This window comes from Epinephelus fuscoguttatus, linkage group LG5, assembly GCF_011397635.1.
Source record: "Epinephelus fuscoguttatus linkage group LG5, E.fuscoguttatus.final_Chr_v1".
NCBI lineage: Eukaryota > Metazoa > Chordata > Actinopteri > Perciformes > Serranidae > Epinephelus > Epinephelus fuscoguttatus.
The window spans coordinates 20,916,116-20,988,204 of NC_064756.1; the positions used below are offsets into that span (position 1 = coordinate 20,916,116).

Here is a 72,089-nt window from a genome sequence, read left to right on the forward strand (position 1 = left end):
GGAAAAGATCATGGTGCGGGTTAAAATGAAAAAGAAAGTGACAAACACATAAGCCGTGAGCCTGCTCCGCCTCAAGCCTTTCCCAGCTGACCCAGAGCTGGTCGCGGCGCACCATCAAGGTAGAAATATGCCTGCCGGGAGCCGTTCAGCACCGCGGACCGTCTGACTAATGGGATGTCGGACCAATGGGCTGTCGGACCAATGACATGGACTCTGACTGTTCAGGTAAAAACACAACATGTCAAGTAAACAATATCTTTCCTCATATAACCCAACCTTCAGTATGTATAGTGATATCCAGAAAAAAGGTTTGCTGGGATTACACTTTTTTATCATTGCCTCTCTGTTTTGACGACAGCAGCAAGTGGCAGCAAGTGTGCACCTTGCCCGTCCGCTCACGGTGCATCCAGGACAACTTGGAAGAACGAGCTCTGACTTGTTAAAATGGCTGTCAAACTTGATTTACAGTATGAAAAAGTGTTGGGGACATAGGGGACAGATACAGCAGCTGCAGAGAACATGTACCCCATGTACCCTGCATTCACTATGCCCCTGCTTCAAGGCCTCTGCAGGCTACAGATCAGATCACAATTCGTAATTGTTTTACAAAGGAGCTGTCAGAGTTTTTTTCTATTGCCTTGACTAAAATCTTGCCTGATACACCCCAGACTTCTCCACCTCACACAGAGGGCTTTCACATTCACAACGCACAAGCTTGGCAGAGACATACACAGAAAAAAGTTCCCTGAAGCTCTCTCACGGCCTCTTTATTTGGTTGACACAAAATATAAATAAATAAAAAAGCATATCTAAAATAACATAGCTTAAAATAGAGCAGTGAAATGGCTGAGAACAGAGCAATTCTAATTTATGATAAACCAAAAAATAATATTCCTGAAACATAATAGCATTGACCGACTGTCCTGATCCAACCAGATTAAATAAAGCCATTTAAAAAAAAAATCATGTAGAAAAGGCCCAAGCAACTGCTCCATCCTTCTGGAAAACTGTCTCCTCCTCTGAGGACATTAACCGTCCAGCTGCTTGTCCACTACTGTCAGAGACACACCTCATCTCCACTCAGTAGTGCGCTTGGTATCACGGCCTGCTCCTTCCTACGTGGCTCAAGAGGCGATCCACTTGGCAGGCACAGATGGCAGAGACGCTGGTGTTTTCCAGCAGGGAAGGTCACAGAGATCAGCGTACACGACACGTCCCACCATTCTTTGATCCGTTTCCAGCTGCTCAGGCGGTGATAGTTCACACGGGATCAAATAATACTGAGATTAAACGATTGTTGTAACTGCAACCGACAGTTTGAGGTTTTATCACCGTCTGTGCAAAGTTTGGGGAAGTGTTGTATTGTATGGAACGCACACATTGGTCCCTCAGGTCTCCTGGTCAGGCAGTCACGGCTGTGCCAAACACAAGCGTTAAGACGACGAGTATTCTTTACTACTAACAACCCTCAAAAATATACATGTTTGATGAGCACACTTTATTGACAAACAAAATCTTCAAAGACTACTACTGGAATACTTCACCCTCGAAATGACTGTGAGTATATTCATTAGTCATGTTGCCTTGAATTCATGAAGAAAACTTGGTGGTTAACTGATTGACTGGGGACCACGTTTAACAAAAGCAGTATAATCCAAGTCTAATTTTTCCAGTTGTATGTTTAGTACTTCTTATCAGTGGTCTCTTCCACAATCTGTTCATTGAAATTTTCCAAATAGAGAAGAGAAAACACACGCTAATATTCGGTTAATGCAGTGACACACCTAAAAAGTAAGTAGTAAGTAAAATAAGAACATGGCTGGTAAGGTAACAAAGGCTGTAAAAGCCTCATGAGAAGAGAGAGTGGTACTGTGGGTGGAGTTACACCAAACAATGCAATCATAGCAGTAGGTTCAACAGATTTTCCAGTAACCCTTGATCCCAGTGATCTAAAGATTTCCCCCCAGTATGTCTGTAATGCAGGACAAGACCGGAACATGTGTACATGACTTGCCACTTGCCAATGCTTGACCACACCTGTCACATGTCAGGTTTATATCTTTATAGATCTTAGAGAGCCTAACCTTTGGGAAATGAGTGCGATGTACTATTTTGTTTGGAAAGTACTGAGCAGACAACGGGATAAATGAGACTTGGGTTATACTGCACAAGTTCTGTGAGAGTTTGTATATAGATGTTTGGATATAATTTTGCTTTTGTTAAATGTGGACCCCAATCAATCAGTAAATCAATATGTTTGCTGTTTTCCTCGGAGGCATGAGAGCAAAACAATGTTTTTCTTCACAAATTCAGTGTAACCTGGCATGATGAACTGATATCCAAATGGTCATCTTGTGGGTGTAAGTTTTGCTTTAAGGACACTTTTTTTGTTTGCAGTGTCTTTGGTTTTTGTGTCAGTTTAAATTGTCTCTACTTCTGTTTGTGTCCATTGTCTGATCATTTTAAAATGTTGTGTAAAATCTCAGCACGGTGGTGCAGTGGTTAGCATTGTCACCTCAAAGCAAGAGGATTCCCAGTTGGAATCCAGGGTGAGGGAGCCCTTTGCATGTCCTCCCCATGTCAGCGTGGGTTTTCTCTGGGTACTCCGACTTCCTCCCACAGTCCAAAAACCTGCAGGTTAACTGGTGACTCTAAATTGTCCATAGGTGTGAATGTGAGTGTGAATGGTTGTCTTTCTCAACGAATCAGCCCTGTGATAGTCTGGTGACCTGTCCAGGGTGTACCCTGCCTCTGGCCCAATGTCAGCTGGGATACGCTCCAGCCCCCCCATGAACCCTAACAGGATAAGCAGTCACAGAAAATGAATTGATGTACACAGTCAAAGTGAATTTTGATTTTTCAGACAAACTGAGCTCGTTACAGATATGTCTCTATATGTCTGTTGATAAATGACAAGAAATTGCAGCACAGAGATGTCAAAAATAATTTAGAAACAAAATCATGACATATTTTTATCGCAATTCTTAAATAATCAAATTTATGGGATCATAATTAAACTTTTTTGAGCTATATGTTCACATTAATGGACAAATTTTAGTGAACAGATTGTCATGAGAGTTTGTTACTCTCAAATATTGATCTTGTTTCAACAAGTCTCAACATTTTTTAAATTGGGCTTTAGCTGTCATTAACTCATTTGGAGTGAAATGAAAAAGTTTTATGCATCTAAAATCTGCTTTAATTTATTTAGTCAGAAGCTCCTGTGAGGTCTACATGTGTTGTATTTCTCTCCAGTCTGTGGCAGTCTGGGGCAGCAGACTAAATTTGAAAATTACACTGACTTGGATCAAGCAAGCAAAAATGACCTGGTATCTGACCAGAGTCAACAGGACAGTATTTTGTGTCATTTTCCTGCAGCTCTCTCGTGCTTAGAACAATTTGTTTTCATTGCTGTGTTACAGTTTGGCAAACACTGCTGTGACGCAAACCCAGACAGTGAAAACCGTCTTTACAGTTAAACTGTTTTACTTATCAGAGGCTGACCTCCTGCAGCCAAAGTGCAGGAGGTCAGCATCATGTAAATGATATGTCCTCTGGCAAGCATGGTGTTTTTACATGGTTTGTTTAGGGAGTCCATCTGATTCAACTCTTGTATTATGTCCATATTAAGCTTGGCATCCAGCACAAAGAGGGAGTCATATTCACGGGTTTTATGAAGGGCTGGATGTAGATAAAGATTATCTTTCTAACAGTTTTTGCTGGAGAACAAAATTCAGCTGAGTAGTGTGTACTGATGTGTTGCAAGTGTTGAAATGCGAGTGAGCTGTATCGTAAGTACTGTAAGTATTTCTGTTTAACATCCATCCATGACTAAATAATTAATGATTACGGTTAAAAAACTGAACATCCTAAGGTATTATTGATTACAAATTCAGAAACAATAACAATACCAGTACAGATAACATTTCTAGTTAGTGTCCGTCAGTGTGTAGCAGTGCCCCATAGTGTCTGGAGGAAACTTGGCCGGACAACAACGTAAGTTCAGGAGGCAAAAAGTCCAAGTAGGGTGAGTAAAGGGGTGGTGGATGGGTCCATCAATCACCACCTTTCACCTGGGAGGCTTGTGTTTGCATCCCATATGAATGTAAAGCCATTATTGTTTTTTAAACCTAACCACGTGCATTTGTTGTTGCAGGAAAAAAAATTTGCGGTGTTGTAGAGACGTAGTACATTTATTTTGAAAGACACTATGCAAACTGTACATTTCCTGTGAAAATGGAGGTGTATTGAAACTGAAGCTGACATGGCACCCCAGAATGTCAACAACAGATGCACCCAAGCTACCTTGCATGTCATATGTCCACGTGGAAAGTCCACGTTCAAGTGACAATATGTGACAAGGCTGGAGTGAGAATGTGTTGAAAAGAGGAACAGCTTTAATTTGAAGGAGTCCATTGATTTTAAGGCAACAAAACATTTAATGGGCACAAGCCTCCTCAAGTTCAGGGGTGACTCGTGTGTACTCACTGAACCCATTTTCAGTCAGATATCTTGAGGTGAGAGGTCAAGGGACCCCTTTGAAAATGGCCAGGCCAGTTGTTCTCTCGCTAAATTTAGCCCAAGTTTGGGGCGTTATTTTGCCCCCTTTCGAACAAGCTGTGCCAAAATGGCTGTTATCAATCGATGCCTCATGTTGTCTGGTTTCACACTTAGCTTGATAAATGAGTGCGCAACAGCCTCTTAATTCGTTTCCACCAACACTTTCGGTATGAAACCTTTGGAACCTAAAGTAACCCTTCAGACATGGTACCTAGACCCTAGGTCTGTTTAGCGTTTCCACCACAAACAGTCCTCTTTCATGTGTTCCATAGCTCACAGGACTGATGCTCTGCAATGCTTTATTTTTTCTCAGAGTGAGTATCAGAATATGCCGCTCACATAACCCTGTTGAAATTCATTTATATAAATGCTTGAAGATCCAGTCATTACAAAAAGTGCATGTCATATAAAAACTAAAGTGAAATTTAAGGTGTGTTGACTGATTCGCGTCTTCACCTCATGCATTGAGTAACATTACAAGTTGACATTCCACCTTAAAAGTTAGCAAGCTAGATGCTGGAGCACCTTTATGCAGAAGTTAAGATACCAGGGATATAGCCACACCTTTTCACACCACATATTCACACCCATGCACAAAGTCATGCTAAACTAGTTTTCACCACCAATGGTTTTCTGTTGACAGAACATGACTTATATACTCATGGCGAGGAAATGTATCATGAAGTCTTGGAAACAACAGAAAGCTATAAATTACAACATCATACTGTATTTAGCTCCAGACCTCCGCCCTCCCGCTGCTCTCACTCCTTGTTCCTTTTTTTTGCACACTGCAAAAAATATCCACCTCAATAATTAATTTGAACTCCGGTTTGAACTCCGGTTAGTCGATTCATCTAAATAAATAAGTCGCAACAGACCTGAAACCGAGTTTATTAAAACAAATAATGTGTCAAGAGAAAATTACGCATTTCAGAGCGACTGTGCGCCTCAGTGAGTCGTAGGGACGGACATTTTTTACAGTGCAGGACCGCCTGTCTCTGCCCCTCCTGCATCATCTGCCTCCCCGCGCTGCTCCGCCGCCGAGCTTCTCTCTTCTGTGTCTCACACAGTTTTCCAGGAGGACCAGTCCCTGTCAGACTCCCTACACACACACCCCAGCACGGACAGCTGCAGCGCCGACCAACAACCATGGCTTCACGGGACACTACCTCTCTGCTCGTCGGACTTCTGGTCCTGTTTTACACCTGGGGAGGTGAGTGACCGAGAAATGTTTGATACCCGACCCGCGCGACACGAGGGGTTTGGACTGTTGGAGATGGGACATGAGATGGAAAGCACAGATAGACGCGTGTAAAACATCACGAGACAGAAAAAACTTAGTCATGAAAGTAGCAGTAAGTGTAATGTTCAGTTTACAGTTGTTTTATCTTGCACGGACATTGCCTGCTGAGGTGTTGGGACTGAGCCAAACAAGTGGAAATTCAACTTCTCATCATTTAAGGAACCTTTCAAGGGAGCTTAAAAAGGTCTCAGGTCATCTCCCTGCAGCCCTGTCAGGTCCCATAGGTGCAGCTCCTGTGTACACTGCATAGCTGTGATACTGCACAGTCCCCTCTTGCTTACATTACTTTAAGAAAAATATCTTCACACACCCATGGGAAAACCTTTCACACACTGCGCCCTGTGTTGTGACCTGTATGTGCTGACATGTTTTTTTCAGGTCCTCACACGAAGCACATTTTAGAGGTGAATGACTTTAATTAACCTAATCAAAAAATTAAAGCAGGGGCATGGGATTCTGTTCAACATTGGAGGTGGGTGGGGGGGCCACATGAGAAATGGAGTTTGGGGGTCCTCCTCCAGAAAATTTCAAACATCAGACACTTGGATTTGTTGCATTCTGGTTAAGTTTTTGCTCCAATTTGTGACTTTTTTCTCAAAATTTAACATTTAATTTCACAATTCTCAAATTTGTGTTACGTCCTACAGCTTCCTCTGTTTCACATAAATACAAAAATACAAATCTGCATCTGTTAGGGATGGGAACCACCAGAGGATCCGTATAAGATATTATCACGACACTTTGGTCACTTTAGTCATTATTGTGGTTTTAAATATGTTGCGATATGCTGAGTATTGCAATTAAATTGCAATTTATTACCTTTTTTCAGCTGTAAGTTATGTCCCCAAAGGAAAACTTTGTCAGCATTTGTTTTATCTAATAAGATAGTTTTCAGTGTGTTCATCTCACTTCAAAAGCAACTGATAATATTATTCTAGTAGGCTACCTAAAGTTTAATTTGCATTTGCACATATTAATAATTTAAATAATTAAAAAAAAAAGATACTTGGCACTTTATGATGATACGATATTGTCACGATACTTTAGTCACGATATTATCGTGATTTTAAATATGTTGCGATATGCTGAGTATTGCGATAAAATATATCATGATATATTGCGATTTATTACCTTTTTTTTCAACTGTAAATTATGTGCCTAAAGGAAAACTTTGTAAACATCGTTTTTATCCAATAAGATAAATTCCTCAGTCTGTTCATCGCACTTCAGCCATTTTTTTGCTTGCTACTGTGTGACGATATATTGCCACACAGAAATATCGCAATACTATGCTGTATCGATCCCCCCCCCCACACCCACCCACCCAGGGTATCTATGTATGGTATGAATGTCTTTTAATATTACAAAGATAAAAGTCCACTTTCGTGGCCCCTGCATCTGCAAGGAATCTACACCTATACATGACAGTACTGCACACCAACTTGAAGGCTGTAGCTTAGCGACACCAATTCAAAATGTGTTGTATATTATATAATATATAGGTCATGTTGAAATGGATGTGCCACTTTTACGCCTTCTTTCTCGGTCTGAATGCATTTCCTTTGCAGGTTGTGTGATGCGTGAAAAATGGAGGAATGTGAACTCTTTTAAGTGCAAAATTTTGAAATATTCGTGCTGCTATTTCCAGTCCATGCTGTGAATAAACAAATCAGGCTTGCTGGACATGTCTACTGTAAAATGCTCTAAATTAAATTATCATAATAAGACATCATACTTTGCTGATTTCCATGGTAGCTTGTTAGGGTTGGTTCGAATAGTTTTCCGCATGTATTTTTAGCCGCCGACATCCACAGAAGTCCGGTTGTAGTCACGGAGCTCTCCGTCTGCTTTCTGTCAGCTCTTGTCTGTGATCGAGTGGCTCAGTGCTGCCCGGGCAGCAAACTATGTTCCTGTCACACACAGAAACATTCAGTCAAACACATTCCTGGTCAGATCCAGCTCTCTCTGCTCAGGTTTAGAGTGTGTAGCAAAAGGAAATTAAAAGTTTCGCTTGAGCAGTGTATCACCTTGTTTATGGTTAATCAGACTACTTTAAATCAGCTGCTTGAGACTATAATAAAAGAAAGTTGGATGGCAGCCTGTTGGATGCATGATGAGATGCAGATGAATGTTTATTTTTAGAGGAGAGCGTGTGAGTGTAGATTTATACGTGGAGGTATGTGGGTGAGAAGGGCACGGCACCCTCTGCTATCCACATTACAGTTTCCTTTTAAAGAGCATTTAATTTTGTGTCGGTGTGCCTTTACTTGTTTGTTTAAACAAGACAGTTCAGTGTGCGCTCCCCCTCTCCGTCCTCAACCTTCAACCCTTCCTCTCTGTGAGCCGGGCTTCCCTCCTCTCCCGCCCTCCCTCTCTCCTTACGTCTTTACCTTTCCTTATCCCTGATTGTGCTCCACCACGTGAACCTTTCCCCGCTCGTCCCTGTATTGTGCTGATCTCCTGTTTAAGTTCAGCCTGACCATTGTGTGTGATCACCTCCAACTCTCTCTGCTCTTATCAAGCGCGCTCCCTGACCTCTCCTTCTCTGGTTATCTTCAGGCCTTGTGCCGGTGTCCTTCGCCTCTAATCCATATCTACCCTGGCATTCATTAAATTATATTTTTTACCACTTGAAGAAGTACACAAGGACACAAAGCTTTTCAAATTGGTACCACATGACCAGAGAAAGCAGGGAAAAGGGCTGTGGCTTTTGCTTTTGCACAAGAGGTGGAAAATCTACAAATACCAGAATGTACTGCGCCACAAGGATTCACTACATGCTTCCGCTGGTGTATGATGATATAATGGGAGCTTGGCTGTTTTGACACAGGAAACAGTATGGCAGACGGCAGGTAACCAACGATCCAGAGTTACAGTTAAACAGTGAGCTAAAAAAGTTCCTGAAGACATCTGAGGAGAGAAATAGGCAATACAGTACTGTTTAGTTTTACAATTAGGTCTGAGTTTGAGAGAGAAAGGGGGACTTTCACTCTCTTGATCTGCTTCCATACTCTCTGTGCCCGTGGTGGCGGGCACACAAAATGCGGAAGTACAATCTGTAGTTCGTGCAACAGCCCTAGAGTCAGCGGATTTGTGCCGAGAGATAAGCAGGGAGATCTGGGTGCTGGTGAGATGGAGGGGAGTTTACCAGAGTTCATTTACACACACCACCCACACTGTAATGATACAGAGCTGGTTGAAGATCGGTAAAGTATCCCTTTAGGCATGAATGTATGACATTTCACTCTGAAATCAGTCAGTAGACCTTCTCTGCAAAGCTGTTTCCAGATAGTTAGAAGTCTGCCAAAGATGTGAATCTCTCAGCTGTCAACAATACAGAGAGTGCAACAGCCAATCAATTTTAGGCTGCAGAAAACTCTTGATTACTCTTGATTAATTGATGAGTAGTTTAGTCTTAAACATTGTCAAGAAATTGTGAAAAAAATACACATCACAACTTCCCAGAGACAGATATGCAATTGTTTTTCTTTATGGCTGAACAGTCCATAAAACAAAGGTTGTATTACTCTCATATAAGTCAAATAAAGGCAGAATATGTTCACATTTGAGAAGCTGAAACCAGCAGATCTTTGGCAGTTTTGCTTGAGAAATGACATCAGATAAACCTCTTGTTAACTGACTAGTCCAACAGTCTAGCTCCAGAGTCTCTTTCCAGATTTATTCAAAGACAAGACAGTAATAGAGTAACAAGAAGCAGCGTGAATGGCAATTGGAAAATATCAAATCTAAATTTGGACAATCAGCTATTTCCACAAAGGGCTGTCGACTCTGGGACACATTACTGACTGAAATCAAACTGATTACAAATTTAAAACTTTACACAACAAAGGTCAAGGGCTGGCTAAAAGCAAACCAGAGCTGTAAGGGGTATTAGTGTAAGTGTATTGGTGTGTTGTGGTATGTGTCCTTAAGTATATGTATTGTGGTATGTGTGTAGTGGTATGTCTGTTGTAGTAAATGTATTGTGGGATGTGTTGTGATGTATGTATTGTGGTATATGTCCTGTGGTGTGTGGATTGTGGTTGACTTCAAGCTATGTCATTTGCAAACAAACTGCTGCAATGACTCTGTGATCAGCCCCCCCCCCACCGTCTTTAGTGGTTCTCATCTCCAGCATTGGTTTGTTGACATCCACACAGACCTGCTGCATCTGCGAAGACGCTCTGTTTGAATACACGCACATGTATGTGCACACGCAGTACGACTGAGTGCGATTGTGTCCTTGCCAGATCTCCATCACCAGCCCCCAATGACATCAGGGGAAAGACGGACATGCTGTTGCACTGTGGCGGTGACCCTCGATAAGGATACTATTCACTTCCTGTGACATCAGCCAATCAAGCCGGGCCAAAGAGCAGCCACATTAGACCTCGCTCATTTAAAGGTCATCGGTTTCTGCTGCGGCTGAGGCGCCGTGCTTCGGTTTCATGTGCTCGAAACAACTGCAGCTCTTCAGAAGAAGCGAGCTGGTCATGGACAATAAATGGCGTTGTTGTCTTTCAACCGCAGCATACAAAATTGAGGCCCAGTAATCTGGCAGATGATCAGCAGAGCAGAGCGGGTTTGAAATGGGAGTCGCTAAATTCAGATCTCTCTTCCGGCACTTATCCACAGCAAGGACATTTCATTTCCATGCATTTGTGCAGAAAATGGAGTTTTAATGTTTTGGATCTTCCTCTGTACCTAAATTTCTTCAATCATGGAAAGTAATTTAAAAATAAAAAACTCTTATTCATTGCAAACAGACTACAGCAGGATACATTCATGAATTTCTGACAAATATATTACATTTATTCCTTAATACATCTTCATAACCCACTGATGGAAATAATCACTGTGCCCCTAAACCAGGTCCTTGTGCGGAGAAAGTTCGTCACAGGCATGTGGTGTCTTATCTTTGTCCTGAAATGAAGCCTTGAGCTGTTCGAGCGCTCTGTTTATGTGTTCCCATGCAACACACTCCTCAGGACACGGCACAGAAAAGGAGCAGTCCGCCACTGTTTTTGATCTCGTGCTGTGACGGTGCAACATCAATCTGACGATGTCTAAAATTGTTTTGGTGAATTTACGGTTGTTAGGATTAGTGAAACATAATCCAGATCCCCAGTGAAACCTGGAAAGGAAACAGCACTAAGGTCCAGAGAATATCAGTCTTGTGGCTTAGAAAAGTGCAGTTAATTTAATAGTGACGACAAATGAACTGAAAACAACAGGAAATCCTACACATATATCTTTACAGTTGTTGGCACAGAGGTTTTGAGATCGCCTCGTACTTTTAAAGGATCCCAACTGCTGGATGTAAAAATTACAATGAATAGACCTACCTCCAAAATAAACCAAAGCATTGATGCTATTGGTGTGAACTGGTCAACATTAGTGGTGTGACCTGTCTCTGCTGTAGCATTGAAAAGGTTACAGTTAAGGTCCTGAACAGTATGATATGTAAAAGGAGAACTTGCAGTGTTTGAATCAAGGATGTCTTCAAATGACTGTTATTCAGTTAACCACTGACAGTACTTTTGACCAGTTATGCATGTTAGTCTATAGGTTAATTTTGCTACTCTTCAGGTTAGTAGTAGTACTAGCACTATCTTCTACCACAACAAAGCTAATAAGGCTGCTAACACTGTTCGGACCCATGGTAGTGGGACACGGTTTGCAGTGAAACATTTTGTCGATCAGTGGGCACCCTATTTCAGCATGTTAATGTAGCCAGGCGCCTGCCTGTCAGCAAAGCCAACAGAAAATAAAATGGATCTGGAGGGAGCTCGGAGTAGAGCCGCTGCTCCTTCGTGTTGAAAGGGGTCAGTTGAGGTGGTTTGGGCATTTGATCAGGATGCCTCCTGGGTGCCTCCCGTTGGAGGTGTTTCAGGCATGCCGCACTGGTAGGAGGCTCCAGGGCAGACCCAGAACACGCTGGAGGGATTACATATCTCATCTGGCTTGGGAAGCGTTGTTGGGGAGAAGGATATCTGGGGTGCTTTGCTTGGCCTGCTGCCTTGAATAAGTGGGTGAAAATGATTGGATGGATAAAATTGATAAAAGATGTAATGCAAAACATTAAAATTTCACCCCCTCTAAATTAATAGTGCTTCAAAATGTTACCGCGAGCCTTGCCTGAACCGAGAGTTGAGCCTGATAGGAGGGGCCAAATTTGAATGTGTGTTTACAAACAGCAACTGGAAAATCCTCCAGACCCTACCTTTAAAGGAAAGGCCTCTTGTATTACATGTCATTCCGTGTTTTTTCTCTGGTAATAACTGGTAAATTAACCATTTACTTACTGTAACAAGTGTCAGGCTATCAAAAGCAAAATCAACCAAAATTGGCATCCCTAGCTTGAATGAAGAAAAAGTAGATCTCTCTTCGTCAACAGAAAAAAGGAATTTCTGAAAATTCCTATTTTGTCAGCTACAGTCAGATGTTTATAGACATCACAGTCTGACATTGCCGTGTCAGTTTCAAGACTTCTGCTTGTGCTACTGTTAAACTATGTTATAACATGTCACATAAACATTTCACTGGTTTTATAGCCCACCTCACGGGACTGGACTTTGTTGTTCCCTCCCTGCTTATGATCTGGTTTGACCTGCTCTGTCAGTTTGGCCAATGATGACATCAAGTGAAATTTAGTGTCCCATTACCCTGTAATCCATACAGTAATCATCGCTTGTGGTCACAGCTGTTGCTGTGCAGCGAAACGTACACAGGCTGGCTTTAAAAGATCACAGTAAGATTTTTACTGTGGTAATGCTGTAACCTTATAATAGATATTGGCGACAATGTCGAGCCCATGGTATTAGAATCAGAGTCAGGATTTGTCTTTAAGATTTACCGCTGAATATCACAGACAAAAGACGTAATTATACCAAACCTTTTAGACAAAAGTTCAGTATAAAGCTTTAGAGTAGACAGAGGTCTTGTGTGATAACCTATTTTCCTGCCACTAGTAGTTTGTTAATTAAGAGTCAAACCAGATTCTGTTCATTTCATGGGTTTGTGTGTCAGAGTGTCATGGAGAAGGTATTTCCTGTCTGATTTGTTGATGAGGGTCCACCATTACACATGTCCGTAATGGATTTGTTAGTGTTTCTAGTGTGTCCCCAAACAACCTTCTTATCTGTTTGAGGTAGACTGTCAGACTGAGGACAGCGTTACGCTCTCACATGCAGATTCACAGTCACTGTCAAACAAGAGTTTTAGTGCTTGAATAAATCTTTAATACCTCTTCACTGTTGTTGGCACTGTAGGGTTTCAAGTGTAACGTGAGGAAATTGAAATATTGTTAATTTGTCGGTGGATTTTTGATTGTTGGACCATGAAAGCAGAAGAAAAGCTGTGTTTTTTTTTTATGGAAACAGTGTTTTCCTCCAGTGTCTCCCTGCTGAGCCATATAATGGGTTTAGGTGTTGCACTTGGGAGCACAAATTGTAGAAGCAAAGGGTTTCCTTTTACTGTTTGATCTTCCTATTGATGCAAATAACATCCATTATCACCATTACCTGGGTCAATATCGCAAACCAGTGATGGAGAGGGTGTGTGTGTGTGTGTGTGTATGTGTGTGTGTGTGTGTTGGGGGGGGGGGGGGGGGGGATTTTACTGGTGGAGAAAGCTCCCAGGGCTTTGTGCTGTTGTCATCGGGGCCATTTTGTGTGCGTCCGCTGAGTAGCAGCTAATGATTGTTTGTATAATGTAGCTCGGGCAAAGAAACATTCTGCAGCCGAGCCGTGTTGAATGATATCTTAATATCAACACTTTTTGTTGCCAAAGCTAGTGGTCTAACACTTGTTTACTGTGTAAAAGGAAGGAAGGAAGTTAGTTTTCGGCCTTGTTCAGTGTTGTATTATCAGAACAAAGAAAAATGTCCCAATGAAAAATATTTTTTTGTTGGATACATGTTGGCTTGAAATGGGCAAACATCTGCAATGAAAGTGGTTTTGCAATCGCCACTTTAGTTGCTTTCAGAAAATACAGATTGTCCTGATATGTTCAGTTTCAATGTTTTTCTCAAGACAGTTTGGTTTCATAAGAAACACAGCACCAGTGATGCCCAACAGAAAGCCCTAACACAATATCAGCCTTGTCTGCAGATGTGCAATGAGGCATTTCATCTGTAAGTCATACTGCGGGGCCTCAGCACACATCGGACAGCTTCACTGTACTCTGATGTATTGCTCTGTATTTGACTGCAGGGTAAATCCATTCATATCAGGCAGTTTAGAGATCACCTTTAGCCAGCACAGCATCAGAAGAGCCAGCCCTCCTCTGACTGTTACCACTTACTGCTCCTCTAACAGCCTTTGAAGTTCCTTGATCAGACGGACAGCTGCGTACACCTGGTGCTCTCGCAGGCCTGACAACACACACATACACACACAACACGTGTCCACTAAGGTCAGCTCACTGCTGCTGCTTAATGATCTGTTGTCATCATGTGTTATTTTTGTTAAAGCAGGGTTACTGTTTCACTGCTGGTGACAAACTGTGGAACATGGCTGTCTAGATTATCTCCAACCAACATGTTACATCTGTATAGTTGAAAAGAATTTAATTATTGGGGTTGTAAACATCACACCATCCCAGCTGCAGAGCTCAGATTCACTGGCTGTGAATGAGCTGAGAGAAAAGCATGGAAAAAGTTCTTCAAGGTTTGGGATGGTCCCTCTACCGACCTTAGATAAGTTTGAATTATAGGTATTGTAAGACATATTTAACCCTAAGGCTAAAAGACAACATCCCTTACAGTCAAATCCTTGCCAAATGACTCACACAATGCTGATTAAATCCGCATTTCGTCTCACCTTTTCCTTTTCCTTGTCAGACAGCTGAATTAACTTCCTGAAAAAGGGGGGTCAATCGTCGAGGACACTGGCCTCATTTGTATCTGACATTTACTACCACCTTAAATTTTCTCCACCATCTTCCTGGTGAAATAAAAAGAAACATTTGAATACTGAGTTGGACATTTATTACCATAGCAACGATTTAAGCCTCAAAGCATTCAGGTCAGCCCTGTTTTGCAGTTTGGTGAGGTTGAGGTAACCAAACTTCTTGCTTAGATTTAGGAAAAGATCATGGTTTGAGTTAAAATAGACTCTTTCACAGTGTTAACCACGTGCTGTTAGAAAGGCAGAAAGTCCCGAAGGCTTTATTCTCCAATAAACTCTTCTCTGTTTGGCACTGCTTTTCATTTTGTTTTCTCAGTGCATCATCTGTTGGTGCATCATTCTGGTGTTTTCTTCTCATATTCTATATGATGACAGTGTGAAATATTGAAGACAAGGGTCGAGGCCATATTGATGGTGCAACAGCTTTGAATGTGGCGGGAGGTATAATGTAAATCAGGATGCTCCAGATAAAAAAGAAACTCAGAGGAAGGATTGAAATCAAAAAACGGATTTGGGAGAGTGCTCCAGGGGGTTGGGAGATGTAGCGAGCTCAACTGCAAGAATACTTTGAAAGAATGCGTTGATGCTTATTTAATGCTTATCCTGTTCGGGGGTTGTGGGGGGGCTATTCCAGCTGACACTAGGCGAGAGGCGGGGTACATCCTGGACAGGTCGCTAGACTATCACAGGGCTGACATGTATTGACAGTGTTTGCGTAATTACTCTCACTGCCAGAGGTGGGGGACAAAAGTTTTGCACTCTAGCTTTAAGTAATGCCGACCGTATTAATTGAGTATACCACATGTGCAATGTACTTAATACATTTTGGCAGAAAGTCTTAAAATGATACCAATTAAAATCATCATACCAGAATCACAAAATCTGGCAAACTGTCTTTCAAACCAACCACACAAAGCTTCTATTGAGTTCGCATGAATAATGAGGTTTTGTAATGTGCATCTTGGACCATCAGACCAAGATGCACCCAAACTGCTGTTCATATTTTGGAATATCACACACTTGAAATGTTAACTTTGATATTTGGCAACCTAAGAGAACACATGCAAAGTCAGAGACACCCTTGACTGTTGAAAGGAGAAGTTTTGAGAGATAATTTGGATCAGTGATGAGGCTGCTGCAGCACGCTATCTTTAATGCACAGCCTCTGCCCATTTAGACACAAGTATTCTCTGTGGCAGTGCTGTAAGTATTTATAGAGCCACTCATTTAATTAATGATGATAAATTAGACTTTATTGAATGTGTTGTTCTGTCTACGTCCTGTTTACACATGGCCTTAGACACGGTCACGCCTGATTTACATGCATATTTCTGAATTTATTTATTTATTTTTTTTTGCGAGTCCCTGTGAAAACACTTTTAAAAAAATATTAACACAAGGCAAATGAGCACGAAGTATAAAAGCCTCAGCACTGGGAAAGTATGTGGCTTTAACAGGAGCTGCTACCTGATCCCTCAAACAACCAGAAATTGAGCCAAAAGAGGAAAAGGTCACTACTAAACCCCATGCAAACTGGGACATAAATCACATTAAAAGCCTGTCTTGTTTGGACGACACTAGCAAAGCAGGAAAATTGTAAAATTTCCCGTAATGACCTGTTGCAGCGAGAAGGGTTAAGAGGTCAGTCTGGTGCTTTCAAAGCCACTTGAGTCAAAATGAATGAAAATACAAACAGGATGAAGGGTTTTGTTGCATGTACTGATGCTTGGTTGAGTGTTTTGAAGGTTTGAACCTTGTACGCTGTGTAGGAAAGCAGGATGTAGGCCTGTTCTGTCCCTAACGTATTATCTTTAGAACACAATTCACAAGACAAGTATTTCAGAACTGTTTATGTGATCCATTTGGAAGTCATTTAGAAGTCATGGAGAGCTGCTTTTATTAAACTGGCAAGTGGAAGAAAGCTGATATGCAGTCCCTATCAAACTGTCAGGTCCTGTTTGGGTGAGGCACCAAGCCCCTAGTGGTTCAACCCTGTGTGGTGCTACACATGAATATAAAATAGAGAGCAGATATGGATGGAGACAGCATGAATGTATCACTTTAACATAATGTCTTCTTTTGTTGTAAATGTAATATGTATAGTTGCTCTTTATTCATCCAGATTATCTGTTAGACTTCTGCAGACTTGAGAGCAGCGAGGTTACTGTAATGATAATAACTCAGTGGGATGGCTTGCTAAATTAAACTTGGGTCACGGTTGAAACAACAAACCAAGCCAAACTGTCCAATGTTGTATCAGCCCTGAAATAAACTCCAGACCTCCAGCGGGTTCTTTTTCTTCAGACAAAATTGAGAAAACTCTCATCAGCCAAAAACATCAACATTACTCAGGCGGTCAGTGAGGAGAGTCCTGTGATTATGTAAGATGTGCTGGAGAGGTGCAGAGTGTGTGCCAGTAGGTCAAGGGCTGAATGAATGATTAAAAAATTAGGTGGGTTTATGCCTTTTGAAATTTCTTATTAAGATTGTCTCTTACAGCAGGGCAAACTCTAAATAGATATGTTTGCAACTTTATATTTCTCTTTCCCACAAGTGTGTGGTTTGGAGTTTTGGTATGTTTGTCTGGCTCACTTTGATATACAGAAGTAAGAACTGTGGTTTGGCTTTTTATAGCGTCTGAAAGTGGACAGATCAGCTGTTTGTTTAAGAATAGATGTGAAGAAGAGTAGGTTGTAATTTTTAACACAGAGGAACAGCTTTGAATGATTTCTATCAGTCATTAAGCCTATAGAGGAGTAAGCTTTGCATTTTGGTGTTTTTGTGGTGACCAAGCCGGCTGAAGGGGATAGTTTTCCATTTTCAGTCTTGGCCAATCGATGAGCAGGGTTTTCTTCTCATGCTTTTTTCTTCCCGGTCAGTGGTCGTTTCGGGCAATACCGCCCCCAAACGAGCAGCTGTTTTAACTGTGTGATGTTCTCCAGGCGGTTTGGTCTGCTTTAAAAAGTGCAGTGTGAAAGTGAACCGAACCAGATGTAGGTGTGAAATATTTTGGCATTCCCCGCCCAATCGAACTGAGTCCCCCGGGCTATCCTGGTGTGAATGCGCCCTCACAGTAGCCCAAATGAACCATACTAACCAGGCAAAGGGACCTGGATTTGTTTTAACCAAACCAAACAGGTTAGGTGTGAAAGCACCCTCAGGATCCAGACAGCTGCCCTTTACTGGTGTTAATGCGGCAGCCCGCAGGAGGGAAGCAGCTTTACGAACACTTATGAGCAGCTTTTTGATATAAAGAAACGGCTTGGAGTCCGTTTGTGGTACAAAAATGTATTCAGAAGATTTAACACAGAGTTACGTTGTAATTCAATCCTAAGCAGTAACTTTTCAGGTTACCTGAATGGTCATTCAGCGTCTCCTTAAGTTTGAACAAGACTTGTCAATATTGGATGATTCTGCAAAACCCCAGATTAGCTTTAAGAACATTTTTTACACCCAGTGACTAATTTATGTGAAAATTCTGGCTTTATGCTTTATCTGCACAAGGCAGCTATGGCAGGGTCAATCTTAGTGAGTGATTGTGGTTATGACGAATAAACAATGTATTGTTAGGGTTAGGAAAGTAAAGCCGTGGTTACGGATTGTGGAAACATTTTGGTCACACTTACAGTCCCCTGCATGAAAGTCAGACTTGTTGCACACCTATCCCAACTCTTACTTATTGCCTTGTTACATTAGGAACACACTACTTTCTGCATCAGGGCTGACCCTTGGCAATAGACATAACTCGTTGGGTGCAGAATTATCCAGTTTGGTTGAAAGTAATTCCTCGAGATACTGAGGTTTACCTACAAGAGAGATGCACAATAAAACAAGCAGGCTAAAACCAACCTGACGGCCTAAAGATGTGGGTTTCAGTGGCTGCTAAAAGCTGCAGTTATTGGACATTATGCTGACTGTCTGTTTACCACAGCAACCATATAAATAGCATTTTATCTGTATGCATATCAAATCACAATGTCACAAGTGGATACAGTGCATTGATCTATGTACAGTTACTGTTCATGCTTTCAATAAGATTTCTTCAGTAAATGCTTTGATTGTATGAGCAGCTCTATAGGAAGCAATGAAAGCATTTGCCAGTTTCAGTCTATAGGGGACAAACGTTTGAGATCTGGCATTTTTGTCTTGGAAATGGCTTTTTTTTTCTTCCTCTCTTTCAAAGCCTGTTTAGTGGCCCCCAGACGAGCCAGCTGTTGCTTTTTGTCAGTCACACTGACTCCGATGTCAAAACGCTGGTTTCTACATGGTGGTTTGGCTTAAAGAAATAGTGATCATTCTTAGGAATTGCGGGGGGGTTTACCAAAATGTTGAAATCGACACCAGTCACACTGTCAGATGGGATAAGGGATGTGTGATATATGGGCCGTGTATGTGTCATAAAATACATCTGGGTAAAAATTCATTAACTTCACTGACATTGCACAACTCATAAAAAATCAACGAGTAATTTATGTCCACTGAAACCACAGAACTATCACATGGCAGTTGCCACTCTGTTGTTGTTGGTTGTCTGAAGTGTACACTGTCTGCACTGTTTGATAAGATACAGTTATTGTAATGAGCTTTTTTGTTAGTGAAACAGCATTTCCATTTTCATTGAGTTTCTGACTCAAATTTCTGTCTCAGCTTGATAGTCTACTGTGAATCACCCTGACACCTGAGAAGATTAAAGCTGTGCATGCATCATCCTGCAACCAGCTGCTTTAACTCCTTAAAAACAAAAATCTTGGTCGTTCATACAGCGTCTCCACCCTCCTCTCCCGATCTGTTGTTTTTAATGAGGATGATGAGAGCTGACGATGTTTGCTCCAGACTATTTAGGGATAAAATATGGTGAGATTATATGACCCAAATTAAATTTGGATGTGATAATACAGCGCTGCTTTCCACAGGGTCCATACAGACTGCACAAACAAATACCTCCACATGACATAGGGAGACTCTTAAAGAACATGAACTCTAGTTGCTCTTATATCACATGTTGAATGATGGTCTGTCACTTAAAGGCATATTGTGCAGGTTACTGTTTGCAAGCACGCTCGCCACTAAAGGTTAAAAACACCCCGGAGGAACTCTCGTTTGGTGTTTCGTTTAGCTATAATTGTGTTTTATCAGTGCTGTGTGCACGATTATGGTAGCTTCCTCTTGGATGTGTGCTCATGCTTACGGTATGGTCCCTGGTCGTCACCTTTTCAAAAAGACCTGACATCACCTGCACGCTCTCGGGGAACTAGGGCTGTGCGATATGGCCTGTAAATAATATTGTAATATATTTGACGGCAGGTGCTGTGGTTAGTGTTGTTGCCTCACAGCAAGGTTCGTGGTTCAAACCTCGGGTGCTGAAGCCCTTCTGTGCGGAGTTTGCAAATCTCCCCGTGTGGGTTTTCTCTGGGTAGTCCGGCTTCCTCTCACAGTCCAGTAAAGAATTGTTACAGTAAAGTTAATCAAAGCAGTACCTCTAGTCCTTTTATTCTGAAGCAGCCGGCTCGTCTCGGGCTGGAAGTGTTGATGCATTTGGTGTGAACCTGAAGCTTGTGATATAATCGTTTTAAACATTCTAAGTGGAACAAGCTGCGATACATCTAGAATAATCAATATGTCACCCGTCTCTTAGGGGAACACACCTAGAATCATCCTGAATGCAGCAAAATAAGAAAAAAATAAGTCTGTATCTGATGGAAATGGTATAAAGTTAGGTAGAGCAAAGGAGACATGAAAGATTGAGGCTGAGGGAGTTTATGTGACAAGGTCTCGGGCCACTAAGATGTTTTAAAGAAACTTAGAAGTCTCTCTTTATCTGATCAAATTTGCTCAAAGGAGAGAGGCTTTTAAACATGAGCATCCGCAGAGCTGCAGGACATCCAGCCTGCAAATCTGTGATCCTGGAAAGCATCAATAAGACGTTAATGCAGCAGAATACGTAATAAGATAAACAAAGCCAGTACCTGAGGAACTGGTATCTGATACTGATAAGATGGTGACAAGATGAGGCTCCGAGGATGGGATTGAATTTTCATAGATGTGGGAGATGTGGTTTCCAGACTTTGGCATGCTAAGCACATGGAGTAAACTAGTGTAAGGATTGCTGTGTGATTGATTTTATCCCGCATGATATACGGTCAAGTGTGTTCATGAGAACAGTTTATAGCATTGAGGAGTAAAACCAGGCATGTGCTCTAGATCTGTGATGTGAAACTGAGCGCTGATTTGAAAGCAGAGCAGAGAGGGAGACTTCAAACTCTCTCAGTGCTAAGGGATGTTTTTGTTTCTTTTACTTTGGTGGCCAGAACACCACAAAGACATTCGAACTGATGTTAACATTGTCAGAATTATTATCTAATGTGTTAGTCTTATAAAATGTTAATTTGTTGGTGTGAATAAAGATCATTGATTAGCAGCAGTTGCAGCAGAGGAATGCAGAATCCATGGACATGTACTCCATCACTGGCTGCTGCACTTTGATTTCTCGTCTCTTTTCATTCTGACACGGTGATTTATGTGCTTCTTCTCTTTTCCTTTCAGCTCCGAGGTCAAACACACACAGAGCCCTCTCTGTCCCTCTGCTAAGTATTGCCAATGTGAGAAAAACACTCACTGCCCGGCCGAGGGGCCTCTCCCTTTGCCCTCTGGTCTCTTTTGCTTTTTAGTGTGATGGAGATGAGACCCCAGCGCTGCTCATTTACCAGAAACCGTTACTGCAAAGGGCTTGCTGCTGGGCTAGTGACGAGTGACACTTATATTACTAATAAACCCATCATCTCTCCTCCATCTGTGGCTAGAGGTCCAGTCAAAGTGGGATTTATGCCTCTATGTCAAATTGATGCGTGCCCTACTCTGTAGCCTGACGTGCACTTTCACAGAAATGTAACTTCACATCGTGGTGATGCAGACCTCCTATCTATTTTTGTAAGCTGAAACCAATTCCCTCAGTGGATACAAAGCTTTTAATTACTTTAATTTCACAATAAAGCCTCCACAAGATAGCATTTTAAGTCTTGTGTGTGATTTATTCTGGCTTCATATCGGTAGAGGAAATCCCTTTTTGTCGCTAGGCTAATTTATACAGGGCTGCCAAGTTTCAGAAAATGACAAGAGTGAGACTTTAGTGTCATGACGTGTTCGAAAAAAATTTGGCCTTTTTTAACATCAATTTGGCCTGTTTTAACGTCGATTTATACCTTAAGACTGATGTCCTCACCTCCATGCCAGCGGCTCTCCCTGCACTGTGGCCTCCTAATGCTAGTTTTACAGTGGTTCTCAAAGTGGATTCCAGGGACTCTGTGGGTTCCTTTAGGGGGGTCTAAATTGACCCTTACAAGGTCTGTAACTCTGACACACACACACACACACTGAGACTAACGAGTCTCTTTTTCAACTGTGAACTGGCCAAAAGAAGAGGCAAATAAATGTTACAAAGCTCTGCAACAAATACAGGACAATGATAGACTTATAGCAGCCTTAAAACAGTAAATATTAACTAGGAAACTCAAGGAGAAACAGCGAATCAACAGTGAACAAAATTGGGTAGTTACCTACCGTCCGTCTTCTAGCAAGCAGGAGAACGTCGAGTGGGTTTTAAATGTCAGCGCTGTTGTGTGTGAAAGAAAGTTAGAGTTGCCAAGACCCGCCTTACGTTGCTTCTGATTGGTTTATATTGCGTGGTGCCTTCCTTGGTTGGTTAGATTTAGGCACAGAGGACTGATGGATTGGTCTGGGATTGATTATCTCGGTCAGTCAATCAGAGTTACTCGAACTACGGCAAGCCACGAGGACCAAAGTTTATTATCATTAAAAAAATAAATATAGAGTATTGAATGGGGAAATATAAGCGTGAGAAATGTCAAGTGTGGCGTGTGGTGTAAGAATGGGTCAAATTGCGTGACTGTCACACTCAAAGCGTGACGCTTGGCAGCTCTGTTTATACAATGTAAAATGCCATAGGCTTGTGCCAATAACGTTAGCATGTTACTTTGGTTTGCAAAATGTGTTTAGTATAAGACAGTTGTTTTGTTGGCGAACCTTATGAGCAGAATTTTATAACGTTACCTTTGTTAAATGTTGCTGTTTTCCCTGGCTTCATATGAGTAGAGGAAAAGTCTGCCAGCCACTAGGCTAATTTATACAATGTAAAATGCCATAGGCTTGTGCTAAAAAAAATTAGCATGTTGTATTTGTCTGTGAATGCTGCGAGTTATAGTGAAGCCGATATGTGTACTTGTTTGAAATTGTTGCTGTTGAGCCATGTTTAATGTGTGTTTAATATGTTTTGAATCACCTAAACTTGACAGCACTTCACAGAAACCTCCGTCGCCAACTAGTGTTTTGGAGGTGTAACTGCAGAGTGACACAGACACACCACCGCGCAAGTATAAATGCTCACAACGGTATAGGACATGTATGTACCCAGCAAGCAATAGTCGTGATTTAAACGTATTGGCTATATTTAGCTCCGATTTAGTCTAGCTACATGTAACCCAAATCTAGCCGATTTAATTTTGAAATTGATTAAATGTAATTTTCGCCATTGCAGATGGCGTGCAGTATGATATTCAATCACGTATGGAGAGTCAACAGTAATTAAAATATGTTTATCTCCATTTTTTGGGCATGGTCTCTACATAGCCGTATAATTGATGACGTCTGCACTTTGGCTATAGCTCGGCATCTACCAAATTTTCACTGACAGCCCAAATTCAGCCGTGATTTAGCCTAGATGTCAGGTCTTCATGTAGACGGCTATTAGACGTTTTTTAAACCAAAAAATGCTTGCTGGGTAGGCTACAGCGTAGGCTCTGCATAGAGCTGACGCACAAGTATAAATCCCGCTTAAGGCAGGATGATTTGGATCTGTGGTGGGTCTATATTTCTGTGTTTTCTTAAGCTGCACTTTGTGGACCTGTGTGTGCTACTGTAGATAGATGCTAGAAAGAGAAATGGCAGAGATTTGAGCTTGAGGGAGAACAAAGCCTGAGCTGATCCTTGAATCTGAAGTTGTCCTCTGGGAGCTGCACGGGAACAAGTGGAGACTAGAGGCCTGTCAGGATCTCTGTCTATTCTCTGATAGTTCAACACCCTGCTTAATAATACATGTTGTTTTCCTGAAATAATGCTCGGCACAGATCTAATGCACATTAGGATCCTTTTAACCTAATGCAGCCTGTCAGGCCTCAGCCATGACACTGTGCCGCTGACTCCACAGAGCAGACGGATGTATTTGCTGTGGCCACACAGTGTTTCGTTACAGTGGATCACTGTTGGCAGTTAACTTTTATGGTTTGCTCTCATCTCTGGCTTTAGTGTTTGTCTATAGGGTTATTAAGGCCTAAATTAATAAAGCAATACTGTTCTTTCTCTTCTGACGAAACTGTGATTACGGAGATATCTTTTTATGTCTTCGTTACACCAGATATTCAGTGGAACGTAGTCTGATATGATTTGATTCAGATTCATTCTTGTCATTTTATTCAGCCTTCTCCAAGAAAAAAAAAACACGTTTGATGCAGTCAAAAGAGATCATTGTTTTCGTCGCTCCATTCCAGAAACACCCGGAACATCAGATCACAACATGTGAGATATTTTAAATCAATCTTTGTATTTGTCCTGTGATCAAAAAGCAAAGCTTTTGGCAATCGAAGCATGTGAGCAGTAGATGAGTTCACATCAACACTGATGTTGTTTTTGTAAAAAGCTGAGGTGACGTTAGTGTGATTAAGAATACTTATCTTTCAGTCAGTCTTCAGACAGTTTGCACAAAGTACCACTTTAATTTTTACACATGGATCCTTTTCTGTACTGGGGATCTTAACTTGTGCAGCCAGTATCTAGAGCAGCCTTAAATGGTGTCTTACCTCCACTGTGATGTTTTAACCATTAACACAGGATGTTGTGGCTAGACACAACACAGTGAGGGATTATTTATTCATTCATTCATTCAACTATAAACCAGTGGGACATCAGCTAGGAAGAAAATAGAGTAGTGTTTAGAGGATATCTATGTCCAGAGATGTGTGATAGTTTTAATTAGAGCAGCATGAAGTGACCTTTCAAGTGCCAGTTTCATGAAAGGGTATCAATGTAATGGGTTATATTGATTCATTCATTCATTCATTTTCTGTAACCGCTTATCCTGTTAGGGATCGTGGGGGGGCAGTAGGCGAGAGGCAGGGTACACCCTGGACAGGTCACCAGACTATCACAGGGCTGACACATAGAGACAAACAACCATTCACGCTCACATTCACACCTACGAACAATTTAGAGTCACCAATTAACCTGCATCTCTTTGGACTGTGGGAGGAAGCTGGAGTACTCAGAGAAAACCCACACGTGGAGAACATGCAAACTTCACACCCTGGGTTTGGACCTTCTACCCTGGATTCGAGCCAGGGTGGCGGGTTCGAACCATCAAACTATCAACTATCACACCATTTGCCTTGTCTTGTAACAGTAGCACTTTTTCAAGAGTGATTTTAGTTTGATCTTGATTTTGGTGCAGATACTTCCATATCAAACACACACACACACACACACACACACACGTTCACAGACTCTCACACCTCTGTGTTCACAAAGGTAGTCAATCGATGTCTCATCATGAGAGAGCCGTTAACGATTTTGCAGTTCATTATTGGCTCTTGCAGTGCCCACCAAAAAAGGAGAGAGCTGCTGCTGCTGAGTACTTTATCCCGTGAGTCAATGGGTAAAAAGCTTTCACTGTGTGTGTTTGTGTATCTACAATCTATCTTTAGCCATAATATGCCAGCAGCAAGCAACGTACATCTCATACTTGTGAAGCCATGTCATGGGACCTCTCTCTCACTCTCTCTCTCTCTCTGAGTTTCTGTACCACCCGTCACAATCAGCATCGTACAAAAATACCATCCCTGTTGGCCTTTCCCATACTTCCAATGCAGCTTGTGTTATTTTACTCCTGCCTGCTCACAGAGTGGCTGATACGGAGACCATTTTGTCGTCTGGGACGTGGGAAAGAGGATGGAGGGGGCGTTTGTACCACTATGGGAGCAGGCAGGAGGAAATGGCCCACTGAGATTCACACACACACACACACACACACACACACACACGCACACACACACAGACATAGAAATGCAAGAAGGAATAGATTTGTGAGATTGTGAAAGTAATTTAACAATGTTTTTTTTAAATTATGGGAGTCATAGCTTTGGACACGGGAAGCTGACCGCATCCCACATGAATTCAGAAGTCATATACTGTACTCATACAGTGTGCGTGTGTGTGGGCATATCAAAATAGCTGAGTGTGGAAACTAAAGAGGAGTTGGTCTTGTTGCCAAGTTGTTATCAAAGGCTGGGGAACATAGTGATCTCTTTTTTGAGTATACAGTAACTGCAGAGGGAAGACCAAAGAGCTGCTTACCAAAGAGAGATTAGCCTCAGGTCAGTGAACCTGAGCTGCTCCTCGCAGCTGAAGACCTGCGGTCGGATCTTCACAGCTGTGCTCTGAGACTGCTCACAAATGATTTTGATCTCAGTCCAGAACTCTTCCAGCAGCCTGAGACTCTTCATCATTTAAGGTCTTTTTTAAAACACGTACAGAAATGGCCAAAATGTGGGGTGAAACATAAAGTTGAATAGAGCCTTTTCACTGTAGATATTTGAATTTTTTAAACACAGATGTAACAAATAAAATTATTATTACTGCTGCAACAGAGCCGTAATTATTGTTATTAGTTCCAGCTTTTCTTGGTGTGACAAGTGAAAATGTCTTCTGTGAAAGGAGTTTATGGACGTGAGTCATTAGGAATTAATGAAGACCAAGCATGCCTACGGGTTGTTACTCTAGTTTACATCATTGTAACATGAATGGCTTTGTCAGTAGTTTCCTAAGGATTTATTATATAGTTACCAATTGTTTCAAATGCATTCAATCTATGTTTTTTTTAAGGGTTGCATAATAGAATAAGTGTGAGAACCACTGGAATTAAGTGTAGTTTAACAGGTTTATTGTTGTGGTGGATTGAGGGATAGATTCTAGGAAGTCACTGCAGCTATCTGAAAAATAGTCTGGTATATAACTCCTGTAAAACCACAACTTAGTTTAGTTTTAATACTTTGGTTTATGTACAGATTTAACAAATGAGACATAACGTTCATTGTAACCCTTTTCAGCCAAAATCAGTGCGTGTGTTCAGGGTTTTTTAAACACTGGAGAACCTGTTAAAAGTAGGTGATAGACTGTGATAGACTGCTTTCCCATTGCCAGTGAGCTAGAACTGTATTTTGACTGTATTTTGTGGTGGCCTGTCATTGCATTGTGCTGGTAAGTTCGTACGATCAAGTGTCAAGTGGCTGTAGCTGCTTAATACCCAAGACTACCACAGAGTAATTTGTTTTGGAAGTGAATGTCGATCACAACCTCTCCCATCAAATACAAAAGCCAGATGTTTGTGGGTTTTTGTGCAGTGGGAAAGGGTCTTTAGTGACCTTTTTAAAGGTGCTGGTAGGTGGATTTTGTTACCTTTGGACAGAGCCAGGCTAGCGGTTTCCATGTTTTCAGTCTTTCAGGCTTCATGTTTATCATACAGACATTAGAGTGGCATAATTTTGTCCTCTTAGGTCCCTGACACACCAAGCTGACAGCTGGCAGTTGGATTATATGGCAGTCAGTGATTGTCTGTCCGCACTATTGGCACAGTTTGGCCCTTGTTGGCTGTTTTTCGGAGAATTCACCATGTTGAATCAGTGTTCGAGAGGGCGGAGCCCGTTGTTGAGTGAAATCACTGTGATTGGCAGTTCAGCTCAGTGCATGAGAAGATAAATCTAAGTGAGGAAAGTAAACAAATGGCTTAAGTCAAGACGTCGTGAGATTGAAGCAAACTTGTAATGGAAGGTACAAATATTTTTGTAGCCATTGAGCTTTTTAGCAGAAACGATACATAATTATTTTATATTGTAAGCTAGCATATGGTAAATAACCTTTGCTCTTACAACATTGGGTTGTGTTGCTAATGTGCTAACTGGCCAACTGGCGTCTTGGATCTGTCCTCTCAGTCTTCGAATTTCCCTTTTTTAATGATGAATATGGACTGCCCCACTTGCTGGTATGGAGAGTTATTTCCTCTTGTGCAGGTGCAGAATGTTTGTGTTAGTTGGCCGCTGGCTGTAGACTGTGCAGTGTGTTCAAGGGCATCTTTTGGCGGAGACATGAGCAATAGAAGTGACACAACAGTCGGCCTTCGTTGCCACTATTTTTTTGATGTCTTTGGTCTGCCGTGTGTCTGGGTCTTTACTCTCGGCAAGTAATAAAACACTAATAAGAGCAATTTTAAGAGAATTGTCCGCTATCCCAATACAATATAGGTGGATAAAATTTAATTTGTGAACACTTTTTATGGGAGTTACTTTATACTGATGAAACTGTCAACACTTTTCAGAGGGACTATGTGTTTTTTGTGTTTGCCAGAGTAACAGGGACACTGTTTTTGGAAATGCTGTGAGAGAACACAAAGAGAATGGGCTTATGAAGAGACCCATCCAAAACATCATTGCCATTCTGTTGTAATGGTTGTGAGGCAGCAGAGATCCCCTGAAAGATGGACTGTAGTCTGGCGTGCTGAGAACTGAGCCAGGTCTGATCTTTGCAACAGGTGGTGTGTTGAAATGGAATATAGCGTCAGATCACCAGGAGAAATCAGAGAGCGACATGACTCCCTCCCTATCTCCCCTGTTGTGTGGTCCACTCTGATCCTCTCCACTGTATTTACATTCTTTGTATCCTCCGTCTCCTCTGTCTTTTGGAAATCGTTAATTCTGATGGCATGTTGAGTGGATACTGCTGGCATTCGGCTCCAGCACCCCGGGGATCAGTGAGTGTGTGCGCCTGTGTGTGTGTGTTAGGGAAAGTGTCTGGCAGGTCACTGTGACAAGTTGACCTTGTTTTCTCTCAGGCATCGTGGGAATGTGCAGTTTGGTTGCTGCAGCTGCCACCGTCTATCTCATTGTCTCTGCACACAGCAATTAAAACATCACCTGAACCCCCCACAGGCTCCACACAGAGGAGCCCTCCGCATGCCTGTGCACAAAGTAATTAGGTTGCGTCTAATTATTATTTGTGTTATGAATAAAACTGTCAGTCTTTCTTTGATCTGTTGATTCATTATCAGTCTACAGAGACATCAGAAAGTGGTCAAAGGGAGTATCCTGATGGTCCGAGATGCGTACCATATAACTGTTGGACAAACAAGCTGCAGAGTTTCCCCCAGAAAAACTTTTAGGCCAGGTGACACGTGTCTTTTTGTGACAGGGGCCAGCAACAGACTGACTTTCAATTTTAATGTTAACATGCAGCTAGTTAAATTCTTAAATTTTGATGTGTAAAAAGTACCATTTGCCCTCATGTGCATGTGTAATATGATGCAGAATTGGTGTTTATTCATGAGTAATTGAAATAGGGGCAAAACAAGATTTTGCACAGGGCTTCTGAAAAGCTAGAAACAGCCCTGGTAGGTGGTGTGTTTACTGGACAAGATGCAGCTGTCATGGGGAGAAGTGCAGCATGTTGCCAAGGACAAAATGTGATCAAGATATCTAATTGCAGCCTTATGTCCCATAGGGGATAGAAGGGAGTCAGTAGGTTAGAAAGTGGTCAATGTTAGTGACATGATTTTAGTTGTTATGGAGTTTTGACTCTTCGTAGTTAATGTGACGGCACCGTTATCGTCAGCTCACTCACTGTAAATGCAAACGTCGGCTGAGCTAACCCTGAACTGAACATCCAGTAAGGCACTGTGTTGGCCAGCCAAATACATGCAAGCGCATATTCCTGGTAGATTACGTTGTAATATGTGTGATAATCTATAAAGCTTCCCTTTGGAGTTTTCTCAGAAACAAAGACAAGTTATGTTTACAACCAAACGGAGACTGACTTAAAAACTTTGCACCACAGCACAACTAGAGAACAAAGATTTACCACTGTACCTTAATTTTGAGATGGTGGAACCAGCATCTATTTGACATTTTCTTTAGTAACAGACTTCAGTGTATATCAGTATTGTTAGTGATTATTTTCCATCAATCAAATCAACTAATCAATCAACTTTCTTATCATTTCAGCATTAATCAAAAAGGTAGGGCTATTCCAGACTCGGTATTATGTCAGTGGAGTTGTATGTGACTGATCAGTGGGCCGTTCAGGGTGACAGAGATGTTCATGTAATACGGTAAACAGGCCAAGTTAGCCCTCTAGCTTGTAACCACCTAGCTAATGCATGCTGACCATGCTAACAATGGCTCGAAAAAGTGTAACAGCATTTTTTGCCGACACTAGATGTTAAACAAAAGCCAGAGACTGTACTGTTTTAAGTTTCTGTGAGCTTTTTAGCAGAAGGCAAGAAATAACATATCTGAGCAGATAGCTACCTCTCTTCCTCCATCTGGGCAGCTGTCTCACTCAGACTCACACTGGGTCTGGGTCTGCGGCTGCCTGTACCGGAGAGCAGTTTGAAAGTTAGGAGTACTGACTCGTCAGCTAAGCATGTTGCACACTGACTGACAAACAAACAAACAAACAAATGACTGCTTGGCTTGAAGAATCTCAACACAGGTTTGAATCTGTGATTTTCAGGGGGCAGCCCTGCTCAAAGGTTTGCTGGTTCAGATTTGTTTACCATGCACGCTGAGAATTACATCTGGTTTACCAATCTGCACTCGTCCTATCTTGACTCATCCACACCTAAAACTCCTGTAATTCCACAGAGTCCAGTTTCTGGCTGCTATTTCTGTTTGGAACCGTTGGCCCGTCCTCTTCAGGAGAGTTACTGTATGCAGCCAACATAGCGGGCATCGAGCCATCACTCAGCCCAAGGTCGCAGCAACAAGACTGGTTTTAGAAATGCCTCCACCTGATGAAACCTCCTGTTGTAAAGGTCCCTAGAGTCTGCATTAATAAATGGCAGCCTTGATAACTGATAACAGATAAAACAAGCAAACAAGATAAAAAAAGAAGCATGCATGTTTCAGAAAAAAGAGTAACTCTCAGGGAGGAGTTTGTGGTAAGATGCCTAATGGGCAGCGTTGTGTACTGTGGATCAAAGAAGTTTTGAATTCTCAGCAGAATTACAGTTGACAAGATTGTTCGATTGATCTTTAAAAATGCCGTAAAAACAATCTTGTAACAAAGTAATGGCTGCAAGTATCATGTTTATTTATTAGTTTCTGCTGTAGAAAAATCTGTCATTCTTTTATTTGAGTGGCTCATTCATGACTTTATAAACGCTGCTGCATGTTGAGTTTGTGGAGAAATGTTTCCGCTGTGCCAGGAGCTGTGTGGGGCATTCATAACTCACTGAGAGTCCGCTCTGAGTGCCTGATTAAAATCAAGAGCCCTATGTGGTGTGTGTGTTAAAATGTCTTGGGGTGCGTCATGGGACTAATGTGATTGATGAACGTGTGACAAGGCCTTCAGTGTATACGTTTTCAAGAGTTTCTCATAACATTCCTTTGCACCATTTAGCCAAGCCAAGTTGACCCAAACTAAGTGGGGCTACTGTTCTGGCAGTGGATCTTTGAAGGGGGACAAGAATTTGGCTGTGTCTGTCCATCCCTCAGATATGTCTGTGAAGATTCTCAGTTTTCCAAGAGATAGGATCTGCTGTGTTTGCTTGTCAAGACCAGATTCTCAATGACCAGTGTCCCTAAGTGTTTTCTTGTGAGCTTGAACCCAATTTTTCCCTTAACTTAGTTTTAATTTTGAAAAGAAGAAAACATTTTTATACTCAATATACACATATTTATTCTGTGTGTTTTGGGTTAAAATGGTTTTAGCAAAGGCTGAGATATCCTGACTCAAGCTTCAAAATCACCGGATCCTAGAATTCCCCCAAATGCAACTTGATAGCGTCTTTTGTCAGACCCTCTTTGGCTGGTAAATGCCCTACCAGCTTGTAACACAGGCTTTCAACATGATGAGATAACCCCAATGACATCATTAAGGTCATTTTCTCAGACTTTAGAAAACTCTCTGGTTGCCACCGAATAAGGGGGGGTCAGCAAACTTTCCATTCCTTTTTTTAACTCACTGCATTTTATCATTCTGTGTCCCCTTTCTTAATTTGGAGGTTTCTGTGGGTTCGCAGCACGGGCAACTCTTTATGAGTTCTTAATTTCCTCAGCAACAGTTTGTGGAGTTTGAATGGTGGGGTGGAGAATCAATCAGATCGGATCAATAGATGAGAGGAGCAGCTGCTGCAGAGGCGAGTGAATGCAAACTTTAAGACCCAGCGCATTAAACAGTTACGGTCCACTTTCACTGTGCGAGGCGTTCTGCTGCTCCATCTGTGCCCAAAGCTTTTCGCCCGGACAGTGCAATACAATGAATAACGGAACAGTACATTATTCCAACTGCGCTCTTAATGATGGGCCAGCTCCAAATATAAAAAATCAATATGTTGCGGCAGATGTTGTTGTCTTGGCGGGCTGCCACAAATAAATGAATGTGTGGGGAACCCTGCTGGCATAAGCTGAAGTTATATGATGCTCGCAATATTAAAATGTGCACCTTTGACATTAAGTGAAAATTGTTTTGCTACATTTGCACTTAAATATTTGATGTAATGTTTCATGCATTATGTATTTGTACGGTATGCAGACTGAGCTGTTTGTGGTCCGTTTTTCTATCTAGACAGATCGATAAGAGATGTTTGAAAGATAAGAATCCAACATTTGCAAGGCCATACCTGCTACACAGCCAGTCAGAATCATAATGCCAATAATGCAGACTTTTTAAAACCAGGTATGCATAAGTCAGAGAGATGCTGCATGAAGTTAATGGACCCTTTAGGAAAAGGTGCCTCTGTGTGACAGGACTTTAAACACTTCACATCCTGCAACTTGTCAGGAGAAATGAAAGTGGAAGGTCAGTGATTACTAGTTTGTCTCTCCTCTCCCCGCACTGAGTGAGAGCTCTTATCTTTAGCTTGATAACATTTCCTCCTCCCCGCAGGATGCAAGTGTGCCATTGAGGGATTAGTGTGATAAATGTCAGAGGCCACAGCATCTGTCAGAGAACCAAACACCCTCTTGATTTCTCCTCCCGCACCCACCTCTGTCTTTTCTTTTTCCAATCCTCTCTGGCTCGTCTTTTATCTGTTTTCTCATGTTAAATCTACACTCTATTCACTCCTCTCAGACCTATTTACATCCATACAAAGAGCAGCCTGACTGAGGCACTGTTTTCCCATGCTCCCTCCCTGTGTCTCACCCTGTGCTGAAGTAGGGGCCGCTATTTCTGGTGCCAGTCGGGGTCAGTGCACTGTAATTCTGCTGTATCATGTAAGCAAACAAGCTTGATAGGCCATTGTTATTCTTAGATGTGACAGAGCTGGAAACATGTCCCCGAGCTGTCGCTTCGGTTTACCATTGTGTTTAAAGGGGAAATATTTAGTTTAAGGTAATTTACACTGTGGTATGCTTGTTCTGTTTCAGCACAAAACTGCCAGCGGAGGATTTTACAGTATAATAAAATTATAACTGAATGTAATATGGCCCTTGTTGTTTTCAAGATGATTATGCTCCCATGTGTCTGTTTTTTGCTGCCATTATCTTCATGCTGCTTCTCAGCAGTGCTGTCACCTGATGAGATAAACTAGTCAGTGATGGAATTAAAGCAGCTAAAAATGTCCTCCCTTCTCTTATAATATTCATACTCATTCTTTCATGCCTTAGTTCAGTGGGGCCTCAGCCTTTTCTTTGGGGGACGGACATGCTGGAGGTAAATTAAACATGAATTAGAGTCTAAGCAGGAGAATCCTTGGTATGTAAATATTAATACAGTACCTTAAAATCTAACCTCGTGATGGAGGCAACAGATTATATAAGAACTCTGTAATGCAAACAAAACTGCGAGCTCTCTTATTTCAGGTTATTCATGGATTCTGGACTACATACTTTTTTAAGAGAGCCGAAAGGCTGCCGTTGAATCACTAAAATTAGAGGTTGGAAACTAGTGAATGAAACATAGCAGATTAAGATAAGTGTCATGTGCACATTTGCAAACCATGTAATAATGTGTTTAGTGCTCGAGTTGAGTGTCAAGTTCAGGTCAATAGTTAGATACAGCTCAGAGACCTCCGTGTGTGTGTGTGTGTGTGTGTGTGTGTGTGTGTGAGTGAGTGAGATCCTGTTGCACATCTGATGGGCTCGTCCCACCTCACAACTCCCAGACAGATGGGCTCAGGTTCTACTTACTCTTGACCTCAGCGATCATCCTGTCAGTCGCGGCTGCTGCTTTGATCTGACTTTTTTAAACCACAGATTTGAGGAAGTGCTTCCTTAATGTTTTTTTCCCCGCAGGCAGCAGAGCCTTAGGAAATCAACAACTGCCTTTCCATCCATATTGATATTTTGACAAGTAGTTGCATGGTTGACCTGAAATTTGTTACAGCTATTCACCATTATTCTGGTGACCTTCTGACCTCTCCTCTAGCACCACCATCAGGCCATATTTTCCACTTTAACAGAGATAAAAAAGAAATGTAATTTATTTAGTATATTCATGCTCCCCCGAGGACAAAATCTCATCAATTTACGTATAATCTTTCTTGACTACCTTGTAATTTCCTGAGTACTTGCACTCAAAACAAAAAGTATATTCCCATGTTCCTGAGGGGATGAATTCATTTGATAACCTCTCCTGTTGCACCACTTGGTCAGTATCTTGTTGATTCAGTGCAGCATACAATGATCTTACCATTGTATCCTGCATTGAAGTTACAAGCCCCTTTTATACTTCCTGTTCAAGGCAGGAACGTCGTGCTGTTACTCTGCCTCATCATTCTTTATAAATGGCGTGAGCACCGGGGGACACAGTTGTCTCACTTTTAAGCCGGCAGTGGAGGTAGTAACAATGGTGAATCAACATCTGTGTAAAAGGGACAGCCAGTAGGATGGGATGGGCGTGACATTTTGGCGACGTGTTATTTATATGACCAACTGTCAGGAGATTTAAAAGCAGCTAGCAGCAGTTAGCAGCTAACTCAAAGACGAAGAACAGCAGTGACAATGTCTACATATTGGGGAGACAGTGAGTTCTGGGAGCTCCTTACCCCCTGAGCAGAGGGCGGGATCAGCTGCCATATAACAGGGTTGGTAAATGATTGTCATTGCCATGTTATGCCACTGTTATTGTTTAAAGTGCTGCAGAGATGTGTGCTGTATGTCACACAAGAGGTCAATTCTGTTGCGTTAAACGTCACGCCCATCACACCTCTTTTGCCAGCATGTTGACCAAAATCACACACTGAGGTGGCTGCTGGTAAAGGTGGACCTGTGGCCCTGTCCTGCTACCTCAGTATCAAAAGGGCTACACCCTGCTGAGGCTGCTGCATTAAGGGCCATCCTCACCAAGAACAATAACTATAATGTTGTGCCATCTACACTGATGAACGATAATGTTCTGTAGTAACAGTGGTGCCAAGTAACATAATAAGGAGACACTGATACTGAAAGGATATTGAAAGTTACAGCAAAATACTCACTGACAACATATTTTTGTTCTCCCTACCCTGTGCACTCTTGCAATGCTGTACCTGCTCGTAGCGAACAAAGCATAATGAAAATTGATTACTGTACCATCCCTAGCCTTTATTTGACTCCCCTAAAACGTGGTAGTAGTAAAAGGGGTGTATTTTTTATGTAAGGTTTGTTTCACAAATGTTTTATCAAGCGGATTTCACATTAGGTACGATTGATTTGTGCCGTGTCCGAGTACGATTGCCCCTCCCTTCACTTCCCTGCCACATAACTGTCACCTAGATAATACTGTTTCAAACCCGAGTACATTGGCATCGTTATTTACGTGGCAGACAGGCACTGCTGCCCTGGAGACCGTCATCAGCGACAAAATGGCGGCACAGCAAAGCTAAACTCTGTTCTTGGCTGGAGGAGCTGTTGTCGGGTCTAGAGCGCTCCACCTCCCACAGTAGCTCCTACTGCAGGTCAACGATGGCAGCAAAGCCAGATCTCGGTCTGTCCACGGTAGTCTGCGCTGCCATCTGATTTAGAGGCATCAATATTTAATTGAGACTTTTTCATAATTGGTCAAAAACTAAATGGCAGTCCACCTCTGTGTTTTGCTGCAGTTGGTGATGCAAACCGAGTACACGTGAACCATACTGGTGACCTCCTTTTTAAATGGAAACAAGTACAAATTGGCTTATCTTGCCTAATCAAATGAACTGGACTTTGGGGTCAGGTGTACTTGTATCCAGGCCTGGGTCCCTAATGTAAAAGCCCCCTAAGTTTAATTTACAATTACAGTTTGACACAGGAGATAAAGGGTAGAGGGCATCAACTCGTCACTAATATAGTTTTAAAAGCAAGTTTCCAGAAGTCTGTATGGGATTATGTTCTGCACCCGTGCCGCCATTTTCCCACCCATGTAGATTAATGTCAGAAAGAGTCCAGGATGGTAATCTGGTTTAAATGCCAGTTAATTTGCTAAAGGTGGACGTCCTCTCCTCTCCCTCCCTGATGACCATCTGTGGTCTCGGCCAGCTGCCAGAGCAGGCAGACGGAGGGCAGGTCGGCTGCAGCCTGTCAACTAAACCCTTCATGGTTAGACAGTCAAAACAGATTCCAGCCTTTGAACAGCCACATGCCTTGTCTCATCTGTCTACTGTACCTGTCAGAGCGAGGGCTGAAGCGTCTGTTTAAAATATACAGTCGTAAATCTTTAGACATAAATTATCCTGATGGAAGATTGTCTGCCGATCACCTGACAATAGTTTCCTGCGTTTGTAGGAGATTTTCTGTCATGTCCTTCTAGCTGCAGGACTGAATAAAAGGATTTCATAGCTCAGAGTCTGGCAGGAAGTTTTGTTATCATGGCTTTCCAAATACAGAAACTGATTGTGTATCCTAACAAAAGGCTTTGACTTCATTGTAGACATAACAGTGTCTTTGATACGACTTCCCCCTTGAGATTATCTTATCCTCTCTGCCTCTGCTCTCCTTTTATGACTGGTGTATCATGGGCTTATGTTGTCTTATCTTTAAGTGAGCCTAATTTTGCAGAGCCTTTGACTATAATCCACCCTCGGAGTGGGATGAGCTGTGTTTTCAGGGGGACAGCTGAACCGAGACGTTTATTTCTGTTGACGGATCACCTGCCACTTCCATTGGAGCTCTCTGAAGCTCGATTATCAGCGCTGACACACTAGTTATGATGTGTGTGTGTATGCATGTGACCCAGACTATGTGAGCATCATGCATCAAAGCAAAACATGTCTTTTAACAGCAATATTTCTCTGGTGTATTTTCTGAGTATCTTCAGGAATTTAAACAGTGCTGTTCTTGGAAGGATTCCCCTGAATCCTTTTATTATGCATTCTTGTAAAGTTCAGGCTTCATTTTAAATTAATTTATTTCTCAAGTCCCTTGAGAAATAACACTGTGTATTCTGTATGTGGTCCCACAACTTCACTGAAGCTTTTTAATGCTTTTACTGACTGAAACATTCAAACTTCGAAAGTCTTTTCAAAGGAACAGTTCAACATTTTGGGAAATACACATTTGTTTTCTTGCCAAGAATTAGATGAGAAGGTTGATACCATTCTCATTCTCAGCTTGGTGTGAGCAGTTTCATATAGGCACTATTTTCTTTCTACTGAGCTACATCCACCAAACGTATCACTGCACAGAAGGAGGCATGCAGCTACTGCTAGCTCACCTAGCACCACTGAGCTTGCTAACGTTACAGCTCAGCTGAGGAGGACGCCATTAATGTTTACATCTCACGCTGCCACGAACATCTCATTCATGACTAGATTCATGCTGCATTCTACGTACTGATACAGTTGGCGGGTGTAGTTTGGTAGAAAGAAAATAGTTCCTACTTGAAACTGGTCACAACATGGTCTGTGGATTATCTTGAGTTTTTCAAATGTATTTTTTGGTGCTTTGAGCACCACAAGCTGAGTGACATCTAGTTCCATTATATTCAAGAGAAGGTAGACGTCTTTACGGCCGGTATCTCCAACACTTGGCAACTCACACCAAAACGATCTAGATTGATAAACAGCACTACAGGTAAGAGGTATATATGTATTTTTGATTTTGAGGCGGACCTTTTCTTTAAAATTGATACTGTTGCTGCCGTTGCACGGAGCCAGGCTAGCTGTTTCCAGTCTTTATGTTAAGCTAAGCTAATTGCAGAACTGCTTATCTGTTGCTTTTCTTGGACGTACAGTATATGATGGCAATCTGAAAGTCTTTAGTTCTTGACAGTTGGCCAGACAAAAGAATTTGAAGGTGCCATTTTCTGACATTTTGTGATTCAAGATTATTGATTAATAGAAAAAAAAATAGATGATAAAAATAGTTCCAGTTGTAGGGATGGGAATTGATAGGATTTTATCGATATCAGTGCCATTATCGATTCTGCTTATCGATCCGATTCTTTATCGATTCCCTTATCGATTCCTCATGTGAATTAATGATATCACCTCCTGTTGTTTGTAACCCAATACATCTGCTTTCAGAATGTTTTATTATGAACCTTAAAGCCATGGTCTAGTTTAAAAAGATGATGTGAAAGATTTGAAAAAAAACATCCCCAGCCTGAGTGTGTCAACACCACGCAGCTAGTGCAGCTAACTCAGGTGAGGCAGCTAACGCAGCTAGCCCAGCATATTATAACAACAAATAGCGTGCAAATCAACTCAACTGCCCTGATCTTACCACCCTTGGTATTCCCATGAAATCCGACAACAGGAGCGGGGATGCGCCGAAGCTCCACAGTCGGCTAGCAGCTCCAGAGAGGCTAACAACAACAGCGCCCCGCCCGCCGTCCACCTGGAGCGGGGATGCGCCGAAGCTCCACAGTGAGCTAGCAGCTCCAGGGAGGCTAACAACAGCTGAAGTGAAGCTACGGTTTTGACCGCTTCTGTCTCTCCGCCATTACGTCTTCTTTGTTGTTGGCTGCTGACTGACTGACTAGCATAGATTCGGTGTAATGAAAAGAATCGATAAGGGAATCGTTAAGCATAAAGGCTAATGATGTCGATGAATTGGACCAGTTGGAACCGGTTCTTAACAGGAACCGGTTCTCGATTCCCATCTCTGTCCAGTTGTATTGTTAATTCTGTATTTCTTATAGATCATAATCATGTATTTGTTATACTGGTCATTACAAAGTTTCGTTGGATTAAACGCCAACTTGTATGACTCAGTAGCAAATCCATTTGTTTATATTACTCTCTATGATTGAGTTTTTGTTCCTTTTATCTGTATTCAGTTGCATGTCTTTGTTGTTACTCACATACACACACATACCTGAGGTCCAACTGATTTTCACATGTAACCGCATGACTCCACCTCATAGGTTGCCACAGTATTGCTCCATATGTTTTGAACTCCTCTTCTCTCCTCAGGGTCAGCAGCAGGTATTTACTGTAGTGCACAGAGCACATTCCCCTCTCGTATGGAAATCACACACTCAGCATGTGAAACTGTTGCCTCAGGGTCAAACACACTCTTCAGGGGAGAGAATATTGTTTGCTGAGGGCAGCTCATAAAACTGTAGAGGCCCTGCTTCCCAGTGTGCTGCTGCTGTCGGAAGGGATGCTCAACTTTAATCTGCCATACTGATTTAGGACTATTATCAAATGTGCATGGACTCCAATATCTGCTCTCTCATCGTCAAGAGAGGATCGATCTGAGGCCTTGGAGTGCCGGCCGCTCTGATTGATGCACTGTAGAGATGAATGCTGGTCAAATTACTAATGAGATTTGATTGAGATTCCCCTGAGTAAACAGACTGTCAGACAAGATGTGGAAAAGTTGGTGAAACATTCGGTCTGATGCAATTTAGAGTCTGAATTTTCTCCTTCTGAATCCCACTTCTTACTCTAGGTAAGTCCTCAGGTGGGGGATGGGATGCTGCGAGTGAGTCAGCATTGTCCTTCTATCGCTAATGGCCAGGAAATATCTATGTTGGAGTGGCTAATTGGATTTCTTTAACAGGAAAGCATCCGTCCAGCTCCATTAGCTGGTGGGAAACAGCAACACACAGCAGAGTCGGAGACAGGTGGGAGATGTGGACTAAAGGAGGAAGAGTCAGGAAAGAAGAGGGAGGCGTGTTTGTTGTTGATGCAGGTCAAGGAGCAGGCAGAGGTTTAGTTCAGGGGAGGCAGTAGGTGTAGAGAGGTGTTTGTTGTTCATGCAGATGATGATGGAGTGAAATGCCAGGAGTGAAGCAGGGATGTGTAATGAGCTCATTAGCAGGCAGCCCTTGTGTTGGGGTAATTCACTTAACTGCAAGACTGCGCATCTGATCATTCTTCCCGGATGAAGAACAACATACAGTAACACAGTGCCCTGACTCTAGTCCAGTTTATACTAATAAAATTTAAAAAAAAAATAACCCTTTTAATATAATGTATCTCACTTGTTTTTGGTTTGTTTCAATTAGGTTGGTTGGTTTGCAGAGCTTTTTTTTTCAGCAATGCTACTCCACTGGCAAGGGAGCCAGACAAATTAGCGAGGTCATGTTTTATTTGCTCTGGCAGATTTGTTTGGTCCCCTCCTGTTAAAACACACTTCCTGCAGATCTGGCTGGATCGAGCCAGTCACAGCCTTTCATCTTATTTGGGGTGGGTTTGATATGATGGCTGAAAACTTGTGGAGCCTTCACACTTTACTAAAAATTTGGCTCAGGTGCTCTCGCACCACAATGGAGCATAAAGCTAGCTTAGTAAAGAGAAGAGCTGTTGAGGCGACTGTGGCTCAGGAGGTAGAGCAGGTCGTTCACTAATCATAGGATCGGCAGTTTGATCCCCGGCTCCTCCAGTCCATGTTTGGAAGCATCCTTGAGTAAAACACTGAACCCCAAATTGCTCCCAATGGCTGTTCCATCAGTGTGCAAGTGTGTTTAAGAGTAGCAGGTGGCACTCCTAATAGTTTCACTTTTTTTTTATGCGACTTAGTGACCAATAAAATCTTGCAGACTAATGACCTTTCTGGTCAACTAATGTTTGGTCGACTATTAGGGGGCATCCCTAATTGTCTCCATGTCACCGAAGCAAACTAGATTTGCTGAGAAGACCATGAGACAAAGTAGAAAGCATAGTCCTGGAAATTGTGATGTGAACTTTAAGCCACAGTGTGTAGGAATTTCTCCCACCTAACGCTGAAGTCATATATTGCATTCAAACGGATAGCGCACTCTAGTGCCTCACTGTTTCAAACGTGTATTGCAACAACGGTAGCCGCTCTGTACCAAAAAGCTATGATAACATTGATGAAACCATGTCATCCGATATTTCATGGAGTATTCATTCAGGCTCCACACACGTGACGCGAGTTGACAAACCCCCTCCTCACCATGCTGGCTGTGTTTACAACGTAGGACTGTTGGGGTACGTGTAAATCAAAACGAACCAATCACGTCTTGTCTTTTGACAACTGACAAGTGCCTCAACCTCACACACCTCATCCCTGTCCTTGCAACACTGCGCCGCTAACAGTGGCTAACAGCTGTTAGCGGCCAGCGCCACCACTAGCCGCTGTTAGTGGCACTGTTAACGCTGTTAGCTGTGATTGCATTACCTCTCTCCTGCAGTAACTCCTTTCAGCTGGGAAAGGCTACCCCGATGTTGACCATTGTTTTTTGGATTCGCCGGTCTTGTTGCCTTTTTGATTCCCTTTTGAGCTTTCTTGGTGACGAGGATTCTGTCTCCCGTGATGGTGCATACGCATGATCTTGCATTATGCTGAAAGAGTGGGACTTTGTTTCAGATTTGCTGGGGTAGTAGCAAAGTGCCTCTTGCTCCTCGCCTTCGGCTTCTCAGTCACACACCGCTGGCCTGGCTCTCAATGAAAATGCCGAAGGCGAGACTATATGTCCCTTGCTGGTGGATGTATTCCCAAGATGGAGCACACGTGATGAGACACCGGTCGCAATGTATATGTAAATGAGAATTCTGGGGCTTATGGACATACATGGATACACTGATGGAGGTAAATACACATGTGCTAGGCTACACTTTTGACTGCAAAATTTGCTTGTCTCAAAGAACAACTGAAATTGTTACACATAGTGCCTTTAATGCTCTAAAAAAAAAAGATAATATCATAAAATAATAAACGTAAAAAAGCAATTCCTTCATCTGGGTTTTTAATGGAATATGAGACTAAATGGAGAACTGTGTGTTTTATTGTGTATTGTCTGTTGTGCTTCTTGAAGTGAAAATGAATGAGTAAAAAGGGTCAGCGCAGGACACAGATGAACCACATTTACATTCTTCCTAGCAGCTCTTGACATAAACGAGTAAAGCTACATTCAGCGACACAGTGAACAGACAGGAAAGGCTAAATCAAACCTGGCAGCCCTATTACCTCCAGGCTACAGCTCTCGTTGGCATCTTGTGCATCCACTGACATGCTGGTGTAAAGTGTAATTGAGGGTCCGTCCTATACGCCAGTAGGATGGCGAGAGACCCTGGAAGGGGAAAACCACTCGTTCCTCAGACACAGATCATGAAGGAACAGTGGGCCTACTATGCTGCCTGTAAATTGAGCCTTTCTTCCTGTGAGAGGGTGACATAGTGGAATGCAGCACATTAATGTGGACATGGGTGGGCTCCTCATTCCTGTCATAGCATCTTTCTCTTCTCTTTGACCCTCCATGACTTTCTTCTCTCTTCTCTTTGCTTCTTTAGAGTTTGTGTCAACAGGGTGTGGATGCAGAAGTTTTTTCATCACCATAGTTCAGGTTCTTGTAAGGATATTTATCATCAGTCACAGCTGTTTATCTTGATGTTGTCTGTTGTATCCCATCAGTTTCAGGTTCATGTCAGTGAAGCTGTATTAAGTTCCTGTTTTCATCAGCTGATAATTATCTGTATAGGCCAGTATTAGCTTATTGCAGACATATTGGTTCTGACATGCATTTTGGTGGATGAATGAAAATAAATTTCAGCAAGAAAGAGGTTGAGGTTGTTTAGAAATGGTATCACCACTGCATAGGAAGGCTAGTTGTTGAATCACCTCACGTTGTCTGCTTCTTGGTCAGAAAGTTGCGCTTGAACACACTGTAAGGACCACAGCCAGCGGTCAGCTAGCATGTACGTTCTGCATCTGCGTGAGAGGAAATAACTCTCTACACCAGCAGGTGGCGACAGTCTGTATTAGTTATTCAAAAAGGGAAATTGGCAGACCAACAGGAGGCATTTAAGATGCTAGTTAGCCAGCTAACACTTTAACAACACACCTGGATGTTGAACAATTATGAGGCATTTCTGCTTAAGATCTCAATGGCTAAAAACATAATCTTACCTCATATAACAAGTTGTTTGGATCTCACGGCGTCTTGACTTTAGTCATTTGTTTGCTTTCCTCACTTCCCTTCCTCTTCTTGCTCACTAAGCTGAACTGCCAATTGGAATGATTTAATTTACCGACAGCCACGACGCCAATAAGCATTGGCTTACAGCAAACAGACAAGGGCCGACAAGGGCTGACGGTGCGGTACACACCGCAAAAACTAGGGCAACAGACACTCGGCTCAACACTGAGAGACAACCAACTGTTGGCTTGGTGTGTCGGGGCCCTTTGTTTATGCTGCAACCTTCCTCAGAGTAGGAAATTGAAACATGCATAAATGCAATATTCCCATCACAGTTTTCACATTGCAATCATTTGTTTGTGAGTGGCACTCCTTTTAATTATTTCATCTCACTGGACTTTGAAAGTTTGAGTATTAACAGTTGTTGACTCAGTTGTCAATCTCACAAACGCCAGCCTTCCCACTCAAAGGTTTGACGACTGAAGGAGCAGTTCTGTTTTTATCACCAGAGATCCTTGATAAAAAATGTCAAGAACGTATTTGAGAATTGTCTCGACATGATTTCTGACTGCAGAAGTGAATGATTGAAGTTGAAAGTAAAATGAGACCTACTCAGAGTAAGATAAAGAAACAAGCAAAATTGCTCAAATTCTCTTTGTTTTGGTGCAGTCATGAGGTTGATAAACGACTAACACATGTTGAACAGACATATTCATCAACAGTCATGTTGTCTTTCTCTTTTTCAGTGTGGGCTAATGTGGAGGTGAGCATGGAGGACAGAGTGGAGGTGTTCAGAGGAGAAACTGCTTCGATCACCTGCATGTTCACATCTACTGAAGGCATTGGCGGGATGATCATACAATGGTTCTACGTGAGTTTCCATCAGGCCTCGTGTACGCATACACACAGAAGTATGATGTGTTCATGCATGTGATGTGTCGTGTGTTTGTATTGTGACCTCCAGGTGACACGGACGGGTGAGAAGCAGAAAATCTACTACCAGGACAGCACCATGCAGGTTGTAGACCGAGGCACACAGTTCACAGACAGGATCAGCGTGAATGGCACCGGAGCCAGTGAAGCGATAGTTCTGACTATCAGGGATGTGCGCCTGGAAGATGAGCTGGAATTTATCTGTCTCATCAAAGGTCTAACGGATGGGACCGGGGAGGGACGCACAAAGCTGAAGGTGTTTGGTAAGATTTAGTCTGAGATTTTTAACTTTTTAAACTCCTTTAACCTCAACACTTTGGTATGGTACCTTTGGAACCAACAGTAACCCTTCAGACATGGTACCTAGACCCTAGCGTTTCCACCACAAACAGTACTCTTAACAGTGGGCGTGGTTGTTGTCACTCACTGCTCCGTTCAGCACTCACTGTATTTCCTGGTTCTTCATCGGTGACATAGAGGGAAGTCTGCACCTCGTTTATCGTCCACAGAAAGAGGCTGCATGGTGACATTCTCAGAACAAAATAAAGTGTTGTCGTAGCCCACAGGAATGAGTGAGGATTGGAATATATGCAGTTCACATACAGTAAACCGGTTGAAATCAACATATCTATAATGCTTGAAGATCTACTCATTACTAAAAGTGTTTGTCATATAAAAACTAAAGTTAAGATCAAAGTTGTCACAGTGAAATTTAAGTTGTGTTGATTGATTCACATTGTCGACTTGTGCATTGAGTAATACTATAAGTTAACGTTCCACCTTAAAAGTCGCCAGCAGTCGGCCCAGTGAGTTAAGTTATGTTTTTTCTCCAACTCCAGCTGCTGCAAGAGGCAGCAAAACATCCTTTCATTGTATAGTTACAGTTTACTAATAAACTCTCCACAGTATGAACAGTGGTTACATGAACCTCAAAAGTCAGACTGCAGTTTTCACAGCTCCGCCTTTTAGTACCAGATCTGTGTGCTAGGTACCCCAACAGAGGGGGGACCAAAAATGGGGACGGTACAGAACATTCCATTGGTACCATCCACAACTTTTCACAGTGGAAACAGAAAAAAAACTTAACGCATAATTTATGCACCACAGTACCCATAAACCTCAGCTCCTGTCATTGCTTACAAAAACACTTCAAACCCATTCAGTGGTTCCAGTGACACTTCATGTTACTGTACATATGCAACATGCTAAGACACTGAAACTGTGTCTCAGCTGCCTGAACACAGGCATTTTCTATAGAAGATTTTGCCTATTCTAGCTCTTGATTTGGTTCTTGATTCCTTTGCAGAAAAACCGGACTATCCCACCATTGAGGGTGTGCAAACAGGGATCTCAGTTAGCGAACCCGGCCCATCCAAGGTAAACAAACTTTGAATCACATCAGAGTACAAAAATGATGAAATGATTGCCAGGCTTCATTTTTCACTTTGAATTTGGTCTCCTTTCATTCTCCTCTCCTACAGATTGCGACCTGTGAGGTCAAAAATGGCTACCCCAAGCCGAACATCACTTGGTACAGAAACAACGCACCACTACGCGTTGCTCAGGATGGTAAGACCGAGTTACATCGGCATCTACGATGCATTAATACACTGTTTTAGTTTTTACTTAATGTGGTATCATTTCTTTCTCCATGCCCCTCCCCTCCCTTTCCTTCCTTCGTCTTGTGTGTTTGCAAATGTTTTTTTGTCCTCCAGGGGTGTTGGTGATGCCCAGCACCACTACTGAATCCACCGGTCTCTACTCAGTGAAGAGCGAGCTGAGCATGATGGTGATGAAGGAAGACAAAGATGATCAGTTCTACTGCGAGATCACCTACTTTGTTCCCGGAGGAGTGGGGATGCTGGAGTCCGAACGTATTAACATCACTGTATACTGTGAGTTTCACACATAGTATAACACCAGTGTCATTGTGCACCATGAGACCACATCCTCTTTTCAATGGGAGACAGTTTTAAAAAGTGACACCAGCTGCCCCATACACAATATCAATCTATGTGAACACCAGAATATTACGCCTATATATAATACAGTGTGTATTAAAGCCACAACAGCATGAGTAAAGTCAGATGCTGATTTTGGGTGATAACTGCAACTACAGCCGGCTTTCATGGTTGTTGTATGGGGTTGAGGTCACGGCTCTGTGCAGCCCCATTAAGTTCTTCAACACCAAATTGAAAAGTGATTTCCTCATGGACCTTGCTTTGTGCACTTAGGTCATTTAGAAACAGAAAAGAGCCTGGTGCCACAAAGTTCACAAGATTAGAGGCACACGTCTGTCTAAAATATTATTAAAACTTTCCTTAATTTGAACTAACAGGGCTGAACTTATGTTGAGTGCATGTCAAATGGGATGAATGCTCAACACGGGGAAGATCCCCATGTTAACAGCTTGCAAGTGTTAGAAACACTACGTTATATTGATTTAATTTAATTTGGGTTTAAACAAAATAAAACAAAAGTTGCCTCTTTTCACCTTTCATCAGGAGGGCATAATGTACAGAGAGGTGAAGACCCTCCAACCTTTCCCCAGTGCAGCAACAATCCCTCACTGGTTTCCCAGTGTAGTCAGAAGCAGCGCAGTTGGAGATCTAGTGTAGTTTGCTGCCAGGATGGTTTGTGGCTGTCACATAAACCTCCTACAACTTTTTAAGTTCAGGTTTGTGGTCTGACCTTGACTTCCTCTCTCTGTTTCAGACCCCTCCACAGCTGTGAGTGTTTGGGTGGAGTCACCAAAGGGCAAAATCAAAGAAGGGGACTCGGTCGAGATTCAATGCCGTGGCAATGGGAATAAGCCATCCTCCCTCGTAACAATCAGTCATGTAAGAAAATCTACCCTTTTGCACTCAGTATTCATGCACATGCAAAAGCAGCAACAAGTCCCCTCAGCAGAAAGAGTTGTTGACTTAAAAATATCCGAATTAAAGTTTATTAGTTGATCAGATTACTTGGGCTTTTTGTAGGATGGTAAAGATCATGAAGGCAAGACGCTGCTGCTGGCGAATGTGACTCGTCGTGACAGTGGAGATTACATATGCACCTCTACGGACACGGACACCTTTGAGGACGTCACGGGACAAATTTCTGTGTTTGTAAACTGTAAGGAATCTGCACTGATATGATTTGTGACCATTATATAAGCATACATTTGACCAGCAGTGCTATGATACATGCCTGATTTTAACCTTTGCTCTCCCTCTCTGCGGTGTGTGTGTAGACCTCGATCCTGCTGTTGTGAGGCCTGGAGACATGACTGTGGTACCCCAGGGAAACGAGCTGAAGGCCACCTGCAATGCCCTCTCCTCGCTCCAAACACAGACTGTCTGGTTTAAGGTCATACGTACATGCAGTACAATACAATTACACAAACAGCAACAATATTAAGTCTCATAGATATACCAGCACCCCAATTATTACTCATACATTTTGGAGACTGGTCACTCTACTGTTTTGGTGCGAATGGGTACTGTGTGAAACATTTGAATCGGGTTGCAGGTCAGGTTTAGAAAGTTTGGGCAGTAAAAATACAAATGAAATGCAGTTTTTGCAAATCAGATCCTAGCTACATTTGGAGGGCGTTTGAAATGTGAATAACAGTGGATTTCTACATATATATCTCAGTCTGGATGTTCGGGCTGCTAGAATTGGATTTCAAAGTGTCTTTGATGAGCACACAACAACTTCACATCCGGAGTGATGGAAGTGCTGAGCAGAATCCATGTTTCTATTAACAGAGCACTAAAGGGGGCAACTTGGAGAACCACAGTCCCAGACAGACGCCGTAATAAATTAAAAATAAATAACCGCAATGTGACAGGCGATTGTTTGGAGGGTGAAATGATGGACCTCTACTTCTCATGCGTCTGCATTGAAAAGTTGCATCACTATCCTTGCTGCGTAGTTACTGATGCCCGCGTCATTACCACAGATAGATAGGTTGGTGATGTCTGGACACACAAATCCGATCTAATCAGTTGCAAATAACAGTGTGGACGGTCTGTTGTCGAGATCTGATTTAAGAACAAATTTAATTTCTCTGCAGTCTCCAGGTAGAGTCATGGAGTCAGTGGCTTATTTTTAGGAGGTGCAGACTCAACCGTCGGTACGAGAGTTCAGCTTGCGGCAAAGTAAAAGGCGGCCAATCAGGAAGTCTGAAAATAAAAAATAATTCTTGATTTGATTTGACCGTTTTGTTGGCAGCAGCTTGTCTAAAAGACAATAGAATATCAATTTGTCATTACTTTTTCTCACGATTGAGCGTGTATCAAAAGGTCAGTGAAAGTTCAGGTTTTTTGTAAAAATAGGACTTTAAATTTTGTGAAAGGTGATCGTAAAATTTTCTGCACAACTTTTTGTAAAAAGTTCCTTAAAGCAGCCATCAGATCTATTAAAAACTAGTACACTGGCAATCCCTGCTTTGTATCCACATGTGCATAGCAGTGTGTGTTAAATGTTTTTGTGTCCCTGTGTGTGTTTGTGTAGGATGGAGCAGAGGTTTCAATGGGTAACATTTTGACACTTAAGGACGCTATGTTCGACACGGCAGGGACGTACATGTGCGTGGTGACTGTTCCTGAGATCGAGGGAATGGAAACCAGTGGGACACTTCATGTTTATGTCGAGGGTAAATCTGATCACAGAAACTGTGTCCTGAATATTAAATAGCTCTCTAGTCCTGATATAATGTTTAATGTAATGTTAGTTTCTATATGCATTTATATATGATTAGTTTTGTCACATTGTTGTGTAGTTTCAGTTGTATTTTTTGGTTAGTGTGGCAGATTTTAAAGGAAAGATGTATCTGTGTGTTTGCACCAGGTATTGTTAGTGGTTAGAGTAGTTATGGTCATGGGAGAACTTGTTAAGGTTATTAATCTTGCTCATCTCTCTGCAGGCCCACCAGAGATCATGCAGCCAGAGCACACAATGATGGAGGAGAGTTTTGAGAACACAGTCGATCTGAGCTGCACTGCCAGAGGTTTCCCTGCTCCCAGTATTGTCTGGACCACCTCTGATGGAAAGGTACAGCTGAGGGAAGCTGGGTTCAAGTATTTATTGTACAGAAATTGTTCTGACTGGGACATTAATTCAAGCTTATTCATCTGGTCTCCCACTGTAGTCGATACTAAGGGTGCTTTCACACCTGCCCTGTTTGGTTCGGTTCAATCGAACTCCAGTTTGTTTGCCCTGTAAGTGTGGTTCATTTGGGCTGGTGCGAACACAGCAATCGCACTCCGGTGCACACCAAAACAACTGGACCGAGACCTTCTTGCAGAGGTGGCCTCAGTCTGGTTACAAATGAACACTGGTGCAATTCGTTTGTGGTGAGAACGTGTTCCGACCTTGAATCCGAACCAACTGCAGTCATATGACACATTGTTTGGGTTAAACATGAGCATGTTACAGTCCTGGAGGATTATTAATGTGCACCTCCTCCTGTACTGCCTTAATATGCACATTCAGCACATCCAATGCATCAAAACATTGTTTTCTACTACAATGACATCAATATAGTCCATGATGACCAGCGCTAAAATCAACCTGCGTAGTTGTCCCTCCATTGTGACATTAGAAAGTGTCACATTTATCTTGCAAGTGTACTTGAACGTTTTGTTTACTTCCTGGATTTTCAGCTTTCTCGTGCACGGCATTTGATTTGGTCCGCTTGTAAATGCTGCGGTGAGAACACGAACCAACTCTAGGCAATTATGCAACTTTGTGACAAAAGTCCCTGATTTAGACCAAAGCAAGACAACTCTAGGTCTGAAAGCACGCAAAAATATCTCAGCAACTATACCATAAAGTTTGGTACATCTGTATATGGCACAGAGAGGATGTATGCTAATAACTTCAGTGATGCCCTGACTTTTTATCTGTCGTCACCAGCAGCTCAAAATTCTTACTTACTGTATCCAGTGAAATATCCAAACATCTACTAGATGGATTTCTGTTTGATGTACTTTGTGTTTAACGCTAATTAGCTTAACTAAAACGGTGAACGTGGTAAGCGTCTTCTAAACGTCAGCATGTCAACATTTTTTGGAGCATGTTGCCATGCTAGTGTTAGCATGTGGCTCAAAGCACCACTGTACTAAAGTACAGTCTCATAATGCCAATGCCATGGCTGTAGACTCTCTATCTTGTTGATGTAAGCATGATATTCTCAACACCACTCATTCTGATAAAACTCGAGCACATTTTTGTTGCGTGTTTGTGGGTTTAACTTCTTGATTGGCCTGAGATAGGTGCTGTCAGCTGCCTCTAAAGGTTGGTTTAGTTGCATTTCAGAGAGATGATGCACCCGTCTTCAGTCTGTGACAGGATGCACTGAACTCTTTAAAATCTGACCTACACAGAGGAAAGGGAAAACTTCTCCACCTGTTGACCTTTTTTCCTCTGCCTTTAACTGTGTGTTTTTCTGCCAGATCCTCAAGTCAGCCTCCCAAACAGACACCGACGACGGCGTTCAGAGTGTGGTCAGCATCAAGGTCACCTCTGACATCACTGCCTTCTGCAATGCCTCTAACGAGTTTGGCACTGCCGCGGTGACCTTCAGCATCACAGCCAGTGAGTTCCTCCTGCCGCTTGTGTTTCCTGTGTCTGCTCTTTGTGTTTATTTGAGTGTATGTGTCTATCTGTTGTCCTCTTCGCCGCCCCCCCTTTTCCTTCTCTTCCTCCCCCTCTCGTGTGTGTCACCTCTGTGTTTATTTTTACTTGGTCTGAAGGCCTCGAGCTCTGCCGTGTACAGTAAAGTGTTGCCTGTGACATTTCAATCAGTGCTGTTGTTGTTTCGGACGAGACGCTGTGAAGCTGTGCGGCTGTTAAATGTGCTCCCCTCTTCCCCCAGTGTGTTAACAGGGAGTGTCCTCCCTTCTGTGCCTCTACCTGTTTTCAGCTATAAACACCACAACAACAGCCACCACTGCTAGTACCCCTACTAGTAGCGCCTCTAGTAGCACTACTAGTAGCACTACCACTACAACTACCACTACCACTACCATTTCCTCCGCCACAGGTAAGACCACAGTCATGCACTGTCTGCCTCGCACCACTCAAGTCAAATCAACGAGAAAAAGTTTAGAAAACTACTCGTATCTAAAGAAAGCCCATGAGAAGGATTTGACTGAGAGTGAGTGTGATGCCTCACCTGTCAGTAACGGTTATTATCTGCAAGTCACTTGGTTCACACACTTCCTTTCTTTCACAGCCGGCTGAGTCTTTTTTCTGTGAGTCAGACAGAAAGAATGAGAGTGAGAGAGGAAAACTTGAAAGCACCTGAAGGCTGCAGCAATTACCACACTGGCATGACTGAGAGGTCATTACAGCCGTGTTGGTTAGTGATCACTGATTAAAAACTGGTTTCTACGAAGTATTTGTAGTCTCTAATGGGTGATGTACTGTCATCGCTGCAGGGTGTCTTATTGACTTATGTGTTGGCACAGCTTTCACTTTCTGTTGAAGTTATTGGGTAATTAAACTTAATTTGCTAATATGCGGTCTTTTTAATATGAGTTTAACAAATTATCTATTATCAATAATCAGTTGAATCAGATAAAAAGGATTGACGTGGTTCACCTTCTGCCTGCTGCAGTGTTATGAGGAATGAGTATTGCATTCCTGTTAGCAATAATGGCGTGCAGATGGACACACAGTTCACAACCACGAACACACACAAGCATCAGTGTGACTTTAGAAAGCAGCTGATGCTTTAAATGCACTCAGAGCGAGTCTCCTGACTCCCATTACGGGTGCCGCCTCCTCCTGCCTCCACTCTCTCTTGTACACCATGCCAGGAAATTTTCAGCCCCTCAGAGGAAAAGTGTTCTGGGTCGTCTTTTCTGGCAAAGCGCTGGTTAAATGAGATCAAACAGAGCTGCCCTGGGAAATGACTGTTGTGCTACTGACCACAGTCGGCCAATCAGGCTCGATGTTTAGCTTCAAGTCACAGATAATGTCCTCTCAAATTAAACATTAGTCGTGTTCAGTCCAGGCCTCTGCTGAAGGTCTAAACTGTTTGTGTGTGAGTGTGTGAGCAACAGAGCGAGTGAGAAGGAGTTTATTTTTGTTTGTGTGTGTGTGTGTGTGTGTGTGTGTGTGTGTGTGTGTGTGTGTGTGTGCGCGTGTGCGTGTGTGTGTGAGGCCTGCTGATAGGAGTTATTTAACACACCCAGCCACCCACTGATAATTATGCTCATGTTGTTTTTCTCAGTCAAAGCAGAAACAGCTATCCCAAAGCAATCCCCAAAGAAAGTCAAACAAGGTTTGTAAGTTACGCTGCTGAAGACTCTGCCTCACCTCTCCATCTCAAGGCAACAAGCTTCCTTCCACTTCTCCTCCACAGCACCTCCCTCTCTCTCACCTCCCAGCATTCATCAGACCCCCCTCTCTCTCTCCTGATGAACAAAACATCAAACAATCATTGAGTTGTTCATCTTCTTCCTGTGCATGTTGTCACATGTAAACGCACCTCTCCTCCTACATTCCTGAATGACCTCCTTTCTTTAGGTTGCCAGGTTAAGGTCACCTGATTGATGCTAGCGCTGCACTCTCTTTAGACACGCTGTTCAATGCTATGTACTGTACCTACACTGTGGAATGCTGCACAGCCTGCCTGGTGCGATCCTGCATCCGACTCTTCTGCCTCATGCCGTCATCTCATTCATGATCCTGCTGCAGAGTTAAACCCTGTTGTTGTTGTTGTGCTTCTTCTCCACCAGAGGGCAGAGGTGTGATCATTGCAGTCATCATCATCTGCATCCTGCTGCTGGCCATTTTGGGGAGTGTGCTCTACTTCCTATACAAAAAAGGCAAGCTCTGTGGACGGTCCGGCAAACAAGACCTGTAAGTATAACAAGAGCCACTTAAGGGTGAAGGGTGAGGATGTGATAATGTTGTAATCATCTAGACCCTGCATCACTTGTAGTGGACATCAAATATTTAATGAGTCCCCAGACAGTTTTTTGGAGACAGAATAAGACATGAAAGAAAACCAGCATGGCAGAGGATCAAAACAGGAAGTGGAGTACAAAAATACATACATTCATTTTCTTGAGTTGATTCCCCAATATTTTTCTTGTACACATACAGAGGTGCATGTTAAGCATCATAGGCTGTTTACCACCATGCATGCATGCACCAGCAGTGCATTTTAAATGTCTTCAGATAAACCTCTGAACCCATATGAGAGTTTTGTCCGGTGCCAACTGAAATGTTTGACTTGATAGCAGACTAAGGCCTTTATCACACAGGAAGCATTTTAGCAGCTTGAGGCGCCTTTTTATAATTGTTTTTAATGAGAACGAAGCTTTTTTTCTCACATTTTTTGCGTTGCAACGCACGTCCTGTGTCTGCGCTCTAGGAGCCTGGCATTTTTGCCAGAGGGCTCTGAACTCTTTTCTACCCGTTGTCCAATCTGACAATTTGAGAGGTGGCTCTTCTGCGGTGGTGACAGCAACAAGTTTACAGTTGGTAAACAATGAAGGAGAAACTGATGGTAGCGGTTGCTGGATACCCAGAGCTATACGGCCCAACGTTAGACAGCAGGTTGTCAAACTGCCCCTGAGTCATCCTAAAATATGCCTGTAAACAGCCATCATGGAGGTGAAGCTCCCCGTGATCCACCCTCTTTTTTAGGGTCTCATGTACCCACACGGATCTGGGAAATAAGAATAACTCGAGGAGTTCAGAGAGCTACGGCAAAAATGCCAGGCTCCAAGAGCGCAAAAACACGAGGTGCATCGCAACGCAAAAACAGTGTGCAAAAAGCTTCATTCTCATTAAAAAAACAATCACAAAAAGGAGCCTTCAACTGCCAGAATGTCTTCTGTGTGATCAGGGTCTAACTGGCCTCAAATCAGCTATAAAGTAAAACACAAATTCAGAGGGAAAACTGCTAAAAAAGGCTCTGATAATTTTGTAAGTTTAAGATAACATAATGTAACACAACTACAAGCAACACAGGCATGCTCATATGTGTAATTAACACACGGTTAAAGCTATTGTAATCAATATTTATTAATTATTTACAATGGACAACATGTAATGTGAAAGGTGCTGCTCGAAGTGATGAACCTGCAGATAATTATAACCAACTCTGCAGTTCCTCTCAGCCCTGTGGAGCTTCATAGCATCTTTTAGCTCAGTGTTTAAAAGCTCTAACACAAGCAGAAACAGCAGAGCGACACAGTAAATGGCTAGCTGGTTAACATAGTGGAGCATTTAGCAGCTAAAGAGGAGTTGGTAGTGACCAAAAACAGCAAACAGGAGGGAACAAAAGACTAATGTTTGTCAGGTGGACACAGACATGACTTTAAGGAGTTTGTTTTGGTCTCACAGCACCAAAGAGAAGTCCAGCAAAGATAACATCGTGGTGGAGATGAAGAGCGACAACACAGAGGAGGCCGTGCTTCTCGGAGTCAACGGAGAAAAGCTGCCTCCCAGCGACCAGGTAGATATCTACTGTTTAACTTAACGGGTTGTAAGTCGCCTGAGATGATGCTGTTTTTCTGCTGATCTGATTACACTATTAACATATGTACACCCCCTCCACTCCACCTGTCTCCCTCGCCCTTGTCTTTGTCTCTGTGTTGTGATGTCTGCATTTGCCCTCTGGAGTAAAGAGTGGTGAGTACCTGGATGTACAGAAGTGAAGAGGCGACAGCAGACACACCAACAGCTGCTCCTGTTCCTCCCTCTCAGGCTCAGACCGGCCGAGGCCTTCAAGCTTCCACCACAGCTCCTTATCCCAGAGTTACGTCATGGAGAAGCTCAGTCGTGTGTCAGTTAATATCATGATGCACGACTGAGACTCAAATGACTCCAAGCTGCAGCTTTTGCTTAGTGTCCTTTACATCCAGCACTTTTCTGTTGGAATTAGCTTTAATGAGGAGTGATTTGAGCGCTCTATGACGTAACTCTGTTACCTTTAAACCAAGGACTATCCTTCGCCTATAGTTCTCAGTACCACGAGCCTTGTATACTGCTGATTGTCCTTAGAACAATAATTTGAGCACAGCATTGACCAGAGACTGTTTTTATACCCGACTACGCATCACCTCAGGCAAAGTAATCACTGAAGAGCAGCCTGAAACAGGTCTTTATCAAGTGTACATATTATAATCTATGTATATATTTCTTTATTTAAAATAACTCTATAGAAAAAAAACAACCAAAAATAAATGACCCGATAGTGTTTCATTTGTTTGGGTGCTCTTTATGGGAAGCAAGAAGAGCTTAGGTAGATGTCTTGTTTTTATTTTGAACATTTCTTTGTCTGTGTTTCCTGTTTTGCATAAGTCTGTACACTGAAATCTTTGGGAATGCAGCGATGTGTCCTCCTATAGCCAGTTACAGCCTCACCAAAGTTTTTCCTTTTAGCTCTGAAAACAAACTGTTCAGATCATTTAATCACACATCATTCATAGTTTCCCCTTCTCTGCAGCTCGTCCTTACACTTCACAGATTGTGCATATTGAAGAAGATATTTTTACACTTTCTATAATGTCCATGACTATAATGCATTATAAACATACTTAGAATCTGCTTATAGCACTGTATAATAAGCATTCATAACTGTTCGTAATGTTTTGTAACAATACCACATTATAAAGCATTTTATAATGACTTATAAGGTCAAGTATCATAGTGCTTCAGTATTGCTGGTCACTCACTGACATTTTGATGCAAGGATCATAGTGTGTTATAATAATTATGAAACATGATAATCATTTTATAATGATTATAATCACTCTTAATGCATTATAATGTGTAGGAAGTTACGCTGCCATTGGGTGCTTTAAGTAAAGTAGTGAAACATTACTCAGGCTGGTTATAAGTGACTTCAAGTGGTCATTGTTTGCTTAAGTAAAGCAAAAAAACCATATCATTAAATCTACCAAAGAACACCCAAAATGTTGTATTATTAATGTCTTTGTTTGACAGGTCATTACAGAAATTGTTTACTCCAGTTTGATGATTAACAACTAAACAACGGACATTTACATTTCACTAATGTAGCGTTTCTCCCCAAAAAACTCACTCAGAAGTAGGGATATTTCTAGACTAATTTACTTGACATGTAAACAGAAGTTAAATATTAGACTCTAAAAGTCAGACTACACTTAAAAAAAATAGTCAAAATTAAGCACAATTTAATCTATAAGGTTAAATGTTGTCCCAAAAAGGATTGCATATATTTTAAGTCATTTCAAATCCATCATAGTTTTCAATAACCAAATAATATTTTAAATCCCACTGAAATGTGTGACACTTTGCAATGTGCATTATGAATATTACACACAGTCTTAAAAAACACTCAACAACTCATCATATAGCAAACATAACATTTATTTACTGTGTATAAAATGTCCCGAATCATCTCCATCATCCCCCCCCCCCCCCCCCCACACACACACACACACACACACACACACTCATGTCCAGGCGTCTGCGGATCTCCGTGTGCTCAACTAATAACAAGCCAAAGCATCTCTCTCATTTAGCCTAACAAGTAGACATCCAGCCAGTGTGTGTGTGTGTGTGTGGTTGTACATGCGTGTGTGAAACAGAGAGAGCGAGGAAGAGCCTTTGATGATCAGAGCCGCTGGTTAGTTTTGCATGCTGATCTGAACTCCTCTCGTTTTCCTCTGGGTGTCCTGTTAAGTTTAACCGACTAGTCATCGACTAATGGCACACATTCCTGCTCTAAAGACTCAACTGACACAAATTATGGATATTACCTGAAACTGTTGTCTATGCTCATAGTGTATTGTAGACACGCGCTTGCCAAAAATGTCCGTGAGTGACCAGAAGTTAAGTTTTATGCTACTTAAATCGTAGAAGTCATTTTAAAATGCTTTGTAATGCCTTCTGATTATTTTATAAAGGATGATGACTATTTATGGGTGCTGACAACTAATTGTAATGCATTATAATCAGCCCATAGCACTGTAGAAGTATGTTTATAATGCAGTGTAGACATGGGAATCATAGAGAGTGTCACCAATGTTTGTGCGAGACGGGTGAATAATCTTCAGCATTTGATATAGAAGGGTTAACATTATTTGTTATTCGCTTATTTTATGGTTTCTGTCCTTCACAGACTATTTTTTTTAAATGTTTTTTATGTGTGTTTGAGTTGAAGCATTGCCAACAGCCAAGTAAAAAAGTTACAGATGCCTTAGAAGTTCAGTCCAAGCCTGTAGAAATATCATCATTTGTATTGTTAGTTATGTTTCTATTTAATGTTCAGTGCACTGATTTCTTTGTGGTTCTTCATGCAGTTGTGTTTCTCTAATGTGAAACAGTGGTTTTGTTTAATGTGACTGTACGTGAATGAAAAGTATTTCTTTTGTTTAGCTATTTTTAGTTCTTGAAGAGGGAGGATGAGGAACAGATTATTGGCCCATGGTGAAAATGGCTCACGGCATGAAGTTGCCCTCCTCATGAGAAAAAGACACATTTCTGTTTGATGAAGTAATTAATTCATGTTTTGACTGAAACTTGAAATAATCTGTCGGATCCCAGAGAGACACAGAATCCCCCTCAGACATGAAGACTAACTACAGTATGTGACTACTGAAGAGGGGGGAATGACTGTGACTCCACATATGCAAATTAAGTTTGTAGACAATCAACAACCAAGACACACTGTGCTCAGTAATGTGCATGTCCATACTCACCCTTCCTTCCCTCTGTCAGTCAGTTTCGTTCTGCTGTTTTTACGAACTACCACTGTTACATTGTTTTGGATGTTTAAAATCTGTAAAATACCTTGGAGTTGTGAAATGTTGAAATTAATGTCATTGATGACATTGAAACCAATTTACCAACAAATTCATTGTTTGTAGTTTTTGAAAATTATACCAAATAAAGATTGACTGTTAAATGAAACGAAGAGCTTGAAATGATTGTAAGTTAGACATTAAGTTACCTATTACACAACTTAATGTAGAGGCATAGGCTGCTAAACAAAGACATCTTAATGTCTGCAGATTTAAAAGTCTCGCGTAAGAGTTGTACAATTTCCTTGAACGATGCCCCAGAAAGAGCAGTGGTATGTCATCCATCCATCCATCCATCCATCCATTTTCATTCGCTTATCTGGGGCCGGGTTGCAGGGGCAGCAGGCCAAGAAAAGCACCCCAGACGTCCCTCTCTCCAGCAATGCTTTCCAGCTCCTCCTGGGGGACCCCAAGGTGTTCCCAGGCCAGATGAGATTCCTCCAGCATGTTCTGGGTCTGCCCCTGAGCCTCCTACCAGTGGGATGTTCCTGGAACACCACCAATGGGAGGCGCCCAGGAGGCATCCTGAACCACCTCAACTGACCCCTTTTGATGCAAAGGAGCAGCGGCTCTACTCCGAGCTCCCTCTGGATGTCCGAGGTCCTTACCCTATCTCTAATGCTGAGCCCTGCCAGGGACACTTACTCCCAACATATGGAAATTTAAATTTCTGATATTAAATGAACAATGAATTAATATTTACGTGGGCATAAATTAAATGTTTCTTTAAAAGAAATATCTATTTTTCCTGCAATTAGTAAAAGAAATAACACACTGAACAAAAATATAAATGCAACACTTTTGTTTTTGCTCCCATTTTTCATGAGCTGAACTCAAAGATCTAAAACATTTTCTATATACACAAAAGACCATTTCCCTCAAATATTGTTTACAAATCTGTCTAAATCTGTGTTAGTGAGCACTTCTCCTTTGCCGAGATAATCCATCCCACCTCACAGGTGTGGCATATCAAGATGCTGATTAGACAGCATGATTATTGCACAGGTGTGCCTTAGGCTGGCCACAATAAAAGGCCACTCTAAAATGTTCAGTTTTATCACACAGCACAATGCCACAGATGTCACAAGTTTTGAGGGACTGCAGGAATGTCCACCAGAGCTGTTGCCCGTGAATTGAATGTTCATTTCTCTACCATAAGCTGTCTCCAAAGGCATTTCAGAGAATTTGGCAGTACATCCAACCGGCCTCACAACTGCAGACCACGTGTAACCACACCAGCCCAGGACCTCCACATCCAGCATGTTCACCTCCAAGATCGTCTGAGACAGCCACCCGGACAGCTGCTTCAACAATCGATTTGCATAACCAAAGAATTTCTGCACAATCTGTCAGAAACCGTCTCAGGGAAGCTCATCTGCATGCTCGTCGTCCTCATCGGGGTCTCGACCTGACTGCAGTTCGTCGTCGTAACCGACTTGAGTGGGCAAATGCTCACATTCGATGCCGTCTGGCACGTTGGAGAGGTGTTCTCTTCATGGATGAATCCCAGTTTTCACTGTTCAGGGCAGATGGCAGACAGCATGTGAGGCGTCGTGTGGGGGGGCGGTTTGCTGATGTCAACGCTGTGGATCGAGTGGCCCATGGTGGCGGTGGGGTTATGGTATGGGCAGGCGTATGTTATGGACAACGAACACAGGTGCATTTTATTGATGGCATTTTGAATGCACAGAGATATCGTGACGAGATCCTGAGGCCCATTGTTGTGCCATTCATCCACGACCATCACCTCATGTTGCAGCATGATAATGCACGGCCCCATGTTGCAAGGATCTGTACACAATTCCTGGAAGCTGAAAACATCCCAGTTCTTGCATGGCCAGCATACTCACCGGACATGTCACCCATTGAGCATGTTTGGGATGTTCTGGATCGGCGTATACGACAGCATGTTCCAGTTCCTGCCAATATCCAGCAACTTCGCGCAGCCATTGAAGAGGAGTGGACCAACATTCCACAGGCCACAATCAACAACCTGATCCACTCTATGTGAAGGAGATGTGTTGCACTGTGTGAGGCAAATGGTGGTCACACCAGATACTGACTGGTTTTCTGACCTCCCCAGACACCCCCGATAAAGCAAAACTGCACATTCCAGAGTGGCCTTTTATTGTGGCCAGCCTAAGGCACACCTGTGCAATATTCATGCTGTCTAATCAGCATCTTGATATGCCACACCTGTGAGGTGGGATGGATTATCTCGGCAAAGGAGAAGCGTTCACTAACACAGATTTAGACAGATTTGTGAACAATATTTGTGAGAAATGGTCTTTTGTGTATATAGAAAATGTTTTAGATCTTTGAGTTCAGCTCATGAAAAATGAGAGCAAAAACAAAAGTGTTGCATTTTATATTTTTGTTCAGTGTAGTTCTGCCCTGGAAATTACAGGCCTGTAATGAAAACTTTACTAATTCATTTACTGTATCATGCAGACAAATAAACCGTGGTGTTATTGTTGTTGTGCTCCTGCAGACATACAGTAAATTACAGGTTTTATCTTTAGCAGTGTGTCGGTACACAGACAGCTTTACTAAGTTTACTAAGAGTCTATATGATGCTGATTTGATTCATGGGCAGTCAAATCAGATTTTGGTTTTCAATGCAATTATCAAATGCATTACTGAGCATTCAAGACCAGTGCTGAGGTATTGAACCTGTCTGAAAGTTCTGACCACCTGCTCGCTAGTTTTAAAGAATTCTTTTTTTTTCTTTTTTTTTTTTTTTTAGTTTTCTGAACATCTCCTGCACTTTAAAGCACTTTGTTGCATCATCGTGTTGTCTGAGAGTTTCATCAGATCTGTACTTCAATGCTGCCTGGAGAGTCACTAAAACAGTTGTCCTTTCCAGCTCCTCACCTCTCCTGCTCAGCCGACCCTTTACACAGCAGATGTTTTGACTTATCCGAGCAGGAGCAGCATAGATGCAAATAATAAGAATAATGGTGGCAATGTTCTATTAAGTGTTCCGGTAAGTCATGTCAGGGAGAGAACATGATCCCCAGAATTATTTCACCTAAATGGAATGCAGCCATCATTAATGTTGTTAGGCCCAAAAGAGCATTTTTTGCTTTTTAACTGCCATGAAAAAGATCTATACCAAAGTGGAATATTGTTCAATTGTTAAAATGTCATAGGAAATGTCATGGGTTAGCATGTCACAAAAAATGTCATATGAAATTCTCAGAGTACAGTATGCCATAAAAACAATTTTATAAAAAACTTTCATAAGTTCTTATGCCACAAAAATGTCAAAAAAAATGTAATATTTAAAACAATGTTGTAATACAAATAGTTCGAATAAGATTGTTCCAAAAACAAGTGTTGCTGATGTAAAGAATAGTATCTCAAAAAATGTCATAGTATAGCGTGTCATAAAACATGTCATAGTTTAGCATGTTAAAAAAGTCATGGTATAGCATGTCAAACAATTTCATGGTATAGTATTTCAAAAAATGTCATAGTATAGTATGTTAAAAAAATTCATAGGATAGTATGTCAAAAAAAGTCATAGTATAGTATGTTATAAAAATGTCATAATATAGTATGGCAAAAAAATTCATAGTATAGTATTCAAAAAATGACATAGTATAGTATGTCAAAAAAATTCATAGCATCGTATGTCATAAAAAGGTCATAGTATAGCATGTCAAAAAAAATCATAGGATGTCAAAAATGTCATAGTATAGTATGTTATAAAAATGTCATAGTATAGTATGTTAAAAAAATTCATAATATAGTATGGCAAAAAAATTCCATAGTATAGTATGTCAAAAAATGTCATAGTATAGTGTGTCATAAAAAGGTCTTAGTATAGCATGCCAAAAAATTGCATAGTATAGTATGTCAAAAGCATTCACACTATAGTATGTCAAAAAATTCATAGTATAGTGTATGTCATAAAGTCAAAGTAGAATGTGTCATAAACAATGTCATAGTATGTCACAAAAGTCTTAAAAAATATAGTAGTATCATTGTATAATATCGTAGTATGATGTGGAAAAAAATATTTCAAACAGTCATCTATTGCATGCCATAAAAATATAATGCAGTAAGTTGTATATTCCACAAATGTGGAATAGTGTGTGATTGTATAATAATAAAACATTTATAGTATGCCATGAGAAATGCTATTTAAAATGTGTTATAGCATAGTATTTAATTAAAATGTTATAGTTTCGTTAATATAAAGATCTCATAAAGATATTAAAGCATAGTATGTGTCATCACGTCATAACAAAGTAATAAAAAGTCAAGCAGATGACTGAGTTATCATTAATGGCTTGTGTATCCTCAGGAAATTGTTTAGCTTTTACAAATATAAAGACAAATTGTTGTCTTAAATGTCATTTTTCTTTTAACTCTTTGCCTGCATTTGATAAGAAATCTACAAGCTAAACACATTTGAATATAAATGTACAGAAGAGACACACATGATGGCTTTTGCTTATCATTTTATTAACAGCACTGTGCATACTTCCAAAGTGATATGAGCTTTAAAAACCATCAAAAAGTTAATGAATGCCTTTTACTGATGAGAAGCGACACAGCTACATGGAACAACGGCTCCCTCTTCTGGCAAAAAGTTGAAGTACCCCAACACAGGGACTGGGGGTAACGGGGGATGGTACGCATTGAGCATCTCTGATCTGAGACCTGGTTTATCTTTCGGGTAAGAAAGCCAAGGAGACCTTTCACAGATCAGCTCATCGATGCACACATAAGTTGCGGCTGACAAGGCAGAGAGGACAGATTAATACAAGCAATACTGCACAATCTAGCCTTCTGAGATCAGCAGGTACGGATCAATACCTACAAACTCTCTTCCAAAACAAGGCCTTACTCTAAACATGGTGAGGATCTCCAAACATATGGCACTGCTCACAGAATTATTCACATAAGTAAACAAAAACCTTTGGAACAAAATACATGTACAGGAATGCAAAATGAAATAAAACAGCCATTTTTTTTTCTTATCATATCACAAACTTTATACAATTAGCTTTTTCTTTAGAGTGACAGTATCAAAGCACAAATTGGTATACTGTGCGAAAAACAAAAAACAAAACAAAAGGTAAATAATACACAACAATGACGTGCTGTCCTTGAAGCATCGACAAAACATTGGTACAGTATTGAGGATTGGGGGACCTCCCCGTCCATTACCCATCATTCAAGAAGTTTCTCAAGGCAACTAGGAACAGAAAAAAAAAAGAACTAGAAGATGGCCGGACAGCGCAGAGATAGCTTCCAGTCAACAGACAGCATTACCCAGAATAAGCAAAGGCTAATTAGCTATCGACCTGATTAACGCCCACCTCCCCCCAAAAAAACATTCTTCTTCATATGCTGGGAGAGGTTCAAGTCAATGTACCTAAAAGCTCCTTGCATTTATTTATCGTATTCATTCATAGTACCTGGAAATGAAGCTGCTGTTTCTAGTCCTGCCAACATTGGAAATAATACAAAAAAATGTGCAAGTTATAATGTGACAAAGTAAGTAATAGGCTACTTGTGTGACTTCATTGAGTGGATACTTTTGGCTACATGTCACCTGGATGAAGAGACGGCAGGTGAGTTGCTGTCTGTGCCAATGAGTCTCCTCTGTTTGTTTTTTGACAGCTGCGCGTGAACGCCACTGGTTTCAATAAACATTATTCCTGAGTTAGTTCTTACAGTTGGCCCAAATACTGATTTTAATGTAGACTTGGGGGTGGGCCAGCAAACCCATGAGCCTACTTTTTAAAAAGCCTCAGCAATCACTCTGTTTCAGAGGGGGTGAACTCCCATGGAGAGAGGAAACTGATGTGAAAGAGAAGCTTGAATCTGTTACAAAATGGCTGGTTTCCATAGCGCAAGCATTTTGTTTGTTTGAGTCTACCTATAGAAAATTATAGAGAATATATATATATATATATATATATATATATATATTAAAAAAAAAAAAGTTTAAAACACTGAAGAGTCAACAGCTTGTGAGGGCTGCAGGCTCACAAGCTGCTTGTACTTTCAAGTATGCTACATTACGGACCAGAGAAACATGGATGATACTGTCACTTTAAAGAAACAGGATGACGGTTAAACACAATATTCACAAATGTACATTTAAGGCTTAATTGTTTAGCACTAACAATAGTAGCAGCAGTGAAGCACTTCTGAATTAATTATAATAACAATATTTATGATCATATTACAATAATATATTACCAAAGTAAATCAATGACATTTTTTTTTTTGTTTCGTAACACTGGACTGAGCTGGAGACAGAAAATGTCCGACCAGCCGGCCAATGAAGTTAGACGAAGACAGAACGAAAACGTTTCAGCCACCACGGATCACACAACACTAGCCTGTCTGGTACTGCAGGGTCGTCAACATTAGTACGTCCTCTAATAATCTCACTGCCAGGCTCTACAGCTACACTAGGCCCTGCCACTTGAGTTAGAGCAGTAGTACGTTTACAGAGCACGGGTCTGAGTATACTGACTGTAATTCCACATTCATGTTGTACAGGAACAGGAGGTTCATTTAAGAGCAGGTCATGAGGAGAAGGTCTGGCAGACACACACCTACACACATGCTCACATACACACATATAAACACACGCTGCCAGACGAACAGTCCAGACCCGAAACCATCGTCATGCTACTTTGAAAAATACAACACGACAAAACAAGCATGTTTTTTCTAAAAAAAAAAAAAAAGAAAAAGTACCAAAGCAACATTGTTAATCAAAGGCCATAACAGACTGAATTCATAATGAAAAAGCTCTGCTGCTCTGTCTTCTAAGCTGCTGCTGACTGAACATCATCCTGGTGAGGAAGACACCCTGACTCTTCCTCTTCCTCACGTGTATTTCTCCACACTCTCACATCCCTCAGTCCGAGAAAGGACCAAACCCCCTTTAATCTGGTCCCCGTCTACCCATATCGCTTGTACCAACAGCGACCCTCAAAGCTGAAGTCATTTTTACATACTGTATATGCACGTACTGTATATATTACACACATTTAATATATATTTACTCATATATTAAATTTTCATATAGACATACATTTTTTAGTTTTATTTGTGAGGTGTTGGTTACATTTTCAGCAAGAGGCTTCAACATGAAAGATAAGAATCTGTCTTCCCAGGATTCATACGAAAGTCTCGCGCCATGTGGCGTCCCGTCATTGTTCCACACGCGCTCGGTCACTCCCGCGGAGATGTCCGTGAAAACGAAGAGGCCTGCTGTTTGAAAGCAGTTTAGAGAAGGCCAGACACTGTTGAAAGCGCATGGAGTGCAGGGCGCGGAGTCCCAGAGATGCTGTGAGCTCGCTGGAGTAACAGCCAGTTAAAAATCCACAGGGATGTAGGGCGTCAGCCAGCACCGGAGGTAGTGCTGCAGGCAATGGGCTTTGGGCTTTGGGCTGGGCTGCGCCAACCTAAACCCAACCAGGCTGGGCCAAGCTAGGGCGAGAGAGCAAACACGAGAGATAGGCACAAGGAGCGTGCTATGTGAGAATATGCGCGGTGGAGGGAATGGAGACAAACTCACGGAGGATATTCTTGGCCATTTCGATATTGTTCTGTGCAATCATCAGTGCTTTCTGGATGTCCTGGTAAGAGTATCCCTGACTCATGAGGTGCTCGATCTCGCTACTAATTAGAGGGTTGGCTTCTGCACCTGTCGCCCCACCGCTGGGTGGAGCAGGGACGGGCGGGACGGGGCTGGGTCGACGCTCCGAGTTGATTCGTCTGGGCAGGGGCTTTGGAGGTCTCTCTGGTGCTTCCACCGGCTCTGAGAAGGCTGAAGAGAAGAAGAGAGTGAATGTAAAACACCTTTAAAGCTAAAGCCTAGTTTAGACAAGATTGGCGATGAGACGAAACAGTTTTAGAACGTTGCAGCTTGTTTGTATGTTATCAAAGGTCATCTAGTTTCTGGCTTCCACGCCTACATTTGTTAAACAAAGCTGGGGTTTTGTTGCCATTTAATTAGAGGACGTTTAAAGCTCAGGTCAGATCAAAGATTCACAATAAAGTGAAACCATTTTAGAACGTTGCAGAGAAAAGTTGCAGCGGTGTGAATTGGCCGTCTGAGCTCGACTCAAGCCGGCTGATCGTGTCCCCTGCAACTCAGCTGGGCAAATCGCCAGTGGCTGGTTTTAGAACGTAAAGCACGTCACTGGTTTAAACATCCAATGGGCTTGTAGTGACGTCTGTTGGTCAAGTCAAAATGACCGCAAATGGCTGTTTCTTTCCTCATGTGTGCTGGTGTCAGACGGCGGGTCGCTGCTGCTGTCAATTGTGTGTGCTCATGCCCCCTCACACACACATTATCACTGACTAACTGGCACGGTTTACTTACATTACTGTGGCGTATATATAATGAATTCAGTCCATCTGATGCTCATTTTGTTTGTTTTTTGGCCGTTTCATCACTACTACGAATACAACTGTAGCCAGTATCTCACGATCACTATCATTCATATTTTAAGAAGCTACAAATTATATTCAGCCACAAAATTAGCCTGAAAAGCTGAAAATCAGTACAGAAGTACAGAAAGTTGTTGCATAGAGATGATACACTGTCTCATGTAGTTGCAGTGGTGTGAACCGGCACATTGCAGAATGCTGCATTGCAGGTACCTGCCCGTTTCAACTCATCTCATCGCGAATCTTTGGTCTGAAATGGGCTTAAAAGGTCTGGAACACACTAGTGTTAGGTTTTGGTCAAACCTAAAAGGAGATAAATTCCTTAAAACAGCCTTAAGGTCAATGTGAGTGAAGATGACATTTCTGGAAATAATTTACATCTCATTTTAAAGAACATCCTGATCTCTGTAATGAGGCACCTGTGGCAAACAGCACACCGAGTATCTGTCTGCATAAAGCTACACATTGCCGTCACATTGTATATATGGTGAACTGGTTGACCTTTCCACTGCAGCAACCTTTAATAAAGCACTCATAAAGAGTCAAATTATGATCTGAGAGCTTGTCAGCTTGTCTGAGAGCCACTTAATTGTCCCTCGGATATAAAGATTTAAGTCTTCAGTGGGGCACTCAGACAGCCAGCAATCATCATACTGTAGGTAGTAAATGTCAGCTTACTGCAGAGACATGGAGATTACTCTGAGAAATAAATGCTTTTCTACCTTCTTCTACAGACTGTGATAAAGCCATTAATGCTGCATTACTTCCAGTCAAACCTCCACACAGCCTTCCGGTCTGTGACGTCTCAGTGGTCAATACCAGATTCTGATGATACAGACGGCTAGGTACGATTTCCTGGAGGCATCACTTACTGTTTTTCTGCTTTTAAGGTCACTAACGTAACTGAGCAACCCTCTATAATTATTAGTCTTTAGTCTTTGAGGACTGCGACTGCATGTACTTGAGCAAATTATGTACGGCAATCAATTCATGGTAATCTATCAAAGTCTAACATTAACTTCAAAGAGCTTCTGGAAAATCTGTATAATGTCTAAATGCTTCAAACCACATAGCAGAAAAATGCTGTAGTCGACTTTTAAAGCTTCTCTTAGGGTCAGAGGATGTTTGTGCGAGTGCAAGATATTGATTCATCAGCAATTTTTCCTTTTTTGTAAGGAAGGCACCTTAACAAAGAGGATGCAGCTATACATTTTTACATCTGAGTCAGTTAGGAAACAGATACACCATTCTCCATTCTTGCCAACCTAATACTGTATGTGCCATCACTAATGTTAAAGTTTAACTTTTAAGTGTCACATCTCTTAATAAAAGCCCATGTAATAAAAGGGTCAGTTCGCAGAATGTTTGTCCTACTTATCCGTAAGGTATCTACCTATTTAGGTAGTTTCATTTTTGTTTTATCCTTCCTGAAAGAAGATATCCCTTATTCATTACGTGTTAAAGTAAAGGCAAACAATGTGGCTACTCTTGGATGATGTAGCTAGTAGAGCTGCAACAATTAATTGGTTAGTTAACTGCTGAGCTAAATGCCAGCTAATATGACAATTAATTTAAAAAAAATCCACAATTCAAGCTTCTTAAATGTGAACATTTTCAGTTTTTTTCGACTCCTCCGTGACAGTAAACTGAATATCTTTGCATTGTGGACACAACAAGACTTTTTAGGACGTTATTTTATGGCTTTTGGGAACACTAATCAACATTTTTCACCATTTTCTGACATTTTATAGACAACCGAATCATGTACTAGAGAAAATAATCTTGCAATACTACTGAGGGGGGCGAAACATCAGTGAAAGGCGGCACCAGCTAAAGACCCTGCAGCTGACCCCAAGTGCACCGGAGGAGGTGCGACAGGCAACATGCCGGGCAGGTTAATACCAGCGACAACCTGTACATCCCATTGATAATATACCACAGTAAAAAAAAAACCCCAAAACGTTCATAACATGGCTTGTTGTTGATGACCCCATAATTTGGGGGAATTCTGAAAGTTGTTTTGTAAAATTATATTCTGCATTAAAAACAAGCTCTGGCTCAACAGAGTAAAGTTTACTTACGTGCTGCAGCTCCAGCATCCGAATCTAGAGAAAGGCGGCTGAAAGCAGCTGTGGAGGATGAGCATGATGAGGAGGATGAAGTAGAGGAAGACGACCCCCCCAGTTCTGAAAGGGTCCGTCGGGCGGTGGGCGGCGGCAGTCGAGGTTTTGGGAAGTCGTAGCCGTTCTCCTCCTCTTCCCTGTCCTCGGCTGCTTGATCTCTGGGACCGTTGGTCATCGCCTGAGGGGGCAACTCTGAATAGTCTGGGGTGGATTTAAAACAATGTATTAGCACTAAAGTATCTGATAGACAGATGATTATATCACAACTGCAACCAAAAACACAATTTACATTCATGCTAACAGAATAGGTAGGAGTATTTTTCCACTTGGTGAGGGATGTAGTTTCAGACACTTTGATAGACTGGTTTTAGCGAGTGTTGTTCCACCAGCAGTTCATTTAAAAGCAGAGATAACACCAATAAATCATAGCAGGGTGGTTGACAGAGAGGTATGGAGGCAGCACAGAGATTTAAAATAGTGACTCTGCCTGCTCATGTAAGCTGGCCTTGTCCACCTAATTCAAAGATTGATGAATCAAAATACTGTACCTGAGTCTCTGGCTTGTTGCGACCTGGCCTGGATGTTGTACATCGCTTCATACATTTGAGGTCCATCCTCAAGTTCAGCCATGATCAGCCTACAACAACCGACAACAATAATAAAACAACAACCGTCACAGACACAGCGCTGCAGTCACCAAAGTTATTTCACTGAGTGTTGAATACCGTGAGTTGTGTGTGGAGGCGTGGGTCTGTGTCTGGAGTGCTGCTACAGGCTGAACCTGTGGAGGCCTTGGGACTGCCGGGGTCTCCGTTATAGGTGGTGCCGTGATGGGTGGCAAGACAGGGCGAGAGGAGGGGATCATGTACTCTGAATCCTCCTCACTGTCACGTGCCTCCTCTCCTGTCACTGGCCTCTGGGCTGGAGAAGGTCTGGAAACAAACAACTCAAGAATATTCATACTAGAAATGTAAATGTGGATTCATGAAATATTAACACTAAAAGGATCAATGGGACAACGTTTTAATGTTTCTTTGCAAATGCCGAATTATGCAAAGTGCAAATTTCTATATCCTCACATGGAGAAAAAAAAGCCATGGAGTGTCATTCCACTGCGCTCTGGCAGCACTTCACCTATATCTCCACTCCTCTAATGTCACCATAGTGCCAGTACAACATACCTGTTTGCCAGGGCATAGATGGCGTTGGCTGAAGCCGAGGGCTTGACTTTGGGGTTGTCATAATCTTGACCAGCAACTGCTGCAAAACTCTGGAAAAGAAGAAGCTCAAATCTCAGAAACTTGCAAGTGAATAATATTTTTTTCAATTGAAATCTTGAAACCAATTCTGATCACAATAAAGGAATAGTTTAGGGAAAATAGTCTAAGGAAAAGCTGGATGAGAAGATTGATGCCACTCATGTTAGTGCTGTAAATGTAAGAAGCTGGTGCCAGAGCCAGCTAGCTTAGCTTAGCATAACAAATGGAAACAAGGGGAAACAGCTAGCCTGGCTCACCAGCTGCTGGCTGTAATTTTATATTTAACATTTTATCTAACAGCATGAGACATCCATGTGAACATGGATTTAATGAATATCATTAGAGGTAATAAATACACCTTAAATTGTAATTTAAAATAGTGATCAAACAATGCATGTGTTTTGGATGACTGAGCTAAAAACCCATCGACATACACTGTACTTGGACAGTTAAAACTAAAATGCTGTGAACTCGCCGATGAATAAACATTAAACCAAATGGTAGTTTAGTGTGTGGTGTCTTGTGGTTTCTCTGACCAGCTGGTGGTCCAGACTGAGGGAGCTGTTGTTCTTCTGTGAGTCTGAGCGTGTGTCCAAAGCAGAGGGCAGCGCCAAGGGGAGGGAGTGTCGGTTGGAGAGTTCCCTGACACCTGCTCGGATGTCCACTCCCAGACTGGAGACTTGGGTGGATGAGGAAGATGAGGATGAAGACGAGGAGGAGGAAGAGGTGGGGGCCTTGGGAACAGGCCGGGAGTTCCAGTCAGCCAGAGGCCGGTTTGGGGGTGCTGGAGGGAGCTTATCTCGAGGGGGCTCCCCGGGAGTGCTGGGCAAGGGCCGCCTCTGCAGCCGCCCATCGGGGGCTGCCCCGGCTGTGTGTGGGCGGTCGGGAGGAGGAGGAGGGGGGAGATCCCTCAGCGCTGGGGGGAGGGGAAGAGGCTTGTCTTTGTGGTGAGATGCTGCCTGGAGGGGAGAAACAGAGATGGAGGGAGCTCATTTAGACAACGTATAATATTGATGTGAATTCAAAGAAAACTGCTAACTTCTGCGCTGGAAATAATCCATTTAGTAACAATACCACTGTGCATGCATTCATCATCATAATCGACAATATACATAACTACAGAGGAAAATGTTGTTCATCATCTGCAGACATTTCAAGCTTCCTATCTACAGTTTCCATTTATCTACATTTAAACAGAAATATGAGTTAATATGAATGTATGAGTGAGTGGAAATGTGTTCTGAAATGACTCAAATGTAGAATATGAAAGACACTGATTATTGTAGCTGTCATTCTAACACCTCACTTCAGTCAAGGTGGGTAATAGTAGGCATCATTTTAATAACAGAGCGGGGTTACAAGTGACATTTTGTTGAATTTCAGTCTGATTTGGCTCTCTGCTTCCACTGTGGGTGTGCCATAAAAGCTACAAACCAGCTGCAAAGCGGAAATGTGTAAGTAGTTCGACGTAAGGTATTAAAAGACAAGTTTTGGGAGAACACTGAGATAGATTTCACGTTACAACACACGCAAAAGCTAGAGCTAGGATTAAGATGTGTAAATTCCGTCTAAGCACAAAAATGCACATTTTTCTGTGACACAAGCTTCCAGGCGTAAACTTGACAATCTGTGAAATAACGCCTGAGCCAAACTTTCATTCTTTTAATGTCCCCTCTTGCCTGAACAAAACTGGTTGTGTATGTTCACTTACCTTACTGGTGAGCCCGGGACTGGAAGCACCAGGGGGGTTGGGAGGTCTGTGTGGTAGCAGGTCTAATCTGGGCGGCACAGGGGGAAGAGAGGACTGAGGAGCCATGGACATAGGTGATGGGGGGCGCTCCACCTGGAACAACAGCAAAAGACTCATCACATCTGATCATGTGCAATTTGATGGAATCAGGATTTGGTTAAATGGCAACTTTTCATGATACAGGTGATCCACAAATGCTGCCATTAATCAAAGTTTTCTTAAACTGGATGTAGGCCCAGCAGTGCTATGAGTGGATTAAAAGGAACACAGTTCTCGTCTTATTTCTCCTTAAATGGTCACATTTACAGTTATCATTATCTAGAGCCTGAGGGTGACATGGTGGTACAGTGGTTCTTGATTTGAATCCAGGGTGGGGGAGCCCTTCATTGCATGTTCTCCCTGCGTCAACGTGGGTTCTCTCCGGGTACTCTGGCTTCCTCCCACAGTCCAAAGACATGCAGGTTAATTGGTGACTCTAAATTGCCCGTAGGTGTGAATGTGAGTGTGAATGGTTGTCTGTCTCTATGTGTCAGCCCTGTGATAGTCTGGTGACCTGTCCAGGGTGTACCCTGCCTCTCGCCCAATGTCAGCTGGGATAGGCTCCAGCCCCCCCCCCGGTGACCGTCAACAGGATAAGTGGTAACAGAATATTAATGAATGAATTATGGAGAGCTGCACT

The 72,089-nt window shown here is 42.1% G+C and overlaps 2 protein-coding genes across 5 annotated transcripts in view; one reads left to right on the forward strand and one right to left on the reverse strand.

Annotated features, from left to right (window-relative positions):
- The first annotated feature begins 5,579 nt into the window (after positions 1-5,579).
- mcamb (melanoma cell adhesion molecule b) lies at positions 5,580-57,938 on the forward strand. Of its 4 annotated transcripts, XM_049576058.1 has the most exons (17): positions 5,581-5,773; positions 43,860-43,984; positions 44,078-44,309; positions 45,353-45,423; positions 45,528-45,615; positions 45,762-45,941; positions 46,762-46,886; positions 47,028-47,163; positions 47,282-47,397; positions 48,547-48,688; positions 48,959-49,086; positions 50,490-50,631; positions 50,960-51,079; positions 52,274-52,324; positions 52,782-52,905; positions 54,400-54,511; positions 54,679-57,938. In XM_049576058.1, exons 1-17 carry the CDS (start codon positions 5,710-5,712, stop codon positions 54,679-54,681), a joined length of 1,959 nt encoding a protein of 652 aa, XP_049432015.1. In that variant the 5' UTR covers positions 5,581-5,709; the 3' UTR covers positions 54,682-57,938. The 4 variants fall into 4 exon arrangements, with proteins under 4 accessions (XP_049432017.1, XP_049432018.1, XP_049432015.1 ...); XM_049576060.1 differs by lacking the exon at positions 50,960-51,079 and having other exon boundaries at positions 5,580-5,773; positions 54,684-57,938; XM_049576059.1 differs by lacking the exon at positions 5,581-5,773 and having other exon boundaries at positions 43,838-43,984; positions 54,684-57,938.
- Positions 57,939-62,301: 4,363 nt separating this feature from the next.
- Positions 62,302-72,089, reverse strand: part of cbl (Cbl proto-oncogene, E3 ubiquitin protein ligase) — a gene marked incomplete at its 5' end in the record, with an annotated part of 13,257 nt that continues 3,469 nt past the window's right edge. Inside the window, 7 exon segments of the mRNA XM_049576057.1 lie at positions 62,302-65,652; positions 68,360-68,602; positions 68,950-69,038; positions 69,127-69,333; positions 69,583-69,671; positions 70,197-70,619; positions 71,372-71,503. Coding sequence (XP_049432014.1) covers positions 65,357-65,652; positions 68,360-68,602; positions 68,950-69,038; positions 69,127-69,333; positions 69,583-69,671; positions 70,197-70,619; positions 71,372-71,503 — 1,479 coding nt within the window.

Coding starts and splice junctions, on each gene's coding strand:
- mcamb (XM_049576058.1), top strand. CDS start 5,710: ATGGCTTCACGGGACACTACCTCTCTGCTCGTCGGACTTCTGGTCCTG. Junction 45,616..45,761: donor ACTACGCGTTGCTCAGGATG/GTAAGACCGAGT, acceptor TTTGTCCTCCAG/GGGTGTTGGTGATGCCCAGC. Junction 45,942..46,761: donor TATTAACATCACTGTATACT/GTGAGTTTCACA, acceptor TCTCTGTTTCAG/ACCCCTCCACAGCTGTGAGT.